This window comes from Panthera onca, chromosome C2 (genome assembly GCF_046562875.1).
Source record: "Panthera onca isolate mPanOnc1 chromosome C2, mPanOnc1 haplotype 2, whole genome shotgun sequence".
Taxonomy (NCBI): domain Eukaryota; kingdom Metazoa; phylum Chordata; class Mammalia; order Carnivora; family Felidae; genus Panthera; species Panthera onca.
Window position 1 is genome coordinate 19,489,302 of NC_138347.1, and position 72,089 is coordinate 19,561,390.

General features: G+C 37.4%; 1 pseudogene; it reads right to left on the reverse strand.

Moving 5' to 3' along the window:
• Window positions 1-21,438: 21,438 nt before the first annotated feature.
• On the reverse strand, window positions 21,439-38,374 carry LOC144612826 (heterogeneous nuclear ribonucleoprotein F-like; annotated as a pseudogene).
• Window positions 38,375-72,089: the final 33,715 nt, after the last annotated feature.

Consider the following 72,089-nt stretch of genomic DNA (forward strand, 5'->3'; position numbering starts at 1 on the left):
CTAAAAAATGCTGTGTAGGACAAAGTAGCACTTTGCGAGATATTTCCTATGAAATACCCCTGTGTTTAAATCATGGCTCTTGCCACTTTGTGCCCATGTGTCCTGAGACAGGTTACTTTATACTTCTGATTTTCAATTTTGTTACTTGTAACATTAGGATCATTAAACCCACCTTAAAGACACTGTTCATAGTCAATTAAATGTGATAATAAACGCACCAGGCAAGCGCTTTGTAACTATGATAAAGGTGATGATCTCCAAGGTCACGTGGAGCAGAACTTTCCTAGGAAATCAATAAATGCAGTTCACTTACCTATTTAGATAATTCAATTGGTAGACTATCCATAAAAATATTCAATGTCAATATAGCTTCATTAGGAAAGTGAACATATTTCTAGCATACTTATTGATAAATTGGTTTTACTTCTTGTCCTGTTAACTGTAGAATATTGCAATTTCACATCCAGTAACTATTCCCTATTATACTATTTACTTAAAAATTGTTAACAACTTTTATTGGTCCTAATTTAGTTGCATAATGATGATATAAACATTAAAATCTAGGACATAACTTGTGCCCATTAGTTGGTGCTAATGTTGATCAAAATCATTTGACCTATTACAATTAAACAAAATCATTCTATGTGACCTATTGGCCTAGGAAGGACAACAACAACAACAAAAATGGAGACACATCTCTGGACAAAAGTCACAATACAAGATAGCATATTTCATTTTATCTAATTTTTTAGGTTATTTGTATCTTTGATATGCTGTTGTACAGACTATTGAGAGCTGGTTTATGCTTTGTTAATTTCATCAACCATTAGGAAGACTGATTAGCTTGCTCAGGATAATCATTGGCTCAGTGAGATTAAAAGTAAACACCCAAAGATTAAGTACTTTTCTTAAGCAAACCCTTCTAGGATTTGAGGGCATATAAGAAAAACTACCAAATGTTGGTGTCATCTGAGAGGTATCAGGGACATGAGCAGTCTCTGTTAAGAAAGATGACAGTGGTCCACAGATAAGAGAGGGAAAGAGCCTAGAAGAAGAGGACCAAGTAGCTTGGCATTTGGGAAGGAGAGCATGGGTAGTTCATAGTCAATATCCGAAAAATTGGGGTAAAGAAGGACTATGTATTCATTTACTCATTCCATTTTATGCATTAATTAATTCATTAGTTCATTCATCAATATATCAATTCATTTAATATTAACTTCACCAAAACAATTTTTTATTTTTTCTCCTATTTATTTGTAGTTATTGTGGGTGGCAAATTAGGGTATTTCCTGAACATTAAACGCTACTGCAAGAACAGACTCCAGAATCTAAGAAAACTTCAAATTCTGAGGATGTGTTTTGAGTTTAGCTCATATGTTTTTGCTCTATAGGCTGATCGAATTCTAAATTCTACTAATTAATCAGCAAATGAAGTGATAAATAGGTGTAGTATTTTTGTTCTAACTTTGTTCTAACTTTGTAATTACTTACATGTGAGATGTGTGACTCTAGTCACAGTGGTATCTATTAAAATCTCAATTCCAGCTAAGTTAATGAGTACATGAGGAAGGAAATGCTTGCAAAATTATTATAATTACGTTGCTTTAAATGGCCACATTTTGAGAGCACGAGGAAATGAGTAGTTAGTTCCCTCAAGAGATAAGTGAATATACTGTAAAGAGCAAAATGTACTTGAAGATTTACAGTTAATTTCTTGCTTTTATCACACCAACTGCTCTGATTGGAGTGAAATCCACCTTGAACGCCACATTCAACCTGATAGAAGCAGTCACTACACCAGGTTGGGAAGGGAGGGAACAAGATATACCAGTTTTTCCAAGAAAAAGTCACTTCTACCAACTACATGCTTTAGAAAGAAAACAAAACAAAACGAAACAAAACCTAGGTATCATTGTCTTTTTGAAAGTTGCTTCTCTCATTATTTTTATCTCATGTGTTCCAAGAAAGTGCCACAAAAATTGGCCTTTTAAAAGTTCAATTCTTTTTTAAAGATCACTTAAAAAGAAATGTTAAATAAATAACATTTAAAGATGCTTAGAAAAGAAGGAAATGATATTTGGGGTAGTTATATGCACAGATCTTTGTGTTCCTTCTTTGAAACTCTTTTATCTTCCCAGTGTAAGATTGGGATTCTTGGAGGAGTATTCTAGTTGACCTGGAGAGGGAGGACTATGGGGTTGGGAATACTAGATTGAATTATGAAAAGCTGAAGCTGATAGCCTATAAATTAATTAAGATATTTTAGGAAAACTGTCAGTGTATGGTTGCCACGCTTCATCCTTCCACTAACCCAACCCTTCCCAACCTGCTCACCCCAAACATTCACGTTTATAAGAGTGTGAATTGCCAGAGAGGATAGAGGAAATTCAGAACTATGACTCAACTACATAACTAAACAGCACTTCCTCCACAGACAATTTGCAAATACGTGTTTTTACGATAGCTTGTAAATGCAAAGGGGAGGCTCTGGTGGATAATCTTCATGCTCTCTCACTCTGCTCACTTGTGGAGGCCATGACCCTATCTTTATCAAGTAGTAGACTCATGATATAAAGGACCTAAGGATATGATTCTCAAACATTAGTCCACCTCAGAATCCCCTGGAAGCCTGTTGAGGCACTCTCAGAGTTTCTGATTTTACATGCTTGAGATGAAGCCTGAGAATTTACATTTCTACCAAGATCTAGATGCTGTTAATGATACTGTTCTCAGCATCACTCTCTGAGAACAATGTACCTAAAGAATAACTTCTCTTGGGGTGCCTGATTGACTCGGTTAAGTGTCCAACTCTTGATTTTGGCTCAGGTCATGATCTCACGGTGTATGGGATGGAGCCCTGAGTCTAAGACAGCTCTGAGTCCAAATCCTGGCTTTGACTCCTACAACCTCTGTGATTTGTTTTTGTTTTTGTTTTTGAGAAAGAGTGCATGAGCAGGGGAGGGGGAGAGGGAGAAAGAGAATCTCAAGCAGGTTCCACACGTAGTGTGAAGCTCAAAGCAGAGCTCGAGGTGGGGCTTGATCTCACATCCTGAGATTATGACCTGAGCCAAAATCAAGAGTCAGTTGACTGAATCACCCAGGTACCTCTACCTCTGTGATTTTAAGCACATTAATCAAGTTCTTTCTCACAGTTTCTCACCCTCTTTAAAAAGGGGTGATTCTATTTTCTACCATTCTGTGTTGTGGTAAGTATAAACAAGATAATTAATGTAATGCACCAAACTCTGTTTCTAATACAGATGGCATTAGATGTATGATATTCACAATTATTTATTAAATGATTTAAAAGCTACTTAGGTAAAACAAAAATATGACCATTGGCAGTATATGTTGGTATATCCAAACCAGCTTGCAAATGAGTTTTGAAGCACAATGTGTTCATAGTTTGATGACTGTGTAGGTAAATGATGTTTAAGCACTCTAAAAATCTATGATATTTTTCTTTGTCACTGACATAAAGTGGTAGGTGCAGGCATGTTATTGATTACTCTGTTCTGAGTCTTGCTCCATAAGAACAAGACTTGATAGCACCACACACCTAAGAATGTCAGATAGGCAGGTTTCAGTGACACCTTTATCACACACAGGGTAGTGATGTTCCCAAGGCTGGATCACATTCATATGCTCAACCTGTTGACTTTTTATATGTTTAATTGTATATACCTGAAAAATTTTTCTACCTATGCTTCTTTCCTGACTGATTCATATTTATACTTTCATTTTCACTTTGAATTTCACTCTAAGTGGGGGTCAGAAAGCATCCTATATATTTCCTAATAGAACATTTAGTATAATAAATATTTATACAAGTTTATTGTTTACATCCATTATTAGATTCACCTTGAAAGTAGATATCATCTATGCCTAATTCATGCCATAAACATTTACTGAGTACCTAATATGTAATAGGATAGGTGCTGGAATAGAGGAATGAATGAAACTCTTTCCCTGTGCTATCAAAAAAAATCCATGAGTAGATGTGATAATGGATAGAGTTAGATTTTGAATTGGAATTCGGGAAAGGTCTTCCATTCCAGCCATTTAAGTTGAACTTTAAAGATGATAAAGAATTAGTCACATGGATAGTGTGGTGAAGAATATTCTTAGGCTACTACATATTTATAAGTAACGCAAGTTGAGAAGAGCTTGGTGAATTCCAGAAAGGAAAGAAACAAGTTTGGGCCATTGACCAAGGATGGTATTGGAGGCAGAGTGAACCCAGAGTTGTGATATAAACAAAATCATGGAAGTCCTTATAGGTGATATTAAAGACTATGAATGGTAGAAGCAAAACCAGAAGGTGTTTTCTTATAAAATGAAAAATAAAAGAGTTATTTTTTTCTAAGGAGGATTAACCATGTCAAATGCTGCTGAAGATCTAGAAAGATGAGGACTGAAAAGGCCCCATTGAAGTGAACATCATGAAGGAAATTACAACCTTTTCAAAAGCACTTTTGATGGTATGGAAGGAGTAGAAATCAGCTTTCCATGATTTGAGGAGTGATGGCAAGTTCAAGAAGAGGGAACAATGTATGGAAAATTCTGTCAAGAACTCTGATTCATTACAGAAATAGTATGATTGGTGGATGGGAGTCAAGAGTGAAAAAAAAAGTCTTGCTTGCTTATTTATTTATTTATTTATTTATTTATTTATTTATTTATTATTTTGAGAGAGGGCACAAGTGGGGGAAGGGGCCGGAGGTGACAGAGAGAGAATCTTAACCAGGGTCCACACTCAGCACAGAGCCCAACATGGGGCTCAATCCTATGATCCTGGGATCATGCCCTCAGCCAAAATCAGGAGTTGGATGCTCAACTGGCTGAGATCCCCAGGTGCCCTCCAACAAAGGCTAATTTTTTTTTTAAAGAGAAGGAAACATACCTAGAACATGATGAAGTAAGCCAACTAAATATTTTTAAATGATTTTAAGATATCAAAGTAAAGTTCTTTATCGAGTCAAGTTGAAATTTTAGAGTCACACATTTGTTAGAACTCAGAGCCATTTATTTCACAATTTTTTATCATCTAGTCTTAAAGTTTCAACTGTAAGCAAAGGCTTTTTCTATTTTTCAAACCTCATACCTAAAGTTCAATCGGTTACAAGTCACTTTAGGAAATCCAAATGTCAAAAAATATTTTTTGTAGAGGCGCCTGGGTGGCTCAGTCGGTTAAGCATCCGACTTCGGCTCAGGTCATGATCTTGCGGTCCGCGAGTTCGAGCCCCGCGTCGGGCTCTGTGCTGAGAGCTCAGAGCCTGGAGCCTGTTTCAGATTCTGTGTCTCCCTCTCTTTCTGACCCTCCCCCGTCATGCTGTCTGTCCCTGTCTCAAAAATAAATAAATGTTAAAAAAAATTAAAAAAAATATTTTTTGTATAAGATGTTGAGTTACATTTCTTTTTAAACTTTACGGATGTTGACACTATTTATACATGCAGAAATGACTTCTACTCTGATGTATTTCAAAACCCTTTAATTACTAAAGACATGTTTTGTACACGTCAGTAATGTATAGAAGTTTTTTTTTTCAATTCAGGGAAAAGCAAAAATAATAAATTTTAAAATCAGAAATCCATCCTATTTTCAAGCTCATATGGAAAGGTATCTCTTCAAAAAGAAAGGAATGTTATTCTTTTTGAAAGTTAAGAGTATTTGGCCATAATTTTTAGCCTTGTGGATGTGATCAATCAGAAAAAAGTGATGATTTTCACAAATGAGTCAAAGGCCTCAAACGTTATGCTGATATTCTTCAGGTGAGAAAAACAATTTTTTCCTCACTTCTCTTTCATGGGTTTTCATCATGAGAAAGTCAATTTTCTAAACACAATTTGTTGTGCATCTCAGTAGGAGGAGCTGAAGGTCAAAGTGTCACCAAAGTTTGTGGCAAAAGCTCTGGGCTTTTTGGTTGATGGGATAGTTACTGACTGGAATAAAAATGAAAGAAAAGTCATCCTTTTCATACTAAGCCCAGCAAATTCACCAGCATTGTCTTTAGCAGAGAAAAAAAATGCAATCATTTCTACTGTCTCACACAACTTGTTTATCCCAGCTGTCATTATTCTGTGACTACCCTTTTGAAGCAAGCAAGTTCACTTCCTTCTCCAGTAGAGTTTGCAGTGAGTTAATCAGCTTTAGGGGCTGTTGAATAATATCCAACAGGGCAGGATGACTGGTCCTATTCTGTCCCTTTTCTCTGCTCAAAATGTTGTTGCAAATGTAAAGCGAAGACCCCAGAAGCTTCATCAAGTCACACTTCAAGGATATCAAATGTATAATTCTGAACATAGTTGACTCCACATAAACAGTATAAAATCAGTTTCTGTGACTCTAACTAATGTCGCTTCTCAGTGTGTGAGAGAAACATCCCCATGGGAATTTTAAAAATGACTCCTCAACCCTAGACAAAGAACTCTATCAGGAGGGGAAAGTAATCTCCCGAGGAGGCTGCTATGTATAGCCAAACACTCCCGCTGCTCAAATGACCCTTTTCGACTCTGCTCCAAAGGACAGCATGGATGCTTGAAGTTGATACAGACTATATAAAGTAGGTAGTTTTCTTCTTCCAAGATTCTGGAAAGTTCCTTCAGAGATATTTTCAATGGATTAATCATCTCCTGAGATTTCAATAGACACTTTATACTGGGTTTTGCAGGCAGGTTTTCTCTGTTGATGGCCCCTTCCTAACAGCCCCCTGGCAAAGCCCAAGGCAGCCTTCAAGGGGATTCTGCCTGGGTACTAAAATCCTCCCTGTTCCCAAAGAACCATTGTTTAATTTCAGGCAGTCCCCACAGGGAGTGGGATATTTTTGCACAAAAAGCATGTTAGGAAAGTGAGCACTTTCATAGGTTGCACATAATCAAATGTCTTTTTTAATTATCTCCTCTATGTGACTATCCCAGGCTAAAGCCACACACATTTTTTTCTTCTAAAATGACATGAATCATAAAACCACCCAGGTATCCACTGTCTGCACCATAAAAATGTCTGATAGGTCGGGGGAAAAAATTCCAAGTTTTATTTTTATTTGAACAGGAAGCTAATATCCTAGGTTCCTTCTATTTTCTTCTATTTTTTTTTCTTTTCTAGCTTAAGCCTGTGAGAATAAACGCATAACTGTATATAAATACTCAACTATATATAAATACTCAAATTTATAAAAGTGTATTTCTCAATAACAAATGAAGGGTAAATTCATTAATTTAATTTGACAGTTCCCCACCTCAAAGTGTGTATTTATTTTTGTGATTATTTTTTTATTCCCTAGATATGAGAAGCAAGAGACAGGGTACAGAGATGAGAGTGTTACCAATGAGGCAAGCCAACAAGATCAGACAAAAGTGTGTACAAAGTGCTGAGCACAAGTCTATAAGAAACGTAAAAAAGACACAGCAATACTGAGTATATTCAAATGGCCATACTGAGTATATTCATTTTCTTTCTGTCTCTTAGACTTGTCCATCTCACTCTCATGATGTGTAAGTTTTTACTCATATTACATTCTTTCTCTCCCTCCCTTACTCCTGTGATTTGACTTGCCTTTAATTTGTTTCTTTCTTGCTTTCCTGAATTAAAAGCCTCTTCATCTGCTTGGCCATCTCAGCCAGAAAGTTCAATGTCCCGAATACTTCGTTGGCCCACATCTTGGAGTCTCATTCATAACCATGACGCTACTCTACTGGATCAAGTATATCCTTCTCTTCCACTCCATTGGCTGTGCCTGATTTTCTATTTATTTATTTAATTTAAATTTCTATTTCTATTAAACTCTTCACTGTGCTGTAACATACTTTCTAGCTGTCGGCATCTCTTATATCTGCTACTGCCATGGGGGTTACATTCTAAGACTGTAACTATATCCAATCAAGCCACTGAGTTAATAAACAGTTCCTTGGATTCTATAGAATAAAGCTTCTAATACACTGTCTTATAGTCATAAAAGACTATCCAAATCTCTGTGAATATGACAATTTTTAGCTCTTGTTTTTATGATTCACACTCCTTTGAATCTTGCAATGTGGTGTCTGTCTTTATGTGTCATTATTTGTGAATTTATCTTACCATTCAAATTGTTCTTTGCTTATATCGGATGCAGTCTTGTCTTCCAAATGTGATTTGTCTCATTTAAAATAATAAAAAATATATGTATGTGTGATTTCCTTTCTCAGTTACTGGGAAAAAGCTCATCTATATTTGCCACATTTTCCCGTGAAATTTTTTTTTAAAAAGCACCAAATATGAAGTATATCCCACATTAATTCTTTCCCCCAAATAGAAAAATATCTTCTCTGTCCATAATATGTCTGCACCATGACACTTGTTTTTTTTTTTTTTTCTAGCAACTTCTTTATAGGTAAACTATCAGAATTTTAAAGATCCACATTGTTTTTAAAAAATTTTAAATGTTTATTTATTTTTTACAGAGAGAGAGAGAGAAGAGTGTGAGTCTGGGATAGTCAGAGAGAGAGGGAGGCACAGAATCCGAAGCACGCTCCAGGCTCTGAGCTGTCAGCACAGAGCCCGATGTGGGACTCCAACTCACAAACCAGAAGAATATGACCTGAGCTGAAGTCAGATGCTTGACCGACTGAGCCACCCAGGTGCTCCGATCCACACGATTTTTTAATCTCAAAATTTTAAGCCAAATCTCCCTAAAATAGTTTCCTCTTTAAATAATTCTTAACAATGTTCCAAATACAATACCAGTTCTCACTTGTAGTCTACTTAAATTGTATGCAGACATTTAAATCTAACACTGTCAAAAAAGTGTCATGTTCTTTCTATACTTGTGAACATTTCATGAATTTTTGAAAATTTTATTTAAAGGAACATCATAGCCACCAATGGGCCACGACTCTGCTTTTAAACATCAATTTAAAAAAAAAAATATCAAAATAAATAGTCAATTCTACAAATGATGCTTGGTCTGAAAATAGATTTGAAGGAGTTCTCATGTAATTTGAGGTTCTCCCCATGTCTGCTTCCAAGTGTCTAAGTTCCACTGCCTGGAAATCTCTAAATTAGAACCATTAAATCTGAGAAATACTCCAAATGAATGGTATTCCTTTTTCTAAATGGAGAAATCAGCTCAGAGGAAAAGAGACCACAGAGTCGGAGAGAAACGCCAGGGGTAGGGGAGTGGAGGGTCAGTGGTTTACTTCTGGACAAGGGATGTGCTTTTAGTCTCTGCCCACATCCACCTTCAAACATCTGCAACTCTACTGGAAGACTTTCTCCACATCCCTTTCCTACTCCTTGTCAAACATCAAATTCTTTTTTTTTTTTTTAAGTTTACTTATTTATTTTGAGAGAGAGAGAGAGAACACAAGCAGGGGAAGAACAGAAAAAGGGAAAGAGAGAGTAAATCCCAAGCAGGCTCTGCACCATCAGCACAGAGCGTGATGTGGGGCTCGAACTCATGAACTGTGAGATCATGACCTGAGCCGAAATTGAGTTGGAGGCTCAACTGACTGAGCCTCCCCGGCTCCCCTCGAACATCAAATTTTAGATATTCTAAGGTGCTTATGGTGAGGTCTTGTAAATAGGTTTTGTTGCTGCTGCTACTCTTATTGAACTTCCTCTACTTGTTTTCAACCTATTTTCTTTTGAAGTGATTATTCTTGGTTCTTACAAGTAGTGTCTTTATCATTGGGGTTATATCTTTAATTTATCAAATTTCCATGACATGTTTTACTAAATCCAGTGGTCATTTCTCCTTGACTAAAACTCTGCGGTATCAAGTTTATCGTTTGATCTACACAGATTTGTTTTTTTTTTTTTAATGTTTGTTTATTTTTGAGACAGAGAAAGAGCATGAACGGGGGAGGGTCAGAGAGAGGGAGACACAGAATCGGAAGCAGGTTCCAGCCTCCGAGCTGTCAGCACAGAGCCTGACGCGGGGTTTGAACTTACGGAGTGTGACATCATGACCTGGGCCGAAGTCAGATGCTTACCCGACTGAGCCACCCAGGCGCCCCTGATCTACACAGATTTGTAAATGCTCATTTCCTACCATCCCTCATTCTCGACTTCTGGGTTTCAGCACAGCTTTATTCATTGCTGTAGTAACAGTGTTTCTCATATTCCATCCATGTTATTCATGTATTAGAAATACAGGAAGGATAAATTGGATATAAACAGAGGGTAAACAGAGGGTACACAGAGGATGCTGTCACAGAGGATGCCACAAGTGGTCTAATGAGCTGCCCTTTGGAGAAAGCGCTGCAGAGTGGCTGGGGTGGGCCAGGGCCATGAACAACGGTGAGTTCTCGAGAGAGAAAACTTGACTCATGTATGGAAAGGTTGTCATATGTTTGAGAGAGCTTCTGGTTCAAGCTGAAGCCTAATATTTCTCTCAGTGACTTACACTGCGGTGTAACTACTCAGTCGTGTTATTGCATGTACCCTGGGTTTTTGCCTCTCAAGGCATCACAGCCGGGGAGTCATGTTCTAATACAAAATGGCAGAACCTCATTCCCCTGGGGATCTATGTAAGGAGATTTGGAGCTTCCTAGCATGTGCAGCCAGCCTTCCATGGCTTACCATGATCCCTTTGCCTTTATTTCTGCTCACCTACAGCCAGAGAGAGACAACAGAACATTAAGATTTTCATAATGCTTTACATTATGTATGCTTAGAAAATGACCTTGTTTAAAAGAAAAATAATTGTAGGGGAACTCGGGTAGCTCAGTTGGTTAATTGTCCAACTTCGGCTCAGGTCATGATCTCATGGTTCACCATTTTGAGCCCTTGGGGTCTGTGCTGACAGCTCAGAGCCTGGAGCCTGCTTCCGATTCTGTGTCTCCCTCTCTCTCTGCCCCTTCCCTGCTCACACTTCTGTCTCTCTCTGTGTTTAAAAAGTGAGTAAACATTAAAAAATTTAAAAAAAAGGAAAATAATTGTAGAGAGTACTATAGTTTTACAAAATGGGAAATGAATATGTATATGCATTTTTTGTATCGGTGTAATCACTTCAAATGTCAACATGTCATGCTCTTGGCATGACATAATGGCTGTCCTGCCAACAGAAACAATGAAATGTTGACATTAATGAACCTGTAGAAATAGATATGCCAATGTAGGAAACTAAGTTTCTTGTGTTGACTTACAAATTAATAGGAAATTCTGGGTTTTCTAAAGTGTCTTTAATATTATAAAATCAAAGTATGAAACCTCTGGCTAATGTGGAATAAAATGGGGTTTAGGGAGCACGAGGAGGGGGGGGGGACCCTCGCATGGAGTACCCCGGCACTGGATGAAAGATTCTCTTCAGATTGGATGACCTTTCAGACCTTAGAGACCCAGCCTTCTTGCAGACACCTTACTAAGTTGTCTGGTAATTTCGGTAAATACCTCAAGTCTAAGCATCTTTGTCTAGCACTGATCACTCCACAGCATCACATAAAATCCAAATTAAAATGAACTGAAATGTGGGGATTTGGAGAACCTTTGGAGTAACTCTTGACAATGAAAAGTAGCCTGATATACACTAAGAAAACTCACTTGACATCATTTTAGTAAAAGGCTGGGAAAAGCAGAAGAGCATAAATAGGTAGATTATAATTATTTGCCTCAAATCAAGCAACCACTTTCCCTTGGGGCAACGTGTGAACATTTCCAATTATACATCTATTTTACCCACAATGCATGGTCAGTGTCTCTGCTTTGCCTCTGAAAATGCAAAATGATATAGAAAGTGGCATCCTCACAAAAGCCGTACTTTTCGGACATGGACTCAAGCTGCTTCTCATTCACGACGCTCGTGACTTGCCACCGTCTGGAGCTCCCTGACCAAGACAGCGTCAGCAATGTTAGTTACTTCCCTTGGGGATTCCCATCATCTCTTCAAATTCCTTAGAAAAACAGTTATGTTGGGGCAGATTAATATGATTAGTATGCTAAACATTTCTGAAAGTGGCTATGACTCATAAGGCTTAAAAACCAGCCTAGATTCGTGAAAGATAAGCATTGTGAGATAGAGATATTTAAATTTTTTTTTTAACATTTATTTATTTTTGGGAGAAAGAGAGAGAGCATGAGCAGAGGGGTAGAAAGAGAGGGAGACAAAGAATCCAAAGCAGGCTCCAGGCTCTGCACTGTCAGCACAGAGCTTGATGTGGGGCTCAAATTCACAAACCCCGAGATCATGACCTGAGCCGAAGTCAGACGTGTAACTCTGAGCCACCTGGCAGAGATTAGCAAACAAACAAAACAAAACAAAAACAAACAAACAAATCCACCAGAAACAAATATTTTCTTGGCTGAATGTCCAACCCACTACAATTTCCACATTAATGTAAGTTGTCACATATGCTTCAGTTTTGACAATCATGCTTCCTATGCAGAGAGAAAAAATTTTTTTTTCTGGTATTGAATCTTAAGGGCTTAATACACTATTTCATCCCTCTTTTCCTTTTTTCCTTTTTGACAAACATCAAACTTTTCTCTTTAAAGATGGATATTGAGGGGAATGAATGGACTGATGATAGAACAAATAGGAGAATTGCTTATTTTATTCCTCCAACTATGTTAACCCTGTGTGATAATTAATCACACAGAACTATTTTTTTAAACATGAATCTGTCCCGAGAGGCCTTTCAGACAATTAGCTTCTTTGCAAGTGTTCAAAGATATGGTACACATTGCCAAGATTATAAACTCTCCAGATTCCTTGCTTCCTGACACGGATCTCTATTAGCCTAGTCTTTCAAGACTTTATTTCCTACTGCTTATGAGAATATAGACAGAAGATGGCACTGTTTACTCATTAGTAATAGGTCAGCAAACCCTCTACTTTAAAGAAAAAGAAACAACGCTTTCCCTGCTAGGAAAATGCATAATACTATTAGAAATTGGAAGTGAGACTATACATACATACATATATATATACATACACACACACACACACACACACATACATATATATATATATATATATATATATATATATGTATGTATATATATATGGTGATCACGATTTTTTAAATATGACCATAGACAATATAAATTTGAAATTAGACAAGGGAAACAAAAGAGTAGAAAACAGTCTTACTGACCACACTGAATTTTTGGGAACAGCCCATTTCAAATAGAACGCAGCTGTAGTCACATGGAGGACTGAACCAGAGGAATGAACCAGAGACCTGGGTTTGGGTTCCAACTCAACTGCAAGACCTTGAGACAAGTTGCTTAAGTTCTCTCTGAGTCTAAATATTTTTACTGTAATAATAATACTAGACCATAAGTTTTTGGTTATCTTCTTTTATTTTAAAAAAAATTTTTAGAGAGAGTATGCAAGAGAGGGGGAGAGGAGCAGAAGGGGGGGGGAGAGAGAGAGAGAGAGGGAGGGAGGGAGGCAGAGAGAGAGAGAGAGAGGGAGAGAGGGAGAGAGGGAGAGAGACAGGGAGAGAGAGAGAGAATCCCAAGCAGGCCATATGCTCAGCAGAGCCAGATTTTGGTCAACCAACTGAACCACCCAGACACCCCATTGGTAATCTTCTTAATAAGACATCTATGATCACTGAATAGCACAATGCCTACCTACCCTAGAAAAGCAAAGTAGAATCTGATTACATTTCTATAAACCAACCAAACAAACAAAACTTAATTGAATTTTGTGTTGGCTTAAAGATGATTCTTACTTAAACAAGAAGCAGGGCAAGTGTAAAAAAGAATTAGTTACTAATCTTGTACTTTAGAGTGCTTGGCTATTTCAATCTTCTCTTTCCTTAGAAAAGAAATTTGATTATTCCCAGTTAAATCATAGAAAGTGTTTCATTATTCATAAGAGAAATTTTATTCCAGTTTTCAGGAGCTCTAAGAGAATAAACTATTTTATCTAGATAGATAGAAATAAAAGTATGTTTTTTGATGTTTTATTCTGTTATTGTAATTGTCAATATTGTTTCATAGCCCATCTTTCCTTGGATGAACCCAAATGAGAAAATAGAATGTTGTAGAACATTTTGCCCCAGTTGTTTCCCTAAAGTTTAAAGATACATTATCTGTGTTCAGTCTCTACCAATTAAACATTAACGGTTTACATTAGCATACATACCTAAAGACTTACTTTATCTTGTAAGTAATATTTAACTTTGCAGCAATATTACCTTTAAATATCAAAAGTGTAAATGGTTGTTTAGACATTGTTAAATGTTTAAGTATCCATTCTCATGACTCATGTTGTAGCGCTATTCACCCCAAATCAATTTCCACTTCTTGGGCACCGAACCAGCCTACATTTCCTGGTCTCTAAAGTTAGATGTGGCCTTAAACCTGAGTTATGGCCAATGGAATGGGCATCGAACAACGTATGCCATTTGTGTGCCAATGCTTCTTGGAATGACATATGGTTCCAACAGCAAGAGATCTATTTTTTCCTCTGTTGCCCAGATGCAGATGGCAGGAAGACCCTAAGGGATAGCAGAGCCACAAAATGGAAAGAACTGGGTCTCTGTGTCTCCATGTAAAGGTATGCATCCAGGGTCCAATAGCTGTTAGGTAACTGGGAAATAAACTCTTCATTTCAACAGTTAATATTGCCCAAACTAATAATCTCATTAAAAAAAAAAAAAAAAAAGGTAAGGGGCTAGGAATCACATGGTAGCACATTATTTACTATGATCCTTTAGAAACTTCTCAGTGGAAATAGGGAAAGTAGTAAGTTCCTTTTGTGATCATAGTATCTCCCCTGCCAGGTAAGTATTAGTAAGTTCCTTTTGATGAGAGATCCAGGTTGCTTTGCTCATTCAACTCATCAGCAATTTTCTATCAAAAGTGGATGTTCAGGGGCGTCTGGGTGGCTCAGTCGGTTAAGCGTCTGACTTTGGCTCAGATCATGATCTCGCAGTTTGTGAGTTTGAGCCCCGCGACGGGCTCTGTGCTGACAGCTCAGAGCCTGGAGCCTGCTTCTGATTCTGTGTCTCCTCCTCTCTCTGCCTCTCCCCTGCTCAGGCTCTGTCTCTCTCTGTCTCTCAATAATAAAGAAACTTAAAAAAAGAAAAGTGGATGTTCATTTTTCATTCATCTATTTTTCTTTAATTTAAAAATACCAATTTATCAATTGTTAACTTTAGAGTACATTTGCACAGGTATCTGCCTCCTCATGCTTTTGCTCAATTTTCTCCATTAGACAATATAATGGAGAAAAATATTTACAATTAAAATTGATAGCAGTCATTTATGTGTTCCAATGGATAGGGAGTGAGTTTTCTGTTTTCTCTTTTCTTTTTTCTTTTCTTTTTTCTTTTTTCTTACTCTTTCCTTCCTTTCTCAGAGTTTAGATTGCAACAAGAAAGTTGGAAATTCCAATGTTACAGTTATGAAGAGGACCTGAAGAGACGACCTACACAGTAGAACCATCAATGATTAGTCTTTGGTGGTGCAGAAGGCAGTGGAAGCCTAGAAGCAAGCAGAGAGTGGAAAGCTAATTTTTTTTTCCAAATAATGATGTAAGAGGGAACCAGTTGGATGAATAGGGAGGTATGACATACAGTCTTAGGAAGAAGAGTAATTTTTAATAAAGCCTGATGTAACCCAATGCTTTTGGTATTTACGGTAAGGCCATGTGCTGCTTCTTTTCCATCCTCTGCTCCTCTATTCTTGTTCTGTGCCATAGAAGAATGGTTCATGTAGAGTCTATTTTTCTATGTTTCCAGTTGGTCTTGGTCAGGGGAAAGCACTTGCAGGAAAGGGGGTGCTAGAAGGAGAGAGAGAGACAGCAGCGTCCTTCCCTTCCCCCTTCCCTCTTCTGCCCAGGATTCTGGGAAGCCCTGATATCACTGAAAGCATTTGGATCTGATAGCACTGCTTCCTTCCTTTGCCCCTTCAGGCTTAGGGTGGCAATGGCTTCCCTGTTTTGCTGACCTCTGACTCTTGCTGTCTCCATTTTTGGTTCTCAAACCTCTAACTTGTCTCTTTATTAAAGTCTTTTCAGGTAAACACTGCTGGGAAGACCCACCTCCCACCAGGACCCCAATTAATAGGAAGTGATTGTTGTTGGTAGTGGTGATGGGGTGTTACAGAAAAGCAACTGCACTCATATTTGGTCTGGTCTCCATGTTATAGTGATTTACTGACATGAAACTTCATGACCTTCTATATCCAGAGAGCAAGAAGAGACCATTTGTGTACTTTCATTGTTGCTTACATGTACTATGTCAACATTGTGAATTTAATGCCATACGCTTTTTACTTCAGGGGTTCCTCTATTGAAACAATTAAGACAAATAAAAAAAAATCTCTATTTATCCAAACTTTACCTACCAGCAGCTGCTGAGCTTTTGGGTGGGAGGTGGGGAAGTATGTGACAGGGTGTAAGTCTATGACTTTTGGGTTTTAATGGTATTTGTGAAGGAGGAGATATGTGAATTCTTCAGCAGAAAGGAGAGAAGAAATTAGTCACAGGTGATAAGCCAAAACAAGATCAATAATTCATCAGAAGAGGTTTTTATAACTAGAAATGACTGGATGTACTTAAGCTGCCTGGAAATGTTGAGAAATCTTGGGAGAATGCTAGATTTCTCACAAAAAGTGGGTTTGGTTAATGGAGATGATTTTAAAGATGAATTTCAAGTAGCAGCAACCCCAGTTAATATCTGATTAATCCAAGTCTAGGTTAAAGCTACACATAAATTTATGGGTTTGAGTTTTTCTTATAGGATACATGTCTTCCTTTGCTTTATGGTTTTAAGCTTTTTTTTTTTTTAATTTTAGACTGGTTTTAGATTTACAGAAAAGGTTTGAAGATGGTACATAGTTCCCATATACCCTATGCCTAGTTTTCATGATTGTTAACGTCTTACCTTACCCACGGAACATTTGCTATAACTAAAGAACTGACACTGACATATTATTATTAACCAAAGTCCATGTCTTATTCAGATTACCTTAGTTTTTACTTAGTATACTTTTCCTCTTCCAGGGTTCTGCAAGGACATCTCATCATATTTAATTGTCAGTTCTCTTCAGCTTCCTCTTGGCTGTGACAATTGCTCAGACTTTCCTTGTTTCTGACCTTGGCAGTTTTGAGAAGGGTTCATCAGTTATTTTGTAGAATGACCCTCAGTTGGAATTTGTCTAATGTTTTTAAACCAAGGGTATGGATTTTGGGGAAGCAAAACACAAGGGTGAGCTGTTTTTCTCATCGCATTATATTAAGGGCCTATGTTAACAAGTATGACTTGTTACTAATGATGTCAATGCCTTATTTTTTGATGTACATATTCTGGGTTCACCACTAGATTGCAAACCCTCTGAAGATGGAGACTGTGTTTTTCTTTACGAGGTGCAAACTACTTGCTATCACTGCTAGAAATGATAGCTTTTTAATGAATTTGTGAATTTCCCAACATTTTAGTATATGATATGTAGAGACCATACAGAACCAGGCAGTCTACTTCTGTCTTTACAGTCTTGACAAAGTTATAAAAAGCCGACCAAAAAGCAGAAATTTTTATATCATAACAAAAGTGAATGCGTGCTACATGAAACTGGAAAAGCCAATTTTTCAGTGATGTCAAATGCCTTTTCACCTTAGTGATGTTGTGGCTCTATTGTTCTTTGCACTTTACTGTTTAAATTCCTTTCAAAAAATGTCAGAAAAACATGTGACCTTAGATGTCTGACAACCCAGTTCCTTAGCCCACTTAATACACAGAACCAGAATCTGTTTTCATTGATTCCTTTGGGGAAAGTTTACACTAACCTTCACAAATTTGGGGATGGGGATAAGCACTTGTCTTCAGATTGCCCAGAAGTTCATCAGTGAAGAAGAATGATTTGTCTTTTGAGTGTCCTTTGCTGATGGATGTGGGATATGTCCCAGTCAGTACCTTCCAATGTTCAGAAACTTGTCATAGGAACCCTTGGAAGCCGTGGTACAAACCTTCTTTCTTGCAGGAACAGATACTTTTTCTTTCTTTCTTTCTTTTCTTTCTTTCTTTCTTTCTTTCTTTCTTTCTTTCTTTCTTTTTCTTTCTTTCTTTTCTTTCTTTTTTTCTTTCTTTCTTTCTTTCTTTCTTTTCTTTTTTTCTTTCTTTCTTTCTTTCTTTCTTCCCTTTCTTTCTTTTTTTCTTTCTTTCTTTCTTTCTTCCCTTTCTTTCTTTCTTTTCTTTCTTTCTTCCTTTTTTCTTTCTTTCTTTTTTTCTTTCTTTCTTTCTTTCTTTCTTTCTTTCTTTCTTTCTTTCTTTCTTCTTTCTTTCTCAATGGTTTATTTATTTTACAGAGAGAGAGTATGAGCAGGGGAGGGGCAGAGAGGGGGACAGAGGATCCCAAGTGGGCTCTGGGCTGATAGCAGCAAGCCCAATGCAGGGCTGACCTCAAGAAAGGTCATGACCTGAACCAAAGTCTGATGCTCAACAAACTGAGCCCTGGTACCCTGGAACAGTTAAATTTCTTGTACCTAGACTACTTTCATCTGTCTTAGCTTCTTCTGCTTTTCCTGAAGCCTGGTTTGCACATGCAGAATATTCCTAGAGTCTGCATAAAGAGGAAAGGAGACAGTAATGGTGTAAAAAAAGAGATGCTTAGGTTCTTTTCTTGATATCATTTTTTCCTTTTCACTTTGGTTCAGATAGTTTCACACAGTTCATAACTAGGTGGTAAGCAGATTCTCATTTTTGACTTTCTTTGATGATTCTATGCCCAATTAATTTTCAAAAGTATCTCCTTGCTGCATCGTTTTCCAGATTTTACCAAAATCTTCTAAGCTATATGAATGGATAAGATTCCAGCTTACAAAATAATGTCAATGTACTTATTACATTTGCCTTTTCTAAAATACCAATAGCATGGGCCTTCATTCAGCAAATGCTCACTAAAAATTATTAAACAAGACATTTGTACTTGTTTTTCAATTGTTTCAACAATATCTTTTTATTTATAGAAATTTTCATATTTCAAGTCTAAAAGATATAATTTTGCCTTGTTTGCATTTGTTATATTCACTGTACATCTATTAACATTGTTCACTAAAAACTCAGACTCTGTAGTCTATTGTTTTCTCCTTGAAAAGAGCATCCATTTCAGAAGCCTGCGATTATGTATCTGAATTCTATTTGATCAAATGAAATGATTTTAAATAGTATCTATTACAGGTGACAGTGAATTTTAATTATTTTTAAAAAATATTTTTTAAATGTTATTCATTTTTGAGAGACAGAGCATGAGTGGGGGGAAGGGCAGAGAGAGAGAGAGAGAGAGAGAGAGAGAGAGAGAGATTGAGAATCCAAAGCAGGCCCCAGGCTCTGAACTGTCAGCACAGAGCCTGTTGTGGGGTTCAAACCCACAAGCTGAGAGATCATGACCTGAGCCAAAGTCAGTCACTTAACCGACTGAGCCACCCAGGCTTCCTATTTGCCATTTCTGTATTTTTTTTTTTAGGGAAATCTATTGAAATGATTTGCCCATTTTTATCTGGGTTGTTTACCATTTAGTTGTAAGTGTTTTTTATATATTTCTTTTTTGAGTTATTTTCCTAGTGTTTGCGCTGGCGAGTCAAGTTAACAGCTTAATTTTTAACAATCTAGTTAGGTTTAATACTAACTTAATTTCAATTATACACAAAAATTTTACTCTTATATAACTCATTTTCCTCTCCTATCCTTTGTACTGCTGTTGTCATATAAATCACCACGTGCCCACCAACACAGATTTATACTCATTTCTTTATGTACCTTAAGTGAGATAGAAGAGAAAAGATTTACAATTCAAAAACAAATGCACTGGGGCAAAAACTTTTCATGCAGGGAGCTCAGAGTCAGGTTAGTTAAAGATAGCCTTGCAAAGGGGTTCTTCTAGGGAATGACTGGACAGGTTAAATAATCATTCTTGGGAAATGAGATATTGAAGGAGCTCCAATCCCATTCCCATCCAATCTCCAGTGGCTAATGAGGCTGTAGATTTTGATCATGTTTCTGTGCTTTGATTTTCAACCCTATCTCAGAACTGGAGACCTAGGGACTCAACTAGGGCAAATTAAATTACTATAATGCTTGCCGTTCTAAGATTCAGTTACTTTTCTTGAATAAACACTCACATGTATCTTGGATTACTACAAGTATCTTCTTAATTTCCAGAGTTTTGAAAAAGTAAATTCTGAAAATCTTTGTGAGTTTTGTCATTTCTTTTATAGATGAGAAATAATTTTGGAAGTCTTTACTCAACCATTTTTACTGACTACCTTATTATATATTTGTGTTCAAAGTAGCAAGACAGGGTAAAAGAAGCCTTGAGATTTGGGAATTGACAGAGAGGGGGGAGTTCCATATGAGGCTGAAGAGTTTGTCAGTGGCCAAATTATTCAGTTTTGAAGATCATACTTAAGAGTTTAGTTTAGGCTTTATTACTTAGTTTAGTCTTTTTGTGTGTGTGAAGAAAATATTTATTTTAAGAAAAAAAATTAATTAAAAAATTTAACAAGTTTCACTTAGCAAAATACACCCAAAAGGAAATCAAACTACAAAAAAAGTTTTTTAAATTTTTTTTTTTTCAACGTTTTTTATTTATTTTTGGGACAGAGAGAGACAGAGCATGAATGGGGGAGGGGCAGAGAGAGAGGGAGACACAGAATCGGAAACAGGCTCCAGGCTCCGAGCCATCAGCCCAGACAGAGCCTGACGCGGGGCTGGAACTCACGGACCGCGAGATCGTGACCTGGCTGAAGTCGGACGCTTAACCGACTGCGCCACCCAGGCGCCCCACAAAAAAAGTTTTAAGTCAAGGCCTCACTAAGTCCTACAGTATTAGCAATGTGTCTCCATTTTCAGAATTAACCTATTCTTGGGGGCACCTGGGTGGCTCAGTCGGTTAGGCTTCCAACTTTGGCTCAGGTCATGATTTCATGTTTCATGGGTTTGGGTCCCACATCGGGCTCTGCACTGTCAGATTCTCTCTCCCTCCCTCTCTCTGCCTCTCTCTCTCTCTCAAAATAAATAAATAATTTTAAAAAACACTAACTTATTTTAAAAAACTGAAATTTAAACTGAAAAGATTTTAAATAAAAATGAACTATAATGAACAAACATGAAAAAAAACTCCTCTTTAAATTAGGGATCTGGCACCTTGAGTTTTCCAGAAAAGTATTCCTCTCAGTGTGTTCATGTCATGTGATATAAAAGATCCATGTAATGTACTTAAAACTACTTTAACTTAGATAACATCACTCTGAAGTGCACTACGAAAATGTTAATTGAGAAAAGCTGAAAGTAGTTTAGCTTTTACTCATTATCACATGATAATGTGATAAGAAAGTCTGCATGAGAAAACACTGAAGAGTTGATTTTTTAATGCAGATTACACGATGCAAAATGGTGCAAAATGGGTCCCACAGCTTCCTCTAGAGTAATTATTGCTTTTCACTGCTTGTTGGCTGCCTGTGAAAATTTGATCGCAATAACTCAAATGCTCCTAGGAAACTAGTCCTATCCACCCATGCCGCTCTGGCCTCTACAGTCAGCCCTGTAACAGCCACTCACAGACTGACTCTCGAGGCCTCTGGGAGTCGACTGGGTGGACACTCCCATGCCCATGCCTTGCATCATCTGGTTGCTGGCCCCAGTCGCAGAATTCTGGAAAGGTTCTACGGAACCACGTTGCGTGTTGGTCCCGTCTTTGGACATGGCTGCCACAACTTCTTCGTGAGTGGCAAACTCCATGTGGGCTCCGCCCCTTACTCTTCAATCAGAGCCACTGTCAATATGGACTCTCACAGGGTTAAGTGGAGAGAAGAAGTCATAAATGTCATTCTCTGTGGCATCGTATGGCCACCCTCTCATGCGGACTCAGTGTACAGTGGTACTCTGGGCAGTGAAATCGCCACCTCCGATCTGTGGTCACACCTGCCTGAGAGACAGTAATTGAGGTCTCTCCCCAACAGATCAGTGGTGAAGCTGTAGCCATCGCTGAGGAGCCGGTAGTCCTCAGAGCCCCCATACCTTGCACTATGAGCACCAGACCTCATCCTCCATAGGTCCGCTTGCTTGCTGATGCCAATATGCCTGTTGGCTATGCCAGGGTGGTCATAAAGCCCCCAACACTCTTGAGACATGAACTTCAGAGGGGGACCCGAGTACGACCTAGCTTCCTCCTGATTGCTCTTGAACACTTCAATATACCTGTGCCCTATTCTCTCCTTGTGCTTCTCTAGGCCCTTCTCAGCTAACTCCTGTGAGGGAAACTACACAAAGACCTCCCCTATAATCTTGCCCTTGGGGTCCACAATTCCAACCATAAGAACAGAACAATTTCTCCCTTCGTCATCCAAATGGGAGTCCTCGGGCCACACAAAGCCATCAGTGGCTTCAAGACCTAATCCACCTCAGTTCTGTGTGACTTAAACACCTCAATGTACCGGTGCCCATGCTTTTTCTGTCTTTTTTAAGGGCCACATTTACATCAGTTTCTGATTCAAGTCCAACAAAAGCCTCGCCACTCTGCCTGCCTTCTCTAGTGTAGATGAAATGAATGTCTGCAACCCCAGCATGAATTGTGCAGTCAGAAAGCAAATTCTGCTTATCCTTAGCAGAGCAGGACTGGGACAGGCATGACCTCAAAGCCTTCACTTCCTCAGGGCCCTACATCATGGACACTTGAGAGGAAAGACGCCAAATGAGGTTGGGTGCAGCTTTTTGTGACTTAAACAGCCAACCCCAGGGGGCAGGGGGAGATGCCCATAGTTGGAGACACTCCTGGTAGGTAATGAATTGTCCTAAAAAAGAGCTATACGACCATCTTGCCTCAGTGTCACAGCATTCACCAGAGCAACCAGGGTGGTGGTGCTGGGGATTGGGATGGGCTCAAGCCCCCTTCTTCCTGGCAAACCTTTTAGTTTAATCTTTATTCTCAAGGTACAAGGATGTCACCAGAGAGCTTTCAGTAGAAGGACAGTATGGACTTAGGGAGATTCATCAGCAAGGAGAAAGAGAGAAGACAACTCCAAGGTGGTACACAGAAAGGAGTGGAAATGAAAGGGGGTGGACATAGTTGAAAGCTATTTGGGAAATAAAATGAACTGGGCCGTTGGTGGATTGAAGGGAAAGCCTGAGGAAGAAATTCACAAGAGGACATGGCTCCCCTGCCCCTACATCACCCTGCAGGTCTGATGCCGGCTAAAGGGTCTGAAACTACTACCAGAGTTTCATCTTGGATGAGTGAATATAAAGTGAAACTGCCATGAAGTGTAGTCATCATCAGTACAAGAAGTACAGTGATCTCTCTCTCTTCAAATTGACAAAATAAAAAGAAACTCCTTACAAGCAGAAGGATTGGCAGAAGCTCTGGTTACTAAGAGAAGGCACGAGAAGAGACAAGGGACAATGGCTGGAAGTAAAACAAAACCAAAATCAAACACCTTTCCATCTCCTCCTCTCAGAATTTTATGGAAATCAAGACACCGAAGGCATCTGTTCTTAGAGACTGCAGCTCTGTTTTTTCTTGCAATTGCTTGAGATCTCATATGAAATTTGATTTAACAACTCAAAATATTTTCACAAAGGCTAACATTTTCACCCACCCTTCCTTGATGTAGCTATGAGCTCTCCCTATGTATATCTCTAATCATGCCCCTGAGCTTTATCTAAGTGCCACGATTGCTACAATCCTACTACCGCTAACCTCTTATAGTGACATTAATAGCCCAAATTGGGATAGTGCACTTATTGTTTTAAAGACTTTTCTTTTTTTAAAAAAAATGATTTTTTTAAGTTTATTTATCTACTTTGAGAGAGAGAGAGAGAGGGAGAGAGAGAGAGAGAGAGAGAGAGAGAGAGAGAGAGAGAGAGAGAACGAGTTGGGGAGGGGCAGAGGGAGAGACAGATAGAGAATCCAAGCAGGATCTGCACTGTCAGCAAAGAGCCTGGTATGGGGCTCAAGTTCACAAAGTGAGATCTTATCCTGAGCTGAAACCAAGAGTCAGACACTTAACTGACTTAGCCACCCATACGCCCCTGTTTTAAAGGTTTTTCAATGGCTTACTCCCTTAATAACAAATTGGGAATTATGACACTATCAGGAATCACCGATTTCCAAATTAATTGCTTGACCGAGATAAAAAAAATATCCTATACTGATATAGGATGGCAAACACCAAATAGTAATAAATGTTATTTAAATATCAGAATGGTACCAGGATATATTAATCACATAAAAAAGTTTGTCATATAACTATCAACATAGCATTCCTTCACAAATTTAAAACAAGGACATTCCACATCTAGTATTATATTGTACAGGTAAACTATAACTTTCATACACATAAAGAGAGTTTTTAGAATAATGTGGTTTCACTATTGTTTTACATAGCAATGAATTAGAAATATCCTAAATGAATTCCCATAGTTAAAATTATGGTGATAAATTATGAAAAAATGAGATCCTTCTATATGTACTTACATGGAAGCATCTTCATGAAATATTAACAAGAAGAAGAAAGGTGCAGAACAGTTTGTATAATGTATTACTATGTGGGGGAAAAACATATATGTGATTATACAAAGGCTACCTTTGAAAGGATCCATAGGCAACTGGTCATAATAGTTAACCTAGGAAGGGGAAATGAAAGGCTGAGAAGTTTGGAAAGGGGAGGGGATTGTGTGCTTTTTTGGTATATGTTTTCTTGTATTTTTAAATGCTGAACTATGGTTATATAGTAATTAGTTTAACTAACTTAAAAAGTAGTATGCTTAAGCCTGAATTGCTTACCTGTATAGCAGGCTCTGTCTGTCTATCTATCTATCTATCTATCTATCTATCTATCTATCATCTATCATCCATCTATCTATCTACACATACACATAAAAATATATGTATTCATACACTGTATTTGTCTATGTTCTCAAGAGAAACAGAGCCAACTATTTATCATCTATCTATCCATCCATCCATCCATCCATCCATCCATATCCTGCCTGGCTAGAAAGTCAATTGTTTTACATAGTCAAATAACAGAATTACAAAGTCAATATTAATTACAAAGTCAAATAACAGAAAGGCAATTTAATTTGGAGGACAATTTTTTCTTCTCAAAATCTCAGTCTTTGCTCTTAAGGCCATCAACTGACTGGACAAGGCCCACTGCATTGAAGAGGGTAATATTCTTTACCCAAAGTTTACTGATTCAAATGTTAATCATATCTAAAAATTACCTTCACAACAATATGGAGACTGGTATTTTGCAACAACTGGGCTTCATAACCTGGCTAAGTTGACATATAAAATTAACTATCACACATACACTGCGAATCTTGCATTTAAAATTGAAGAACATTTCTAAAAATGGGGCAAAGGACAAACAAGTCAGTGAAAATGTGTCCATGACCTACAACTTTTCCCTAATAAGACCACCTATTCAGGGTAAAGAAATGAGGATAAGTTTAGCAAAGAAGGAGGCCTTCTGTTAAAGACATGCCTTTAGATAGAAATGCTCCAGTTAGGATGATGTAACTTTCCCTTCTAGATATCATGGTATCCAAAAATGAGCTATCTTAGTATGGATAGTAAGAGAAAAATGGAGAGCAATAAGAGAAGGACAACAAAATGAAATAAAAACTAAACGGTTTATATAAATGCATCAAATCAACACACTGTACATTTTAAACTTATACAAGGTTATATGTCAATTAAATCTCATTAAAGCTGCTAAGACAATAACAGAAACAGAAATGAGGCAAAACAAAAAAAAACTAAAGTGTTTGAAGTATCCTGCAAGTGAGATTCCCCTATCTTTTGGCAGTTAGCAGAAGATTTACGTGTTACAGGCAGTTGTGTTTTGTCAGGAGTTAAAAGGAACCAACAAACAAGAATATGATGTACGAGGCAAGGCAGGTGATTGTCTCACTTCTCAGAAATATATGACCTGAGAACAAGCAAGTCTGTGGTTGGGAATTTTGCAAGGAAAATGGAAGGTTTAAACCACTCCAAGAAAGCATGTTCCCCAGCTTGGGGTTTAGGAAAGAAACAAACTTTAGGGCAAGGGCTTGCAATTCTTGGTGTAAGATTTTCTAAAGGACTTTAACCTTTACAGACATCTGCTAATATTCCAGATACTTCCAATGCTCTTATGTTTGTGGGAAAGAACTATACAGTCTGTGTATCTGTAAAGACTAACTGGAGATCAAGATGTTGCTGATAGATGAAGATTCAGGTCCATTTCAGTCAGTGTTTTAGGACACTGGGTGCTTCCTTAGCAGTAACGGGAAGCCATATGAGGTGGTGGACATTTTAGTATTATGTGTGCAGGAATAAGGTGGCCAGGGAAGCAAATATAGGCATAATGGTTGAACTTAACCTGATTAGGCTAGATGACTTTAAGATGTTTTGATTCTAAAATTTGTATTCCCTGATAATAAACATATTTATCTTAATAATACCAGCACAGCTATGCTTATAAATATCTGAAGGCAGAAATCAACATATACTTCAACAAAACTTCGCTACCTAGAATTTTTTATATCACATTTGCAGTACGGTGCATGGAAGCTGCATAAAGTGTAAAGTTATAGATGAGTTTTATTTGTAGGAGCTGGGCTTATTTTCATCATGTTCTAGTGCACGATGCCTATGCCAAATTCCAGACATCTAGGATTTTGCAAAGAAATTGAGTTTGAAAGCTTTTGTTTCCATCCAGCTTCTTGGACACAATACGCAGGCATGAAAACTGAGCTGTGTGCTAAAAGTTTGTAAGTGAGGCCATAAACACATTACTTTTGTGAAGAAGGAGTGTTAGAGAGGTGAAATAAGTAGTTTCGTATGGCTCCCAGGCTTTCAGACTTCATTGGTTTATAAAATTATTTTTATGCTACAGAGAAAGAGGACTAAGAAAGGGAAGTCGATGTTTTTCGACTAAGTCCATATTCAAGAAAAAAAAAACAAGAGAAAATGAACTCCAATATTGCCATTGTTTCATAAAAGAAAGAATGGATAAAATGGTTTAATGGATAAAAGCGTAATTCATTCTCTGGGTTACATTCAAAATACTAAGCTACTGGTATGGTGCTCGTACTACTTGACCAGTCAGAACAGACATCAGCTGCTAAACTATACTGGTGAGTGACACTTAAGATCAGCCCTTAATGAACATAATCTTAGAATAAAGCAGAACCCTTTAAATTTCAGACCTTAGAGTCACGAGAACTTATTACTCTTTCCTTATTTTTCTCCATTTTCCAGGCTGCATAAAATTGTGGTAGACACCTATGTGTCCATGACATCTGCAGCGTTGATTTATGATAATGTTTCTGTGGCAGGAACCCCGAGAGGTGCTCTATAACAAGGCTGTGAGGTGTTTAGGATGCTTCTTGAAAAGTGTAAAATGCCAATCTATGAACTCACTTTCTCAGGATTTTTAAGGGAAAAGTTGGCCCTTTAGGAGTGACTCATAAAATGGGCATATAATACTCAGTGTAGAGGAAAAACAGGCCACAAAAGACATTCTTCCAGCTCTGGAGGAAGTTTGAAGCTAAGTAGAGAAACACAACATACGTGTGAGAAATATAGGAAAAATAACCTTAAGACAATTCATCAGTAAGTATATTATAGAGGTTTTGGCCCAAATTGATAAATGTTAAAATAATCTAAAGTAAAGGACTTATTATGTGAATGTGAATATAATCTGAGAAGACTTCAAATGGGCATCTGGGTGGCTCAGTTGTTTAAGCCTCCGACTCTTGGTTTCGGCTCAGGTCATGATCTCACAGTTCTTGGGTTCAAGGCATGCGTTGGGCTCTGTGCTGTCAGTGCGAGGCCTGCTTGGGACTCTCTCTCTCTTTCTCTCTCTCTCTCTCTCTCAAAACAAATAAACTTTTTAAAAAATTGGGAAAAAAAAGAAAGATTTCACAAAGCTTTTCTGTGCAAAGTATCTTTTTGAATCTATAAGAATATTAATGTGCCTACGTGTTACAAGCAAGTCTTATAGATCTGTAATTAAACACTAGATGCCTTGTTCAACATTTCAAACAGGGTTAGTCAGAGTGAAGAATCTCCATGGTAAATTTTTGTTTTATGCTCATCATGGTGTCCAGGGCTTCTTGACATATATTTATGTGATGCTTTGCAACTTTAGATATTGTAGCTGCTTTCAAAATATTCTACGGTAAATAGTGAGGTTGATGCATCAAATATTCAATAAAGTCACAATCATGAACTTGCTGGGCATACGAAGAAATGAAAATGATCTTTTCTTGGCTCTTACTCCGATTTTACATTTTGAAATTAGATTTCACTCAATGCCTTCCACATTGGTAGCTTGCACCATATTCTGCCTTCATCGAGTATACTCTGTTTTACTTACCTTTTTTTAATGGCATGCATCCAAAAGGAAAATTACGTGAATTGAAAGGAAAGATATATTTAGCATTTTTTTTTTCTGAAGCACCACATCAGACGCCAGATAAGTATATATGATTTATCTCACCTCTGTTGGAATCGAAAAAGCACATGGACTTTCTTGTAAGGTAGCCAAAATCATTTTTTTTTTTTTTTGGATAACACAAATTGTTCAGGAAAATCAAATAGTAAATTATAAAATTTCACATTATGGGGCTGTATATATATTTTTCCAGTATGTAAGTTTGAAAAATGCAACCTTTCCATATAAACTAGAAATACATGCACACAGGCACACACGTCTGTATGCACAAAGGTGTACTAGAAGCCTTTCCTCCTCTATGAATGACTGTTGTAGACTTTTAGTAATGGAAATATCATAAAGAAACAAAGTGTGAACCATTTAAAAAATCCTAAACCGTTGTTGATAAGAGATGTATGGATCACTGTTCTAGAGAACCGCACTTGCTTTTTCTTTGGTGTTTGCCAAAAGGAGGCATCTAGTACGCCATGGAAAAGATAACTTGGGAAATTGAAAATCTCTGAAAATTGGATGAATTGTCCTAGATGAAAGGACAGCTGAGGCTTGAGAGAAGTAGTTTGGACTGAGGCTACTCAAACATCTAACTTGGATGAAGGTGGAGGGCTAAGACTGCCTGTCAATCTAGCAATGATTTGCTACATTGAGTTCTTATGTTGGAACACCAGGCTGAAAGCCAGTAAATAATGTCATTACTTGAGAAAATGTTTGCTAACCAAATTAGTCAAGCAAGCAGTTTGCTCATCTGGGAAAATAATGCTTTTTTTCGGGTAGTAGTTTGCTCATCAAAATTCACACAGGGCATTTAACTGACCATGTCCACCAAGTCTTGAACTATTATCTTGTGAACTTTCCCAAATCCAAATCCTGGTTCTCTACCTTAAAAAAGTTTACCTAAGTGACGCAAAAACATGTCCCCAAACCTTACAAATATCCTATCTTAAATTTCCCCTTTTGAAACACAATTGGCAATCTGAAGACAGAAATCTCTCTGTCACACAAGTGGTGAATTTAGCTTTGCTTGATCATCATATTTTTGTCACGGTCTTTTAAAGGAAATTTATAGTTGACCGGGTTAAATAGTAATTGAATATTAGAGTGGATAAATCAAAAGTTAAATAGTTTTTGGATATTCATGTGATCAAATATCATGAAAGCCACAAAGTCAAACTGTAATAAAATTACCACTTTATTAAAAACGAGGATCTCACACCAGTCAGAATGGCTAAAATGAACAAATCAGGAGACTATAGATGCTGGCGAGGATGTGGAGAAATGGGAACCCTCTTGCACTGTTGGTGGGAATACAAATTGGTGCAGCCATTCTGGAAAACAGTGTGGAGGTTCCTCAAAAAATTAAGAATAGATCTACCCTATGACCCAGCAATAGCACTGCTAGGAATTTACCCAAGGGATACAGGAGTGCTGATGCATAGGGGCACTTGTACACCAATGTTTATAGCAGCACTTTCAACAAGAGCCAAATTATGGAAAGAGCCTAAATGTCCATCAACTGATGAATGGATAAAGAAATTGTGGTTTATATACACAATGGAATACTACTTGGCAATGAGAAAGAATGAAATAGGGCCTTTTGTAGCAACGTGGATGGAACTGGAGAGTGTTATACTAAGTGAAAGAAGTCATACAGAGAAAGACAGATACCATATGTTTTCACTCTTATGTGGATCCTGAGAAACTTAACAGAAGACGATGGGGGAGGGGAAGGAAAAAAAAGTTAGAGAGGGAGGGAGCCAAACCATAAGAGACTCTTAAAAACTGATAATAAACTGAGGGTTGATGGGGGTGGGAGGGAAGGGAAAGTGGGTGATGGGCATTGAGGAGGGCACCTGTTGGGATGAACACTGGGTGTTGTATAGAAACCAATTTGACAATAAATTTTGTAATAAAAAAATTAAAAGAAAAAAATAAAGACAAGGATTTGATGAATTTAGGTTACATTTTTCTGACTTCAGAAGTCTTATATCCAATAATTTTTATATTCCCACACTACTCATGTTATTCTTTGTCAAGTGTTCTGGGGACACTGCAGATCAAAATTGATCCTCTACCTTTTCTTTCCTTCCTCCCTTCCTCCCTCCCTTCCTTCCTTCCTTCCGTTCTCCTTTCCTTCTCATATGTTTTGATAGTGTTTTATTCCTTTTGAGTCCTTGTTATTTTTTATCACTTATGGCTGTCCCAGGGTAGTCTTTACCCCAGTGAAAGACTACTCATTGAACATCTGCTTTCCCTCTATATTTTATATCTATTGGCAAATACTTTAGGCATTTTCAAATTATAATGTCTCATTTCTCTTATTGGTGATGGAAAGTCCACATTTATGAATGACAAATGTAGACGATCTATTGTTTCCTAACCCTATTGGTGAATAAAAAAATCGGAAGGATTGACAAACACTAATGAGATTGTACCTATAAAGTGTGTGGTAAGAGCATTTTTGTGTTGTTACTGAATGAAAACCATAATGACTACTTGTCACTATTTCTGAAACGTCATGGTCATTGTAAGAAATTTAATGCACTATTGATTACTTTCATCGAAAGTGAAAACAAAATAATATGTTAAGTCTTTATTAAAACCTAATTAAAACAAAGTGGTATTTTTTGCTGTTGTTTGCCTGGTAACTTACAATATAACACTTCCATAGTTGATATTAAGCATCCAAGAGCAGAAACAACTATTTCTCAGATTTGGAGACATAAATCTAGAGTCAAGAAAAGGGGACTATTGAAAGCACATCATTATTTCAGGAACATATTATGAAGAATAAAAAAATACAACTGATTGTAGAGGTATACTTCTGAAGATGAATTGGTGGATTGGAGACTGTCTTCAAGACAACCTTGGGAGGATGTGCTAAAAATAGCAGGGCTTTGTGAAAGAAAGAGCCCAGAAGCAGAGTCGCTCCCTTCTAGGAACACTTGGATCAAACAGGGACATGCTGACTCCATAGAAAATTCATGAAATTTTAAGGCCCTGCCATTTCTAATTGACTTATCCTGAGTCCTTATGATTTAAATGCAGGATTCTGATTAATTGCTGTGGGTATACCCTTCATCTTCTGCCCCTGTCTGACCACCTTGACTAAACACAAAGGAGGAAGGAAACTTCAGAGGAGGGAGATACTTGGGAACTTTATAGGCAAAATCAAAGGAAACTTGAAATCAAGAGAATAGGCCTCACTCATGAGTGTGGCCCCACCGCTATGCCCTGACAGACTTGTGTGCAGAGGAGGGGTAATGGCATGGGATTGCTTTGGACTTCTAGGTTTGCTGTAAGGCCAGGTGGGGCCTAGAATGGCCGAGCTCTAGGCTGCATTCAGCCCTTTCCACTTCCTCTGGTTTATTGTATAGGTAATATAACTTTCAATTTATGCAGTGAGCTGAACAAAGTTAGGAAGCACTGCTCTCTAGAACCTGGTTGGCCTCCCCTTCCCCCAGCCCAACTACTTACTGGATTGCCCTGGTTGCTGGGCACTTCTATACATTAGAGACTGAATACTTCACAGGGTTCCATGCGGTCACTTGTGGCCTATAGGACACTGGACATTGGAAGGAGAACTGCAGAGCCCTTCAGAGCCATGAAGGATCCACTGCCTGCCACTGAGATGTTTTTTCAGCCAATCTTGGAGGAGCTTTGAAGTGCTCTGCCGATAACATGTGAATGCTTGAGACAAGTCCCAGGTCTCCTTTAGAAAAAAAAAGAGCCAGCCAAAGGGTGTTCTCCTTAAGTTGAAGTGTGTGGAAAAGGCAGTGAAAAGAATAAACTAATGACAGAAGTCACCAAAGCCCTCCAGTCACCTGGGCTGGAAGCAAGCCCTTCAATATTGCAAGTTTTGTGTTTGCAAGTTCAAATTCTGAACAAGGTTTCACCTGATGACATAATAGACTTTCTTGACAAAGGACAGAAAAGCAAGCCCTGTAAACTTTCCCAAATAACTATGGTTAATGACATTGTAAAAGCATTACAGAATAATGGAGAAAAGCTTCAGAAGAAAATGAAGAAATATTTGAATAAAAATGCTCATCTTTATCACAGTCCAGAGGTGCCCAAGAGGGAAGAGGAAGAGGGAGGGAAGAAAAAGTGTGGGAAAAGAAGGAACATGGAGAAATGCCAGAACACTCAAATGCACGAGTGAACCGGGTCATGAATGATAAAGCGAGACAATTAAAATCTCTGGCTGAAACCATACTGAAGGCCAGATGTTTCCTGATATTGGGAGAAATCACACGGATGGCAGAAACGTGGAAGTAGAGAAACAGAGGGAAGCACAAAATGGCCACCATCTAGTCTGTTAGAAGTGGATCTAAAGAGTCTCATTGATGATGTTATCTTAAATATGTCCTTTATAAGTCCTGAAAGAGAAAAAAAAAAAAAAAAAACAACAAGAAATATCCAGGCAATTGTGTGAAGAAAACCAAATGAATGAAGAGCTTACAGGAAAAATAAAAAATTCAAACCAAGCAAGTATATGCAGTCTGAAAATTTCCCAGTTGGAAAGTGAGATCCAGAAGCTTAAGCCGAAGCTTCAAATACTGCCTGTATCAAGAACATGTAATGTGACTTGACAGAAAATTGGTTGAGGAGGAAATACACTGCTTAGAAATAGAGAAGAAATTTCTCAATGTGTGTAGAAACATCAAATATGCAACTTTTATAAGAAATTGGCAGCAGACATGAACAAAGAATTGGAAAGAATCACTCCCTCCTATCAAAAGGAGATTCTCTTCTATCAGAAAAGAGGTTAAGAAAGTTGGAGGCAGCTCTGTCGATTGAAAGATCAAAATGATTTATAACATGTAAGTTTGGACTAAGTTCGAGTCCAGCTTCTGGCTTTTCTCAAGTGGCCCTTTTGCTTCTGCTGCTCCACCAATAGCCCACAGAAGTCCCGAAGGGTCCAGGGATCCCATGGGTTATTAGGGTTCCCGGGAAGGGGGCAGGTCCCTGGCTCACATGCCCCTTTGACAGAACAGGGCAAAAAGTCATGGGTACAGAATAAATTTGATGAATTTGGACAATGACTAGCACATTTGGCTCTATTTGATTGAAACTGTGTGTGTGTGTGTGTGTTATTGCATACATTAACATCTATTTAATAAATTCCTAACAAGCTTCCACAGTGTTTTCAGCACTATTCTAGATGCTTGGAATTCAGTGATAGAAAAACAACCCAATGAGACCTGTGGACCCACAGAGCGTATAATCTAGTAAGGAGTAAGTGAGATAATAATGAACAAATAAACAAATAGATAGTGCTAAGTACTATGCAGACAATTACAATAAGGTGAAGAGATAATGGGGGTTATAGAATAACATCAGAGGTCACATTTAAGGTGTGATCTAACAGATGAGAGGAAGACAGCCCAAGAATGTCAGCGAGCACAATATTCCAGGGAGAAAGAAAGGGTGGTAGCAGAAAGGCCCTGAGACCTTGGTTTCTGGAGCCAGGGACATGGAGCAAAGGTCACAGCATAGAGGAGAACGGTGGAGGTTGCATAGGGCCAATTGCACAGCTACTGTGTTTGGTTCAGTGTATAACACCAGGGAGAGATTTAGTCCTTGTAGTGGGGAAAATGGGGAATCAGGGGGAGGGGGGACATGATGTGATGTATATTCTGCATATATCTCTTTGGTTGAGCAAAAAATGGAATTTGGAGAGGGGTATTTTGCTGAGGGGACAGAAAGCTGTCTGCAAGAGAGCACTGGGGGCTGACACTGGGGTCGTCATCATGAATCTGGAATAGTGAGGACAGATTTTGCAGGGGGCAATACAACTCTTAGACGTTTTCTAACTACCCTGGATACTGTTTGACACTACTTTAAAAGTCATAGTTAAATCTCTGCATGAAATCCCTGAAAAAAAGTCAGCAAGGTGTAGGTTTATTAAAAAAATCCTTTTTTTTGTTTTTTTTTTACAGGACAAAATATGGTGTAAAGCATATCTGTCTTGGACTTCAGTTTGGCTTCTACAATACCTGAAGGCCCTCAGGACAAGATGGTCTCACCCGCCAGGTGGTCCAACAATAGTGCAAGATGAGGATTCCCAGGGATGATGCATTTACAGCATCATCCCTACTAGTTGGGGACACTATGATGAATAAGTTTAGACCCTCAAGGTGCACAGCTAATGGAAAAGACTCATGAACTAGATACGGTCCTGAATATGGTACACACAGCCATAGCTGGCACCATGTATGGCTTTCTAACAGTTCTTGTAGCAGACTGAAGGTGGGGAAGGGAGTGTCAGAAAAGCCTGTCTGGAAGAGGTAGCCCCTGAACTGAATACTTAAGGATGAACAGGATTTATCTATAAAACTTTCCAAATTTTAAGGGATATATGAATCACTTGCATATATTATCACAATGTAGATTTTGATTTATCAGCTCTTGAGTGGCCCTGAGACTCTGCATCGCTCCCAGATGATGCCTATGCTGGGGTACTAGACATGGAATAGTGAGGATTTTTAAGTGATTGTGGGGTAGGAGTGAGGGAAAGATGAAGGAGGAGGGGTATTTCTGCAGAAGGCATAGCACAAACAAATACACAGGGCATAAGCAGCCTGGTCTGGAGGGTGGGGTGAGGGCAGGTTTGTGTAGTTAATGTTCTGGAGTTCAGGACTCAGGCAGAAAAGCAGGGCCAGATACGTTATCTTCACAAATATTCATATCTACCATGAATGAGTTTTGTCCCGAGAAAATCATCTGTTCACAGGAGCACAATGGACCACAGACTTGCTGTCACCCTTGGGGAAGCCAGCTGTGGATAACCCGCTATACCTCCAAAATGTCCTGTGTAATAGCCCTACTCCCACTCAGTTGCTACCCTTCTTGACATGTCCTTACGCCTACATACAATCGATTCAGATTCCTATAGATTCTACTTTCAAAGTCCTTCTAGTCTCTTCTCTCTATCTTCATGACCATCATCCTCATGCAAACCACTATTATCTCTTCCCTAGGTCACTGTCACTAGGCTCCCCATCTAATTTCATGCAGCAGCCAGAGAGGATGCTGTAACCAAAGACCTAACCATGTTAAATATGAAACCGGACCTCAACATGTGTGTGATGAATGCACACCAGACCCCTTGCCCTTGACCTCCTGCATCCTTAGCTCTGGGTGATGACCACCAAGAGTGAACGCACATCCCAGTGTGCCCTTGGGCAGGCCTGATTAATGCTTGGTTTGTGCCTGAATATTATTACTAGTGCCTTTTTCACTCTTAAAATTCCTCCAGTTAGGACAAAAATTATATAGTTACAGAATAAATGGCTCATTTTATGCAACATTAAAAAAATGTATAAGCTCATGAACATACAAGAAAACATGAGTTAAATCTAAATCTAGTTGAAGCCATAGACAAAGAAACACCACTGTTTTGACAATTTAACTAACGTGGAGGCATCACATTTTTAGTTAAGATGATTCTGCATTCTTGAGGGCCAAATATGAGCCATCTTACTTTTGAGAAAGCCCTAAGAGAAACTGAATGATACGCAGGATAAACATAATGCCAAGCACGCTTGGGTTAAGGTCAAGGCCCATTCAATTTATTGTGAAACCAGAAGAGATTTCACTTGAAAATCTTTGCACAACAGTCCATTTTAATGCATAGTTCAGGTGATGAAATGTTCATGTGAATTAAGACAAATGATTTGTCTATTTGATTCAGGATGAAGAACATTTTGGTGGTGAAGTAAGATATTGAGTCTAAAGACATAAGGTGAAAAGATGAAGTTGCTTTGCCGGAAAAATGACCACTGGGAAGACAATATAATAGTAAGCATACAGCTTCTGGAGCTGCTCCCTGGGAAACATTGAGTTGTTTGTGAGTGGGGCCTGGACATCCGGAGATTTTTTTTTAAGTTCCTCTCATTATTCTGATGCACAGCAAAGTTGAGAATCCACTGCAACAGGGCATAAACGCCAGACTCACAATGAAGAGATGTGCATCTTCTTCTGATTCAGCACATGTGGCACCTTACTTCTCATGTCTCATGTCTCCATGGTTCATGATATTGTCAGATTATCTTTCTGTTTCCACACTCTGTCCATCTAAACACTGCTGTTTGTTCCTGACCTATGGTACATTGTCCAAAACCACTGTCCCTATAGCTCCCTTTGGATCCAGCAATTGGGAAAGCTCAGAAGGAGATTGGAGGGAAGTGGGGGAAGGGTGGGGGCAATGGCCAGGCATTTAGTCTCTTGGCTCCATTTTGACAAGGTTGACTTGAGTTTGCTCGATCTATAGACCTAAGTCCATGTTTTTCTACATGGCTTCCTTCCTTGAGGTTCCACTAACTACTCTTTCCCCTTATCCCTTAGGCTTAGACAGGGTAACAGTTGGGACTCTAACTATCCCAGGGTTATTGCTTGTATTAGTTTCCTATTGTTTTTGTGCGGAATTATCACAAATTTAGTGGCTTAAAAAAAAACAGAACATAATAGCAACAGTCTCAGATACAGAGAACAAACTAATGGTTGCCACAGGGATGGCTGAAATAGGTGAAAGGGATTAAGAGGACAATTATCCTCTAAATGTTTCCTTTACCCTCGGAAACCCTCAGTCATTCCCCTCAGGCAAGTGTGTCTGGGCCAATGTCGTGGATCAAAGGCAATGAAAGGACACTGGGCTACCCTAGGAATGGGGGTGGAGGGTGGTGGATTTTCCCCTGTGAATCAAGATCCAATTTAGGGTCAGGAAATAAATGATAGGGATTAAAGAACACACCATCGGTCAACAAATATTTATTCAGCGCCTACTATGTGTTAGTCACTGAACAGAAAAGAGATCAGTGGGCTGGGTCCTGAAAAGAGAACAAAAGGCTTGACTACATTCTAGCAATGCTTTTGTTTGCAAACAGGTGTTGTTAATTTTTTTTAAGGGCAGCAAGCAATCTCTGGCAACACTAACAATTTGCTTTTGTATTTTATTAAAAGATATTAAAGCTTTTTCTATGATAAACAATATTGTAAAATTATAAAATACGAAAATTACTTTTCTTTGTTACTACCTGTATTTTGCTCAGATTGATCAATTTGGATGTGGGTTTAAAAAAAAAAAAAAAAAGACACCCTCACAGAAACATCCAGAATATATTTGACTAAGTATCTGGGTGCTGTGGCCCAGCCAAGTTGACATATAAAAATGAACCATCGCAAATTCATCCTTTGCCAACCTGGCTCCCATATGCATTTCCTTAAGCCATACTTACTCTATAAATAAAGACAATAATAAGGTCATACTTCAACTTAACATTATACAGCTCTCCTATGTACAATTGAAAATGAACTAACCCTTTCCCCAGAAGAAGACAAAAAGTCTTCGGGTGATGTTTACTCTTCTCTTTGGTATTCTGTAAATTAAACACTATGATAGAAAGTTAACAATACTTAAATACCATGATGGAGTGAATACATTTTAAGTTACATTACAAGGGGTTAAGAGAAAAAAACAACAACAAAGAGATAGATAGATAGATCTATTCATTACTAAATACATATTCACACACAAACATAACAAAATGTGGAAGAATATTCATGATAATTATAGTCCTCATTTATGTAAGTAGGTAAGTGGTCACATCTGGTATTAATAAATACCTCCTTCCAATATTCATTCTGTATGCCTTTTGTCCTCAGCAAGCTTCTCAACTGGTCATGGTTCTTTACCTGGTGAGGTGATCCAAATCTTTGTTCCTGAAGGGTCTATTTCATTAGTAGTCCTGCCCGGATTAGGCTATTGTAGTTTTCCACTGACTTTAAACACAGGGAATGATAATAACAAGAAACACCCTAAGGAATTTCTTGTATTCCAGATATATTCTTATGAAAAGTGTTGGGGAAAAAACACTTACCAGATTAACAGCTACATAGCAGGTACCAGGGGATGTGTTAATTTTTTCAAGCAATGAAACCACATCTGTTAAAGCAATTGCAATTTGAGGTGCCACTTCGTTAGATTTATGATAATCCATTGTCATTCTCTAGTTCCTTCTGTCTTCTTCACAGGCCAGATAGACTGGTTGAATGGAGAAGTGATGGGAATCACCACCCCTGCATCTTTCAAGTCCTTGATGATGGCACTAATCTCTGCAATCCCTCCAGGAATACAGTACTGTTTTGGTTTACTACTTTTCTGGGTAGAAGCAGTTCTAGTGGTTTCCTCTTGGCCTTTTCCACCACAATAGCCCTGACTCCACAGTTCAGGGAACCAGTTTGGGAATCTGCAGTGGACAGTCTTTGGATTTGAACTGCAACTTTGGCTCTTGTTTAGGTTGAGTTTCTGACCCACTATGCAGAATTGGGATTTACTAGCCTCCATAACTGTGTGAGCCAATTTTTTAAAATATTTCTCTCTCTCTCTCTCTCTCTCTCTCTCTCTCTCTCTCTCTCCACACACACACACACACACACACACACACACACACTTGTGCTTCTTTCTCTGGAGAATACTAATACAAAATCTGTTCTCTAGTATCTGAATGGTAAATGTTTTAGGCTGAACTGTGTCCCCTAAAAATTCTTATGGATATTCCAATCCATAATATCTCAGAATGTAACCATATTTACCGGTAGTGTCTTAAAAAAAGCGATTACGTTGAGGCTGTTAAAATAGGCTCTAGCCAATATGACTGGTGTCCTTATAAGAAGGGGAAATTTGTACGTACACAGAGACACTGGGATGTGTATGTGCTGAGGGAAAGCCACATAAAGACATAGAGAGAAGGCAGCCATCTTCAAGCCAAGGAGAGAAGAGACCTGAAGAGAAACCATACCTGCTGACACCTTGATCTTAGACTTCTAACCTCCTTAACTATGAGAAAACAAAGTTAAGTTACCCAGTCTATAGTGTTTTGTTATGGCAGCCCTAGAAAACTAATGCACAAAGCATTGTTGGATTTTTTTCCTATCATCATCAATGCTATTCTTATATTTCACTTCCAGTAACTGACAAAAAATATTTCTCAATTTATTTAGCAACTCCATTATTAGTTTTTCCCCAGGATTAGAAGTTCCAGTTATAATTCAGAAACATTTTGCATTTCTCCCCCCATTTCAGTAGGGTATGGTTTTCTCTAACTTTTCACAACAACAGTAAGGTGGAAATTGTAGCCTGATTTCCTAAATAGTTGTCCCCACCAACGAGGAAAATCTGCAGCCCTTATCCTTATGTCAGGGAACAGAATATTCCTCCCCCTTAGTGAAACAGTGAGCTACGTCCATTTTGACAAGTTCTTTTTTTTTTAAGTGATTGTATTTTATTTTGAAACCACATCATGCAAAGGTGGAGTGCCATAGTAAACCATGTTTACTATGCTGTTGGAATCAATATGTTGATTGTTATGGAAGTTTTAATACTGACGATTGTGTTATATTCTTATAAATAAAATGTTGCTAAAGATAATAAAATAATAATAATAATAATAATAATAATAATAGCTTTGGTATGTTAACTGATAGGCAGTATTCCATGTAGTTAACATTTGGTAGCTTATACCATTTTTCACAACTTATGAAATAGGAACTATTACTTTATCTACCTTACAGGTGAGGAAATGGAAACACAGCAATTATACAACATAGACCCAAGGTAAGAGTCAAGAAACGAGGATGTGTTAAACTTGGGTAAAAACAGGGCAGTGTGTTTACTGATAATGTAACACATTGCCTTACCATGGAAACTTTAAGTATTTCCAAAAATCATGAAACATCTCCATATTTCATTGCCACTGCTCTAAGTAGATTTATCTCTTTCTAGATGTGTTAAGTAGACATCTCTGTGTACATTCATATCACTTGCATTACAACTCAAAAAAGTAAACTCAGTCCATGTAGGTTTTTATATATTTCTAAGTAGTAATATTTAATTAAAACAATTACATTGTTTTTCTTTTGCATTTCACTAATAATACATGCCATATTCATCTCAAATTCAAGGAAGATTTGCTAAAAGACGTAGTAGTAGTGACAGTGAATGCTTAAATACTGCTTATAGTCTTATTAATGATTTATGTATTGCCAATTTACTTATTTATATTTACATTTAGTTTACTTAAAATCCTGAAATAAGCTTATGATGTAGGTACTATTATTAGCATCATTTTATTAGTAGGAAACTGAGACACAGATAGGTTATATAATTTAAGGTCAAATCTGGATTTCAAATCTTGGATGACATGCCCAGGGTCCATACTTTTACCCTTTCACCATCTGCCTCTCACTATCAGAAAATCAGAAAGAAAGTAAAAAATTTCATACAGAGGCACCTGGGTGCCTCAGTAGGTTACACGTCTGAAGATTCTTGACTTTGTCTCAGGTCATGATCTCACAGTTCATGAGTTCAAGCCCCGCATTAGGCTCCATGCTGACAGGGCAAAACCTGCTTGGGATTATGTCTCTCTCTCTACTCCTCCCCTGCTTACTCTCTACCTCTCAAAATAAATAAAAATAAACTTTAAAAAAAACTGCATACAAATGTAAGGCCAGCGTACGCCCACATTTTTCTAGCAATTATTAATTACCATATACCTATGATGCATATGTTTAAAATTTACCTGTTAAAATGGACTACATACTATAATTGCAAAACAAACCTAAGCAATTGTTGGCGGGTTGTCTCTAAAATCTATTTGTGGCTAAAATATATTTCTTCATCCTCTTGAGTCTTAGTTGATCTGTGACTACTTTAATCTAGAATAAATATAGCAGAATCGACATGGTGCCAGTGGAGGGTTTAAACTTTTCAGAAGACTGGCACTTAAGAATCTCCCTTTTGCAAACCACAAGAGTGTCTTAAATACAGAGAACAAACTGAGGGTTGCTGGGGGGTGTGGGGTGGGGGGAATGGGCTAAATGGGTGATGGGCTTTAAGGAGGGCAATTGTTGGGATGAGCACTGGGTGTTATATGTAAGTGATGAATCACTAAATCCTACGTCTGAAATCATCATTACATTATATGTTAACTAACTTAGATTTAAATACATTAAAAAAGAAAAAGATTTCCCCTTTTGGAACCCATCAGCCATGCTGTGAGGAAGCCCAAATAGTGACAGAATTGAGGCCTGGATAATACTGCCCACTCAGCTGAGTTCCACCTGAGAGCCAATGCTGTGTTGAGAGCTCAACACTGAGAGGCAAACCATCTTGGAAGTAAATTCTCTGTCCCCAGTAGAGCTTCCCAGCTTGATTCTCCCCACTTGGAACATTTCCACCAAGCACTGCTCAAATTGCAGAATTGTAAGCAAATAAATCATTGCTGTTGTTTTAAGTCACTGAGTTTTGGACCAGTTCATTGTGCAGAAGACAACACAAATAAACATTGTAAAATATTTTATTAAATGTCTATTATAGCAATGTTAAACAATGAGGATCATTATGTTAGGTTTTCCTTAAAGTTTTCCTAAGTTTATAAGTTTGTCTCATTTAGAATTATCAAGCTACTGTGTGTGTGTGTGTGTGTGTGTGTGTGTGTGTGTGTGTGTGTGGGTGTACCTTGAAATTTACCTATAATAAAAAAAAGGAACTGGCTGCATTGTTATATTTTTAACTTGGAACTATGTTTCCCAGAATATCCTTTTTGAAGTGGTTTTGGCAGCATTGACCGAAAGAGATTCTTGTGCGAGATTTGGAAAGCAGGAGTGAGGCATTGCCCATTGATCTCTGAAGGTTGTGGTGGTCAGTGGTTGTGACAGACTCACACAGGCAAGAGGATTCTAGCATATCCTAATATTCCAGGGCTCTGTATCCAGCTCATCTCTCCTGCTGCTGACCAACGAGACCTATCCCATGTTCCTGGCTGCAGACTCAAAGAATTCTTATGGATTTTTGCATTACCCTTCATGCTGCCTGTCACTGGCTGAATGTATACGATTTCTCAGATTGATTGGTTGGTGATATCTCTCATTCCCCATTTCCCCCTTTTCAGAATGTCACTGCCCAAACTTCGGCATTCTCTGTTTGAATCCCAACTGATGTGGGAGTTAGGGAGTTTCTGGTTCCCTGACAGCCACATTTCATATTTTAAAACATTAGTAATTTTTATAGAATTTCATAGTGTACTGGTAGTGGAGAGATACGTGATGGTACACTCATCAAACAATATCTCAGCCAGCATGTGTGAAGAACCACCATAAAATATAAATGAGAGCCATGATAACAAATACCACAGTGGTAAAAGTATACCTTAGGTATTTTTGTTTGCATCCTAGCTTAATTCTGCAGTATGGTGAATAAATAAAATCTTGCCACCTTCAATTCATTAAGTGTACATTGAGGTGCAAACTATATAACTGCACAAATTAAGTATCAGAGTGCAGGAAAGAAAAGTAAAGATGGTCCTATCTCTTCTGGAGTTTATAACACAAAAATACAGGCAATTAAGTTATGAGTTTTAAGGCACGGGAGCCCACGTAAGTCTCAGGGTTCCTGACACACATTCCAAGGCAAGTGAAGATTCAACTAATGCCTAGAGAAGAATGAGATAAAGTTACCCCAGCGGGGCAGGGACAGTGTCCTTCACAGAGGATCGGAAAGCAGAAAGAGCCAGCAGATGGGAGAAAGTGGGAGGATTGGCAGGAGAGCATGAAAGCTTGGAGTAGTGAGGATAGGTAGTGAGAAATGAGGCTTGGGAATTAAGCAGAGGCTAGATTTAAGGGGCATGAGTCCCAAATAGGTGTGGCATTTAAATAGTTCAGGCAGGAGGAACCTGGGAAATTATATTTAGCTAATAGGAGCTGAACTGACAAGAAGAAGCAGTATGATAGCAAGATGGCTTGTGGAGGGTGGGATCAGGACAGGAATCTTTCCCGCCCTAGAGTTTCATCACTTTCCATGACCTGGCCAGGCTGCAGGGACAATCAGCAACCCACATGAGGACACAGTGTTTATGGCTTTCGGTGGCAGTTTTGCACGTAAGAGGAGCTACAGTCCATCCAAGGATTATCTGACATCCTGTGGGTTCAGTCTCCAGAGAGCTCTAAGAGCTGGACACTGGCGGTGTCTGGGTGGTTTCTAGAAGGACCGAATTCCTGAGCTTATGGTAGTTCTTGTGCCATCCAAGTGGGCAGGGGAGCCTGTGAGCTGGTAGCTACAGAAGATGGGGTGTGGAGTAGTCATGAAATTTCTCTCAAAAAACACGTCATAACCAATAGGGTGCATGGAAGAATACTGTCACTTTAATGAGGTGAGAAGGATATTGAGGTGGCCTTGACTTAGACATAGAGAGGCTTTGACTACAGATTACAGATAAATTGGGGGTGAGGGTTTCAAAAAAAGTGGACTTACAATACTTTAATAAGTTAAAAATATTTTGTTTCATAGTCACCCTAAATACATCTTTATTTTAGAAATATGGTTTCTCTTTAAGTGCTGCACTGATTAATAACATGAAGAGATTGCCAATCCACTTCTTTTTTTTTAATGTTTATTTATTTTTGAGAGAGAGAGAAAGAGCACAAGCCAGGAAGGGGAAGAGTTAGAGGGAGACACAGAATCCGAAGCAGGCTCCAGGCTCTGAGCTGTCAGCACAGAGCCCGACATGGGGCTTGAACTCAGGAACCGTGAGATCATGACCTGAGCCCAAGTCAGACGCTTAACTGACTGAGCCACCCAGGCACCACCCAATTCTTTTTTTAACTGCTTTATTGAGATATGATTGATATACAAAAAGCTGCAAATATTTATTCTATACTCCTCGATAAGATTGGAGAGGGTACACATGAGTGACATTATCATGACCTATGCCAGCCCAATTTTTATTCTAAGAGTATAGAAAGTGAATATATTCCTTGTTTCTAAATTTCATTTTGGAATGCAGTGGCCATGATTGTGCTTTCCCCTCTATGCAAAAAAAAAAAAAAAAAAAAAAATTGTTTATTTGTAACCACAGCCCCAATTAAAGCAATTCTTTAAAACCTTATCTGGGGGTAACCTAGAATAATTCACAAATGTGTAAGTAACACTTAGGTTTTTAGGCTTTGGAAAAAGAGAAATTCCCTCTTCATTGCCCAGAAAATTGCAAATCAGGTTTCTCTCCCCAGACACAATGGAGGGTGAGCACCAGGAGGAGAGAAGATGAGAAGAACAATGTCCACACAGGAAAAAAAGTCTGGAGGCAGTTCATGGGCTCTTAATGAAATTCCTAAAGAATTATACTTTTCATGGGCTCAACTGCAGGAAAAATATCACAGTGGGGTTTAACAGAATCAGAGGTTAGTAATAGAAGGAGCATTCTGGGAAAATAAAAAATACAATTTTCTACTTCATAAAGTATACCCTTTCCACTGAAATTTCCAGCATATTATAAATGAAATTGTACTGAGGTTGAGAAAAGCACATAAAGATTATGATTGTTTTTTAGCCTTTAAAACAGATTGCTTTTTCTATTTACCTGCTAAAAGCTGAGTTCAGGGATTAGTTCTTTTCCAAGTGATTATGGAGTCTTGAAATGGTCAGAGGGCTGCCTTCTCCACTTGCCTTTGGTATTAGCCAAGAGCTGGAGTCAGGGGAGAAGCCAGGGGGACTGAAAGACTGATTTTTCAACTATGCATTACCAGAATATTATTGAGATGAATGATCATGATTTCTGCTGTGTGCCATTTTGGAATTCAGTTTGAAAAAGAACATCTCTCTAGACTGCCCCTTCTTCTATCAACATCTGAGCTCTTCAGAATGTTTTAATAAATTTCATAAAGTGCTCATTCATATCTCTATTGGAATCTTATATGCCTGTAACTGTCAGTGTAGAGAAACTTAATGCTCATACATACATTCATCCTGAATATCTATCTATTATCTATCTATCTATCTATCATCTATGTTTTTATTGTTTATTGGGTGAGACAGATGGGAAGAAGGAGAGAACTATTGGAAACAGATCTCTTAAGGGTCAACTTGCATGAAATAATTCTACAGTGAAATATTTCTTAAGAGCAACCTATTCATCGAGAATAAGAGGAAAATTTGAGGCAAGACTGTTAATGCACACATGATTAGAAAAACCCAAGCAATCTGCTGCATGAAATGTTTTTTTGCTGTTGACCATGATTTGGGATTAGCAAACAGTTTGAGAGCCTATGACTGGAGTGCTCCTCAACTACCCGTGCCTCATGTGAAGGGAGGAAATATGTCTTCTGACCTCTAATCATCAGCTATATTTATACTAAATTGTGTGTCACATATGGATCGAATGTTTCTGTTTCTCCAAAATTTGTATGTTGAAGCATTAATGTCCAATATGACAGTGTTTGGAGATGGGCCTTTTGGAGGCAATCAGGTTAAGATAAGGTCATGAGGCTAGAGTCCCCATCCTGAGACTAGTGTTGTAATAAGAGGAAGAGTTACCACGTGAGGACACAGTGAGAAGGTGGCTGTTTGCAAGTCAAGAAGAGGCTGTCACCAGAGACCTCATTTGTCAGAACGTTGACCTAGGACTTCAAAGTCTCTAGAACTGTGATAGGGAAACAAGCCTTTGCTATTTAAGCACCCCAGTCTGTGTTATTTCATTATAGCTTCCTGAGCTGATTAAGACACATAATATTAGCCCTGTGGCTTTTCAGAAGAGAGGTGGCCATTGTGGGTTCGAACTGTGAGATGAACATCTGGGTGGTTCAGTCAGTTAAATGTCTGACTTCAGCTCGGTCATGATCTTGTGGTTTGTGGGTTTGAGCCCCACACTGGGCTCTGTGCTGACAGCTCAGAGCCTGGAGCCTGCTTCAGAATCTGTGTCTCCCTCTCTCTCTGCCTCTCCCCCACTTGCACTCTGTCTTTCTCTCTCAAAAATAAATAAACATTAAAAAAAATTTTTAAAAATGTGGAAGAAGCCATCATGGAGGGTGGACTTGCATAAATAAAGTGAAAAAAAAAAAAAGCTTTCCAAGAAAAGAATATAGGCATGAAGAGGAAGGAAGGAAAAAAGGTAAGAATAATGAGGAGCTACACTGATAATTCATTCTATACATTTACACATTGATAGGTACTCAGGCACCAGGGATAGAGAGACTACTTAGGTACTCATCTTCTTTCTAGACTCCTTGAAGTACTCAAAATTGTTCTAGAGAGAAATTTTGCACATACACACACAAACTACAGTATGCTTGGTAAGTTCAGAACTCAGAAGAAATCGAAGGTAAAATGGGAGGACACAGGATGGAGTTATTAATTCTACCGGGGAAAGGAGTGGTCAGGGAAGCCTACGTAGAAAAGTCTAAAGTGAAGCATTTGTGTGTGTTACAATGTGGAAAAGGCATTGTGAATCTTTGCTGGGGGAGAAGGCCTAGGATATGCCCTTGCACCTCAGAAGTCCATTGACTGTTGCCAACCTCATCTCCCTGCATCACAGAAGCTGCCTCTCTTTCACCATCCGGCACACCTGGATACCAGACCTGCTCTACACTGAATGAGTCATGGCTTGAATTTGTTTCCCTTATATATCTGCAAGCAGCTTGAACTTTTGAGGATCCTTTTATAAGGAATCTCTTCCTAGCCTTCATCAGAAACATGCACATCTTACCAACTGTACCTGCTAAATAACCTTTATATCTGATGTATTTATTGTGTGAAATGTTTTATTTTAAAATGTCATACAAATAAGATAGTATATCAAATATAACATAATTTGAAGATTAATAAAAATAAAACGCAATGATTCCCTGTGTACTCACTACTTATCTTAGGAAAGAGAACAGATTTCTTAAATCTAATGTGATCAAAGTTAAGTTATATTTCTGACTTTCACAAGAATTACTGGAATTAGAAAAGACAAGGAGTATTTTTATTGGTCTATCTTAATATTCTCATTATTTCCCAACACTCAATGAGGTTTTTTTTTTTTTTTTTAATAGTAGTTGAGTTATATATCATACCAAACTCCTTTCTAGGGATTGCAAGATGCATTCTCTTACCAAGAGGCCATTTCTTTCTTTCTTTTTTTTTTTTACGGAATGAAAGAAGCATTATGAATTCCATGTTCTGTTACGATATATGCACAGCTGATGTTCAATTTCTAAACAAAGTGTGTTTCCTATATTCTTCAGCTAGAAGAAAACAAGTCCATCTCTGATACCAGTTCCTTCAGCAGTTTACTGAGAACTTCAAAATCATTTAAAAAAATATTCCAAAAAAAATTCATTCCCACACGTATCAAAAATTTCAGGAAATCTAGAGAACTCTCAACCACAGTTTGGAAACATGATTTTGGAAAATAGAACATATATCACCAATCATCAGTTGTTAAAAATTCTACTAAGCTCATATTTTATAGCTCTTTGTATGTGAAGAACATTGTATAACCTATTTCAGCATGAAGCATTGAGAAAGAGAACATCTATTTTTTTTGAAAATTATAACTGAAGATAATCTTGCTCTCCAAATTTCTGGTTTGAGAGACAACGTGGTTTCCAGAGATGATAGCATCCCATGACCCTCAGTCATTTCTAGGTTTCCCTCTCTTGGTCTTATCTCTAACATTTTATCTCAGCCCAGCCAGCCTGTCCCTGAACTTGCTCATTTTCCTCTCATTACTCATTACCTGTGTAACTGGAAGTCTGTCACGCAGAATTCTGCCTTAATGGGGCAGAAACTTTCCTCTTGGTATCAGGCAACACAGCTCTGAGGCTTCCAGCTGCATTGGTGTCAACATTCTACTTCCTGCTTTTAGGCTTTTGATTCCAGGACTCTCATGTCTCTGTTTTCCTATTTGTTTTGTGTACTCAAAATCTTTACTAAAACTTTGTTAAGCCCAACAGTTGCCTTTGGTAAACTTGTTTTATTAACCTACCGTTGCGCTGGTGTGTAGAATGTCTCTGAGGTCCTAAAGTCAAAGAATGGTTGGTCTTCTAAGCATTTCATTTGGTGTGTTTATTGTCTCATTAGTATACATCTTCTCCCTGGTTTTTTATTGGTTTCTGCACAGTTTTTAATACATACCTTTAGCTTCTCACAGCCTCCACTGAAATCATATTTTATCACTTGATGTACGATGTAAGATCCTTTTAGGAGCATACTTCATTCCCTGTTTTAGTGCTGGTATTCTCAGACATGTTTTTCCTTTTTACATTCTATAACACCAAACTTACTATTAGTTTGTTTTAAAGAGTCCATCAGTTTAACATATCTATCATTTCTGGTGCACTCCAGTTCTTGGTGTTTCCATTTAATATCATTTTTTTTTTTTTTTCATTTTGAACAACTTTCTTGAACACTTTTTGTACAAGTGTTGGTACCAAATTCTCTCAGCGTCTATTATTTGACAATATTTTTTTGGTCTTTATTTTTTTAAGGCTATAGAATTCTAGGTTGAATTTTTTTCAATTTTGAACAGGTATAGAATTGTAGGTCACTTTTTCTCCCCAGGTCTTTATGCTGTTTCCAATGTTTTTGTTTGTTTGTTTGGTTTGCTTCCATTGTTTCTGACAAGGACTTATGAATTATCCTTAACGATTCCCCCCTGACATGTGACTTGGATTTTTCCTTTGTCTACTTTCAATATTTTATCTCAATCATTAGTTCTCAGCAGTTTGATTATGATTGACTGAGATGGCTTTGTATGTTTATGTTGCCTGGTGTTTATTGTAATTCTTTGAAAAATCGTGGCTACTGTTTCTTCAATGATTTTCTTCTCTCCTTTCTCTCTTACTATGGTATTCTAATCACACATAGGCCACTTTATAACATACCATAGATTAATGAAGTGTTATTCAATTATTTTTCAACTTTTATTTCATACTCTGTTTCTGTTGGATATTTTCATAATCTATTTTCAAAGTCACTTCAAGTTTATTTCTACAGGTTTAGTCTGTTGTCAAATCCATCCAAAAAAATTTCACTTTAGACGATGTATGTTTGGTTGATTTTTATAGTTTCTATGTCTTTGTTAAGGTTCCTTATTTATCCCCTATTCATATCTATTGCTCACAGTTTTTCTGATTTTCTACATGTTTAGAATTTTTATTTTTGCATGCTAGATATTAAGAATCCTTAACGTTGTGTATCTTCATTTTATTATCTTCCCTAATAAAGTAGTGAGTTTGGTTCTTATGGGCAGTTCATTTAATATTAACAATCAGCATATGTATTAAAATCCTATTTTTCAGCCATGTTCGGTCAGTTCTAGAATTGCCTTTATTTTAGATCTAAAATACCTATTCTCTAACAGTGTAATGTTTTGGAAATATTATTACTCAATATCCATGGTGTAGAAGGTGGTCTCTCCACCCTGGGTGGTTTGCACACAAATATTTTTTATCCCTTTGTGACATCTAACAGTTATTCAGCGCAATTTCAGTAGATGCTGTTTTCTTTTCTTAAAAAAATTTTTTAGCGTCTATTCATTTTTAAGAGACAGAGAGAGACAAAACATGAGTGGGGGAGGGGCAGGGAGAGAGGGAGACACAGAAACCGAAACAGGCTCCAGGCTCTGAGCTGACAGCACAGAGCCCAATGTGGGAGCTCAAACTCACCAACTGCAAGATCATGACCTGAGGTGAAGTCTGATGCTTAACCCACTGAGCCACCCAGGTGCCCCTTTTCTCCCTTTTCTTTTTAAAATTTTATTATTTTATTTTATTTTATTTATTTTATTTTTATTTTATTATTTTAATTTGCCAGGTTTCATGAAGTCTTAACCTGTGCCTCTGCACTTATAATCAGTCAAAGATTAACCAGAGCTTTACATATAGATTTCTGGATCTCCTTCTCTGAATATCCTGTCTTTTTGGTGTCTTCTCTATCAAGTCAAGTCTCCTCAGTACCTGCAAACTCCTATTTCTGTCTCCATAGATCAGCAAGTCCTCTGTACTCCCATCTCTGAATCACATCTCTACAATGGGTGATCAGACTATTGGATTTGTTAGTGAGGAAGTGATCGTTGACCTTTGAAAAAATAGTTTTAGTACAGGTGACAGGATAATTCTTTGTCAGTTTCACAGGTATGAAAGGGATGGGAAATAACTAGTTATTGAAAATATCATCGTGTATTCCTATGGTTGACTCTTCAAAATGTAAGAAAGATGGGTGTTACAGTTTTCTGCAATAAGCAGAATCAAGAACTCACCAGCCACAAAGTCGGTGCTGATGGCCATGGCAACCAAAATAACAATAGGACAAAGAATCTTTTACACTTAAGTGGAGGTGAAGGCAACTCCTACAATGTCATTTCATTTTATTCCTAGCATTTTTTTGAAGAAAATGGTCATATATTTAAAGCAAGTTTTTATGGCCATTATAAGCATATTTGTTCCCATTGGGCTGTGAAAATCTGCCTCTTGGACTTTTCATCCTATACTTCATTAAAGAACTTATCTAAGAGTCCTTTAATATTTAAGTAGTATGGATATTTTTTTCCAAACTAAGAGTTATTTTGTACTTTGCTTATTTTCATGCCTAAAATTTTAAAACAATAATAGAGTTGTTACATAAATGAAGAAAGCAGCTGTCTGGCTCTACTTAGGCTAAATACTAAGAACATAAATAATTAGAGGGTTAATATTATTTACTTGCATTTTATAGTATAGTATAGAGTATTGTACTGCATACTGTCTCTATACAGTATAGAGAGTATAAAATGTAACACAACAAAAGGACTGGACTATAGAATCCATCTGTCTTTTGTGTCATCATTATTATTCAAAAGAAGCAAGAGGGAGTTCCTGCAACACAGTTCATAAACCAAACACTTTTGGTCCTCTATAATTTTGTAGATCTTTTTCAATATAAATCAAATCTACCGTGCAGATAAAATCAAATTGAGGAAAGAAAATACAACAGACAATAAGCTTGAGAGGAGAAACTTACAGTTTGAAGTGGTACTTTATAAAGGTGAGGGCTGAAAATCAAAAGGATAAACCAATTCTCAAATGGCTTTTCTGCCACCATGACACCCCCGGAGTGCATCCTCAGGACTCATTGATATCTTTGGAAACGGTTGAGTGGTTGGTACACACCCTGCTCTGCAGCTGGGTCATCACTTAAATAATATGGTAAAGTACATTTGTCTTTGTTTCTGCAAGTGTATTGGCCTTGGTAAAAAATAGTTAATGCTGCACAATCTTAGATTATTGTAGCCTGAAACATGTCTGCTATACTTATCTCTGACCTGCTTTGTACAATGGCTCTCTTCTGATTATAGGTTGTATTCTACATAGATGGCTGGCTTTGATTGCATATTGGAAGCTTGTTGATTCTCAATGTGACCCAGTGTTGATGATAATTAATGACTTGCTTCCCTTTACTTAGGAATAAAATGCTGATAATGTTACAAATGGAGAAAAACCTGGCAGATTCTACCATTTAAAAAAAATTATTGGAGGAAGTCTGGAAATTCAAGTTTTCTTATCAACAGGAAAAATGGATGGATTCCTTGTAGAAAATAAATGCAGAGGGAAATAATCAAGAAAGGATAGTAAATCAGATTTCTTTGTTTCCTCTCTCATTCTTTCTACCCTATTTTCCTTGAATGTTGGAGCTAGAGTTTCTTAATGTATGTGTTAGTCAAAGTTGCAGATGTGTGGTCTCAGCTTCTGCCACATCAAATAACCAAAGGAATGACTCCAGTACTCATGGATTTCTCTAACAAGAAGCTATCTTAGAGAGTATGCAGAAAACATACTGAATTGAGACTAAACCTAGTGTGCAACTCTTTTGCTGCTCTCTAGGAGAGGCCCATTGCTGCTGTCTTAAGTCTTTGTTCCTTTGTACTTTTTAGACTTCTTAATTAATGTACAGGACATGGCAATGAAAGTCACCAACTGAGAAAGAATTCAAATATCTACATAGAATGATTATTTTTTGCTTATCTAATATTCTAATAACAATGACAATATTATGTTCTTCCACAAAATGGGAGGTTAGGAAAATTTATTATTGTGTAGAAATGAGTTCAATTATATATATACACACACACACACACACACACACACACACACACATACACACACATACTTCTTAATGCCAGGTACACTCTTCACTTTAGGTATTCCAATATTCCAACAACATTGTACTCAGTATTGATCTATGGGCAAGGTATAAAAAAATGTTTGAACCAGACATTATCCTTTAACTCAATTTTTCTTTCAAGACATTATCCTTCAAGCTACCCAAACCAAACATTTTATATATTCCAGGCTTTAAAAAATAAAGATTGCATTATTATTTCTGGTTAGTGACTTGTGTTTCATTAGTTTTGGAATTCTTAAAAGTTAAGTTTTTAATTTGACATAAATAATTTCTTAAAAAAAAACCCAAAAACTGTTCCTCCTATTGAAGTTTTAGAGATGGGAAGGATCTCAACTGGATAAAGGCCTGTGAACAAATGTTAATGAATCATAAAATGACATTCACATGAATCATGGGAAGTAGAAACCTTCAAGGAAAATGGCACTTCAACAATCCAAAGCAGTTCTGAACCATACTTTTGAGAATAACCACGCACTCAGCTTAACCTATGGTAGGGATTTAATAAAAATATGTAATCAATGAAAAATTTTTAAAAAGTAATAATGCTTCCCCCACTCTAGGAGAACCAAAGTGTTAAAAAAAAATTGTACTTGAGAATTTACTTAAAAGTCAATAAAAATGGGTCCCGATGAGAACCAAAGCACAAACGTGTGAAGAAGTTAAAGACAGCTGAAGTTGATCACTTTGGCTTATTACCGTGAATGGGATGATGAAAAAACAAGCAAAGCTATGAGAAAATGGAGGATGCACATTGCAGTTTCACTTTAATATAAAATATCTTGAATACGTGCCCATTTTTATAAATTGATACATGTATTCATTTATTTAATCAAGAGTTAAATGATTGATTCTTTACACCGTGATTAAATTCATGTAATGGGCCAGGATTTGTGCTCTGCTTTAAATAGTGTTCTTGCCATGGTTGCCATTATTGAGAAAAAAGTAAAGAGAATTAATTCTGAAAATAAAGAAAAAACTAAAAAGGGGGCATAGAATATATGGGCTAATCCTAATAAATCATGTAGGTATTTGTGCATGCCATAAACAAGGCAACATGGAAAATTTTGCTTGAACATTTGGGTTTTGTTAATACAATCATATGGTAAGGGTCAACAGAGTCCACTTTTTAAATTCTTTGTAAAAGTCTAGGAATAAATATAACACCGTTAAATTTGAAATACAATGAAGTTTTGAAGATAGACTGACTTTTATATGAGGGACTTTTATTAAAATTATCAGGGGGTGCCTGGGTGACTCATTTGGTTAAGTGTCTGAATTCAGCTCAGGTCACGATCTCATGGATTGTGAGTTCAAGCCCTGCATCCAGCTCAGTGCTGATAGCTCAGAGCCTGGAGCCTGCTTCAGATTTTCTCTCTCTCTCTCTCTCTCTCTCAAAAAATAAACATTAAAAATTAAAAATAAATAAATAATATTGTCAGAGGATACCCCAGTTGTCCAGTGGTCACTGAAAATTTTTTAATGAGAAAATGCAACTGCTAAATGAGGTCTACTGTCAAGAAGAAATGGTGTTGTGATGCCGTGGAACGAAAACATTCAGTGTCTTGAGTATAACTTTGATCTTTAATAAAGTAGCAGGACATACAAAAGGAAATATAGTATAGTGGTCAAAAAGTTAGCTTTGGCTAAGTGAGAACAAAAAGACCATGGACCACAGTAAATAACAACAACACTTTATTTCTCACATTGCATGTTAGGGCTGTAGGGTTTTTTTTTCTTTGTGTGTTTTTGTTATGAGCCCTAGGCTGAAAGATCATCCCCATATGCCATTTTTTGCCCGAGAGAGAGAGAGAGAGAGAGAGAGAGAGAGAGAGAGAGAGAAGTGGTAGAAACACATAGAGAAGGGTCTTAAAGTCTTTGCTCAGAACCATGTATATAACACATCTGCTCATTTCCTTGGCCAAAATATGTCATGAGACTAAATCAAAAGTCACTGGGGCAAGGAATATACTCATCCTTTGTATGGCATTATGAGTCCCATGGCTGTGATTGGTAATAGATAGTCTTTTACACAGGAGGAAGTCAATAAATGAGAACAGTTAGGTCACCCTAAGACAACAGATCCTGGAGCCAGACTTTCTGATTTTCCACTGTATTGCTGGGCTTACTTGGGTGAGTTATTTAATATCCTTTATGCTTTAGAATCCTCATCTATAAAAGAGAAAATAATAGTAACTTTCTCAGAAAGTGGAAACAAGGATCAAGAGAATTAATATTTGTAAAGAACTTAGAATAATACTGGGTCATGGTAAGTACTATTTAAGTCTGGAATATATCAAATGGATATTGCAAAACTAATTAAACTGATTTTAATGACACTTTGTAATTCTACCTTAGGAGATGCTTTTCAACTGTATGTTTTTAGCTGTAAATAAAGGAACACTATTTTTTACTAGATTTATTTTATCTAAGTTCACATGAAACCAAGCCTCTAGGGATTGTAAAGCTGTAAGTTACTTTTATTTTCCAAGTAGTGACACTATTACCACAAAAATAAGCGTATAACGTGACTTTTTTTGTGAAATATCCATAATAGGTAAGTCTGTAGATATAGAAAATGGATTGGTAGTTGTCAGGGGCTGTAGAGGGGGGAGAATAGAAATGCGGAATGGGTCCAGGGTTTTCTCTGGGAATAATGAAAATGATTTCAAACTGGACAGAAGTGGTTGCTGTGCAACATGGTGAATGTACTAAATGCCACTGTGTCCTACACTTTAACATGGTTAATTTGATACTATGTGAATTTTATCACATTAAAAAATGAATTAACAATGTTTTTAATTGACTTACATAACATCACTACTCATTTTAAATAAGAAATACAGTTGCCTATAGAAAGCAAAGCTTCAGTTACTTTGTTATTCTGATGGCCTGAAAATGTGTTACCCTACCCCAGATCTCTCCTTTGAGTTCCACATATTTAGTTAACTTCAAGAAAATGAGTTACGAGATAGGTCTTCTTGGTTTCCTCCAAGAAACTCTGCACTCAACAAATTCTAACTTGAACTTACGATCTTCTCTCAATCTTGTTCATCAAAAATTAATCTCTAACCCCAAAGTGATATCATCATCTTTCTAATTTCACAATGTAGAAAAATGAGTGTCAATCCTGACACCTCCATTTTCCTTATGTGGTTTACCAATCCATCTGGAAACCTATACATTTACTTCCTAGCTATATCTTGATCCCATCCACCTGTTGCTCATCTGTATGACTCTGATAACTTCCTAACTGATCTTCCTAAATTCACCCTCCCCACATCAAATGCTCTTACATGGCCTGACACATATCCATATAGCTTTTCTAAGCACTGAAGCCAAACTTCCCTTGGGAATGTAAAAATTAAGCCATGAGCTCTCCAAACCTTTCAAATGCTTTGATTGGATTTCCCTTGGCCTCCAAATCTGACTTCATCTGCAAATTTATTTCATGAAATGTGTCCCCTTCACTTAAGCATACAGTCTCTTCCCTCAGTTCCTCAAATGCATCAAGCTTTCTCCAGCCACAGAGACTATCTGAAATGCTGTCCACCCCATTTGTTATGGGTTGAATTGTGTTCTCCAAAAGGATGTGTTCAAGTCTTAATCTTCAGTACCTGTGAATTGACCTTTTTTGGAAATAAAGTATTTACAGAGATGATAAGGTTAAGACGAAATCATTAGGATGGGCCCTCGTCCAACACAACTGCTGTCCCTACACGTAGGGGAAATTCAGTACAGAGATAACACACACAGAGGGAAGAAATACAGAGGTACACAGGGGAATGTCATGTGATGACAAACGCAGAGATTGGAGTTAAGTTGTCACAAACCAAGGAACACTGGAAGCTGTAAGTGGCAATGAAGGTTTTCAGAGGGAGCATGGCCCTGCCAGCACATTCATTTTAGACTTTAGCATCTACAACTGTGAGGGAATACATTTCTGTTGTTTTAAGTCACTCCCTTTGTTGCAGTAGCCCCAGGACACTAATGTACCATTCAAACCCTTCTGCAACCCTCAATTCAATCATCACAGGACCCTTTCTACTTAACTACATGACTGGTTCTGGTCCCCTTATTAGGAGCATTTACTGAACCTTATATTGTCCTTTAAACACTTATCAGAATGTGGTTTTGCATTTATCTCTGTGATTTTTCATTTAATATTGCTCCTCAGCCCCTGCTTGATTTTAATTTCTCTCAGTGTAAGGTTTTTGGCTACCTTTGCTCATCTGTGTATTCCAACCCCCGCATAATGGCTGCTGTAGAGTATACACTTAGCAATATTTGTCAAAATGGATAATTCAGTAATTCCTTGTGAAATATATAAATCACAATGAAGTGACATGGAAATGAACAAATGTACGTGAAAGAGACTAGTGAAGATTTGTAAGCGTATTGCCGATGATTCTTGTAATGTCTGATTGAACCTATCTGTTATTCATGAAGGCATGTGTTCAATTTTTGAAGCAATGGTGGAAAGATTATGTGATGAGATGGATAGCACCAGAATGCTTTATCTTTCTGAGTTTCATGGCTTAATCTGCTTGCTATATTGATCTGAAGCAGCAACCTATTATTTAAACTATGAGAGGGAAAAACACTGGATCTGATAGAGACTCAAGCCGTCTGTCATCTATGAGAATGAAACACAGATATGAGATGTTTCAGGGATTGAAATGTCTAATGATATCAGTCTCTAGGGGAATTTAATTCTTTAGCCTGGTGCTAAAATATGTGTTCTAAAATCTTTCGAAAACCTACTACTACTAAGGTAATTATAAAGCATTTTTTTCATCATTGACAAAATGTATTTAAGTTACACAATGTGTGACAGTAAGTCGTGTATCTTTTCTGATATCTAATTAATGATATATAAATAATAAGTAATAATTCTTCATGTTTATCTGTTTTTCTACCCCTTCTCTCTATTGTGAGTTCACAGAAAACCTGTTTAAATCTTTCCTTCCAAAGAGTTCTTGTTTTCACATGAATAAAAACAAAAATCAAAACAAACTCATCAAGCCTGCTTTTACTGTGAATTGTATTTTAGCTCATTCTAGTTTCTCCACTTCTTTTTGTCTAAGTGTTTTGATTTTGTTTCTAACAATAAAGCATCACTATTTTATAAGAACAATATTGAAAGAAAACATCTAGATAGTAATTAGAGATGTATGAAGTGTAGTAAATGATTTGTATATCTATATTCTTTGGTGATGAAAATATTTGCATGTGATAAATATAAATCACTTTTGGAACGTTTTGTTGCTTTAAAGATATATGTTTAGGATATCCGATGAAGTGTTTTTGCATACAAATACACGACATCTTCATCATTACTTGAACAATAAAATTACAAGCAACATCTTAGGGTGTCGATACGGACTGTGAACATCAGGTATAGCACAAAAGAATTCCAAGTAAGCTCTCAGGTGCAAGGTGCTTGGTTCTGGATGTCTGAGCAAGTTGACCCTATCAGGGAGAGTGTGGTGTAAAATGGGCCCAAGGTAAAGGTGCTATAAATGTGAGCTAACCTTGCGTGGAGCAGCTATTTCTTTGGACCTGCTTTCTCATTTCAACTAAAAAGTCTTCACCAAAGCATGTTATGGCATGTCTCAGTAAAGAGCCATCCCCAAAATGTTATAGTAAGAAAGGTGATAGGGGCACCTGGGTGGCTCAGTCAGTTAAGCATCTGACTTCGGCTCAGGTCATGATTTCACCATTCGTGAGTTTGAGCCCCGCGTTGGGCTCTGTGCTGACAGCTCAGAGCCTGGAGCCTGCTTCGGATTCTGTGTCTCCCTTGCTCTGTGTCCCTCCCCTGCTCGCTCTTTCTCTCCCTGTCAAAAATAAATAAACATTAAAAAAAATTTAAAAGAGAGGTGATATTTAGCTATCAAAGTCCTAGGATTAAGCTCTCACTTGGCAAGTTATTTTGTGTGTGGTTATGGTAAAAAAACATTCACTTGCATAGTAATATTTTTACTTACAAAATAAAAATCAGTTTAATGAACACCTCACAGAATGATAGAAAGATTCAGGGAGAAGGTTTACAAGAAGCTCTCAAGACTGCGAGAAAACTAACAACTGTAACCACTACTTTTTCATTTGTTTTAGCTATTCTATTTTTTCTATTATTATTGCAGGAAAAATCGCTAAAGAGTCTTCATTCTACTGACTTTGGGTCAACACATTTTACTTCCGTGTGGATAGCAATTTACATGACTAGATCTAGCTTTGATTTCTAAAAGGCTGGTGCTGTGAATTACATCCTGCTATAACCCCCAACTCAAGAAAGTGTCATGAAGATTCCATGAAGACTCAGAACAAACAGCACAGTGCCTGGCACAAAGCAGAGATCGCTACAAACTTCTGCCTGTTCTGTTTCTCCTCCGTGTGTTCTACGTGAACAGTGACCTTGCAGTTCTCAATATGCAAAAAACCTTGTTAGTTTGGGGAGAAAAATGTGCTTAAGTCCAAGAATTTCCGTCCCTGACAGCTTTGATGACTGCACATTTTGCAAAGCAATTAAATTGGAGAAATTACAGCCTGCTACAAAGGACCCGTGTCAGAGAAAAATTTTAACCACAATAAATATGACTACAAATGCAGATATTAAGTCTATTATTATAACTAACAACCTATTACCAGGCAGAATAGCCCAGGAAACCAATTGCTCTAAATAGTCACAGTTACTTTGAGCCTCGGGATGTCCATATTATGATAAGAATTAATACATAATGCATGTACACACTACTGACTACCAAACGCCAACTGAATTTCTATGAAGAATGTATTTACTAAACTAAAATGTTCCTGCCCATTGCTGCATAAATGCTCCTGCAGAGGTGTTAGCAAATGTTTACTCACCAACCTACAGTTGGGAGTGACACTTAAATTCGTTTACCCTAATTAATCAAATGAGAATGTGATTAGTATTTATGTTAGGCTAGAAGTATAAGATATCCAATTGATAACCAAATAATAAAAACAAAGTTGAGTTTTTACAGGTCCTACCTAGAGATGTCTTAAATGCAATATCTTAAAGATGCTCAGCTCTCATGCTAAGAACTCTATACTAAGGGCCTGATATTTTCCTTCTGAATAATTTCCTTCTAAATATACTTCATTTATTATACTTTACTAACAACAACCAATTTTTAAATTAGTGCTCTGTGATAGATCCTTTCACCAATGTTTTCCATATTATGTTGTCATATTAAGAAGAAAAGCTATGTAAGCAAAAACAAATTATCAGTTGAAAGCATCCATTATGTTTATTCTATAGTCCAATTAACTAAACAGTTGTGGGATTTTAATGAGTACAAAATACAAAACCAATTTGGTGTCAATGGAATAAAAGATGAGAGATAGAGTACAGACTATCTCTGGGAATGCTGTTCATTTTGAAAATGAATTTCTTCCCAGTAAAATAAACTATAATAATGCCATTCTTACTAGAAAGTTGTGGTCAAGGATTGAACATTCAAAGGGGATTTTGAAAAAAGATGGCAAGAAGACTATGGAATTAGACTTGGGGAGTATTTAGAAAAAGAAACCCTCTCTGTGTGCCTGTTTAAATATTTCCACAAATTGCAACTTTAAACTTGACTTTCAAGTATTGCTTCACGTCCTCCAACAGCTTGCCTCAGAGTGACAATGAAAACCAAGCCCCTTACCCTGCCTACAAAGCTGATGACATTGGCCCTCACTCATCCCAGATGGTAGTTAGTTTCCTTCATGCACTCTGGCCTTTCCAATCCCAGAGCACGCCAAGCTTGCCCTGCCTTGGGGGCTTTGCACTTTATAGTTCATCTTTCCCCAAATCATCTTGTAATTCGGTTAGCAGCTCAAATGTCAGCTCCCTCAAATCATCTTCTAATTCACGTCTCAGCTCAAATGTCACCTCTTCAAAGACATTTCCGATGGCCTTTAAACTCATGGATAGCATCCATCCCCTTGTTTCCTTTTCTGTGTAGTACACATCACCATTGGATGGCATGCTTGATTGCTAGGGCTTTGTTGCAAATGGAAAACTTTTCGTCCACCCTCTTAGTGTCCATTCCTGGGGGGCCTTTGAATTAAAATCACAACAGGTTAATTGGAGAAAACAGGTTTGTCTGTACACGTGTGTATGGCAATCAGCTAAATAAATATCTAGCTAGCTAAGTGGTTAAAGTTACAGGCACACCTTACCTTATTTAGTAGGGGAAAGGGAGGGGAGAGAAAAGACTTCCATGGGAAAAACAAATCATTTTCTTTACAAAGAAAAATGTTTTTTTAAGAACAAGTGGGAGATAGGGAAGTTTGAGATAGATTTATTTATGCAGCTGTGAGTGTTTTTTCTTATTCATGGACATGACATTCCCCAGAGAAGGAATTTATGGTAGGTTTACTTGTCATTTCTCTCCTGGGATTAGACTCTCCAAAGAGGGGATTTATGATAGCTTCTTTTCCCAGTTGTTGTTGCACTTGGTCAGACAAGAGAACCTCTGTGAAGGCCTTTTTCAGTCTTCCACTGAATCTCAAATCCTCATACCACCGTTGGGGTCCCAAGTAGATCCCTACAGCTGCCATAACAAAATTCCATATGCTTGATGGCTTGATCAACAGATATTTATCTTCTCACAGTCCTGGGAGCTAAAAGTTTGAGACTTAAGATGTCTGCAGTGTTGATTTCTTCTGAGACCTCTCTCCTTGGCTTCCACATGGGCTTTTCTCTGTGCATCCATATCCTTGATGTCTCTCAATATGTTCTAATCTCTTCCTCTTTCAAAGACACCAGGCAGAATGAATTAGGGCCCACCCTTATGGCCTTATTTTAAATTAATCACCGCTTTACAAAGTCTTATCTGCAAATATAGTCACATTCTGAGGTACTAGAAGTTAGGACTTTAACATATGAATTCTGGGTGGGGGGGGTGGTGATACATTGCAGCTCGTAACAGCCTTTTCACTCTCTTCCACCAGCCTTCTGTCTCTCTCCCTATAACAAGAGTTCTTTGAGAGCAAGGAGATGTCTGACTTCATTGTTCTCAACGTGAAAGACAGCCCAAGGTCATAGTCAACTATAGTTTGTGGACAATAAATACTTGTTGGACACCTAAATGAATTGTTTCAGTGGATAAATGTTGATTTCTAATGTAGAGTAGGAAACTCTTCACTAGAACAGATATACTTACATTTTATACAGAGAGTCAGTAGAGATGGGAGATAGAGAAAACGTTCTTTCCCAAATATTTGAGAAATTGTTCAGTGGTAAAAGTTAAAATCAGTTTATTTTGTTTTGAAAATATTACCCATAAAATTACCATACAGAAAACCTAGGAAAGTTTAAAAATATCTTTCAGAAAGAAAGGATATTTTCCAAGAATATAGTTAAGTAGCTTACATAGAAAACACAAAGTCACATACTTAGCCATACTTAATTAAGTAGAATTAAGTAGAATTTTTTAATGGAATACTTGACGAAGAATGTCAGACTTAACTAGCATTTTAAGGAATGGGGAAAAAATTAAAGGCAGGTTATGTATGTTTTAGTAAATTCAAGATAGGAAAGTCAGGAATAGTGGACAAGAAAAGCCAGTGGGGGAAGGAGTGAGTTGGAGAATCCTTGTAGCTCATGGTTAATATTTGAGTTAGACCAGGTAGGGCCTTTTGCAATGGACAAGTGGGGATGTGTGATCAGTGTACGAAGATCCAAGATTTTACAGTACGAAAAGAAGGGTCACTGCTTGTATGAAGTACTGAAATTGTGGACCTTGACTGAGGTTGTTATACCATTTGATATATCGTTACCAACCGGAAAATCGGAAGTAAAGAATTAGCTTCCTTGTCTATAGTAAACTTCACAAACTGGTTGAAGGGTTAATTGTACCACCATTTGATAGTGTGGAACAAACTAGAGAGAGGTTATTGTTTAGAACAAGAAATAATGATAGTCGTTATATATGTGATGTTTTTGTAAGATGGAAAACAACATGATGTAGAACTTTAAGTTAAAACAAATCTAAATGAACAAAAAAAGAACTTAAGGCAGAGGTATAACTTTCAGAGTCATTAAGGCAGAAATGATCCCCTCACCAAGAAAAGGAGAGAAATGAGAGCAAAATACTCAGGCTTGGAGGATGACCACACTTGGAACAACTTATATGATTTTTAAGATAATGTGATATCACAAATCAACAGAAGAACTGGAAACAGATTGTGCCTTGGTTGAGTTATTTTAACTCATTTTCAGTGTGGAACTTGGTCTGCTTTACTAGAGAGAAGTGATTTTATGCTTTTTCACCATCTTTGCTTTGGGGAATGGATTGGTGGGATGGCAACTTGCTTTAAGTTCTCAATTAAGGGAAGGTAATTAAGGGAAAATGGTCTACATTTTTTGAGTGATGGTGTTTTGTGAGTATGATTTTATTATGGAATATACAATTTTGAATTTTCCTCTCCATCCTTATCATTGGTACCACCTACAAAACTCACTCTTTTTTAAAATTATTTTATTTTATTATTTTTTTTAAGTTTGAGAGAGAGAGAGAGAGGGAGAGGGAGAGACAGAGAGGGAGAGAGAGAGAGAGAGCACGTGAACAGGGGAGAGGGGAAGAAGGAGGGAGAGAAAGAATTTCAAGCAAACTCCACACCCGGTGCAGAGTCCAACTCAGGGCTCGACCCCACAACCCTGGGGTCATGACCTGAGTCAAAATCAAGACTGGGACACTCAAGCAACTGAGCCACCCAGGAGCCCTTGAAACTCATTCTTATCGGAAGCATTCTGTACTATTAATTGCTTGTAGGATATAATTTGTGGAAAGCTAAGAGAAGTCCCTGCACCTTGAATCCCAAGATGCAGTTGGGCTATTTTCCATTCAGTATTTCAAATACAGACATTTTGGGGACAGTTAACCTACAAAACAATTTTACATATAAGCGGGACCCTGGCAGAGGATGTCCCTAGAAAAGATACCCTGGAAAAGTGTTGAGGACACATGAGAGGGAAGAGAAAAGAAAGAAAGAAAGAAAAACTTTAGACACATCTTGATAATTCATTTGATTCTTTTTCCAACCTCTAATGACCAAAAATATAATAATAATAATAATAATAATAATAATAATAATGCTAATACATGAAGGTCCCTCTAAAAATAAGCCTAGACCAGTCATACCTTTTAATATTTTTATTTCTGTGCGGAAGCAGCATAACACTGATGTGCACCGGTAAGACTTTTAGTTTTACAAAACTTATGCAAAGCAGAACTTTTTTTTTTTTTTTTTGCTAGAAACTTTTCTTTCAGTATCTGACCGTTTTGTAGGTTGACTCCACTCCAGTGAACATCAGATCAAACTTGGGGCCGGACTCTGGCCTTTCCAACTGAACTTGGCCATTTCTCCTCCCTTTTGGATCTCAGAGACAAACTTGTATTTTCATCTTCAACTGCGAGAAAATAAGGTGAAAAGAAAGCCCCAAATCCCAAGACACTGGAAACTCATTCCATTCTGTTTCCTTTTGGCCGTAAGATTTCCCCACTCACTTTCAGGAATAAACAGTTTCGAGAAGCAATCTTTACAGTTTTAATAGCTTGTGGCATTCACAGTCTCTGAAGCCCAAACTTCTCTGTAAAGTTTCCTTCTTCAGCCACCTGGGACTTCTGGATATTGTCATTTGTACTCTGAGTGAGGTTTGCCTGCTCCATTTCTCCCTGATTTTCCTTTTTTGTTTCTACACCAGATACATTTGGATCAATTTTGTGCCAATCACTGGTATAAAATAAAATATTAGAAATATTTCAAAAACTCTTTCTTAAAATACAAATTATATACATATTTCTTTAAAAAAAACCAAAAAACTTATTTCATTTGCCTCTACTTTATCTGGTACAGGCAGCCAGAAGTCATGCCCGAATTTTCTTTTTCATACCGTGCTTGGGAGATAGGATATTGCATTGTTTATGTGGAAAATAATTCTGTAAGGAAAAATTTGGAGTGGATATAGGTGATTTTCTTCTCAATTCACAGTGTGCAATATCATCACAAGAAGGTATCTTAGTGAAATGAATTATCGAAATAATCTGCCTATGGATGTGAGGACATAGGTAAGATAGAAGTATGTGTGTTTGATGTCCTTGAAGAGAATGGCATTGCTCCTAGAACTCAGACACTGATGTAATCCTCTTTGTAAAGGTGTACTGTTCCCAACTATGTTTCAACGGTGCTTTCTTGTGATCACGAAGGTCCCTAAATTTTGGCAAGTAAAAATTACCCTCAGAGGGAGTAGGGCATACCGGTGAGTGGAAAGCCTGATTTAGGATGGGGTTCAGGATGATGCTTCAGGTTTGTATTGCAAAGTGAGCTCCACATGGCTCTTGAAGTCTGCCCTTTGTCTGAGCCATAGTCTTGGATGAATCTACTCGGTCCAGTCTTCAGAAATGTGACTTTTTTCCCTGCTACTAAGTGGTAGCATTGTTTTTATTTGTCACTGTCATTTGGGCTTCCTGCTTTTCTTTTTTAAGTTACATTCTATTGTGTGAAAATGTACCCTGGCAAGTCAAGAACGGGGGAATGAACTAGGATTGAGAAGCCTTGGGTTTAATGTTGACTCTACTGGAAGGCATCTATTTAAAAGTGGATGAAAATATGTGCCCCATCTGCTAGGTAGTTTTGACAGTCACATGAGAAAATGAATACGAGTGGGCAAGGTAACTTATAAAACTGTAGACAAAACTCGTCTTGGTATTTGTACCATAATAATTTTTACTGCAATCTTGTGAAGGGAAGAAAGCCCCCAAAACATTCTCAGAGCAGGTTTGTTTCTGTTATTTTCCAGAGACAGCTGCTTCTTTTTCTTGTCATTTGTACGTAATGATATTTTGATCTGGGAGGTCATATTGTCACTGTGTCAGCTGGCCATTCCTGTATAAGCCACCACCAAAACTCAGTGCTTAAAGCAACAGTCATTTATTATAATAACTCTCAAGTTCTGAGTTCAGGGTTTGGCTCATCTCAGATGTGTTCACTCATATCCAGTGGAGAAAGAGCTATTAGCTGTTATAAGCTGGCTTCGTCTGGGGCCATTGAAACAACTTGGCTCTGCTCTGTCTCCTCTGTCTTCTCTATGGGACCAAAAAGCGAATCTGACTATGTTTACCTCGTGACGGTGGCAAGGGTGCAATCCCCTTTCTCATGTCTACTTATGTCACAGCTGGTAACATACCATTGACCAAAACAAGTCACCTGCCTAAGCCCAGGGTTGAGAAATTACACTTCTTATCACTCCATGGAGGATGCTGGCAAGTATACGGGGAAGGACAGAAATAAGAGGAAGTACAAGTTGGGGCCATCCTTGCAATTTACTGCAGTAACCTTTTCTGCACTTATGTTCCAAAGTAAGACAATCGTATGTATGCACCTGATCATGCAAACTCACAAAATACTCCTATATACTTTGCTCAGAAGTCATCATAGATAAGCATATTTATTTTTTCCCTTCTTTCTTATTTTCAATCAATTTATTTAGTTATCAACTCCAAATAAGAGCTGCTAGCGCATAAAACCTACTGCTAGGCAATACCAAATAATTTAAACATTAAAATCCTGTGTAGTACAGTACACACACACACACACACACACATACACACACACACACACACATTCCCTTTCCAATGTAAACCATATTTTAAAATTTATAACATCAGATGAACATCCTAAATCAAACCTCAATATAAAAACCATAAAGTAATATACTAATATTGCCTCTCTCTTCTATACATATATGCTATAAATGTATTTTTCTGTTTATTATGATCCTTCTATTTCATAAATTGTAAGAACATAGTTGTTTCCATGGTTCCTCATTTCCAGCAGATATGTTAGCAAAATAAATTCACTTCATGGCACTCTTTATAAAATTTGATCTGATTTAAATGATACTTATTTTTTCTAAATCATACATGTGTGATTTTTCTTGGAGATCCTAGGCTTTTCTCACAGTATTACATTGCTATTATAAGGTTATTAAAAGATAATTTAATAGTCTGTTTTAGTAACTATTATTGCTTTTCACTAAATGTGTTCTTGTCAACATATTTTGCATTTATATTCCAATTGACTTTGTGGAACCTGATACTGTCTGAAAGGAAGGCTGATAATTACTCCCCAATGCGCACTTTGTCATATTTATGTTTCATTCAGCCCGTTAGGAAATAAAATTGTATTTGGTTTTAGCATCCTCATCATTTTCTTGTGTGTGTGTGTTTGTGTGTGTGAAGTAGCAACTCTAGCAGCTCAAATTTTGAACTCATTCATCGACATGGAGATCATTTAAAACCAAACTATTTGGGGCGTATTTGGAGTACAGCAGAGTGCTGACATAATCATCTAAAAGAGGCTAAGAAAATGTCAGTACAATAAGCACAGGCCAGGTTTGTTTCCTTAGGAAGTAGCAGAGGTCATTTTTTTTTTTTTTTTTTAAGGAAAAAAATGTGAACCTGAGTTTACAGGATTTATTTTTAATACTTATCTGCCCTGTGATCTTGAGGAAATTTTAATCTCTTTGTTTCCTATTTCCTGACCTCCAAAATGAAAGAAATAATAATCAACTTGCCAGTCTTACACCTTTTTGACATGATTACATGAAATAGCAGGGACGTATTGAGCAAATTCCAATATAATGCATTTACAACCTGCTACAGATTAGATTGAGTCAAGAGCTGATGGTTATTATTGGGAGTAATAGAGACCAGGGAGTGAGCTGGGGATTTAAATGGTTTTAGGGTGCCTCGGTGGCTTAGCCTGTTAAGTGTCCAACTTCGGCTCAGGTCAGCAGTTTGTGAGTTGGAGCCCGGCATGGGGCTCTGTGCTGACAGCTCAGAGCCTGGAACCTGCTTCAAATTCTGTGTCTCCCTCTCTCTCTGCCCTTCCCCGGCACGCTCTCTGTCTCTCTCTCTCTCAAAAATAAATAAACATTAAAAAAAATTGTTTTGAATGGTTTTAATAAAACTGAAGCTTCCTTGAAGTCTCAGATGACTGGCTGGGTGGGGTCACCATGGAAACCCTCAAGGCAAAAAAAGGGCTGCATCCCTTGACTTTGTGACAGAAAGGGAGACACAGTTGTCATGAAAAGTCATTGAAAGTTTGGTCTTTTAGAATCTATATGTAAACTGTAGATTTAAAGAGTAAGGTTTATATGCAGAAGGTATATAACACACACACACACACACACACACACACACACACACAATTTACTGATTTTAGAGGAAGACATTTCAGGTTGTGGCAACAGCTCTGCAATGGTACAGAGACAGCTATGAGGATGTGCACAAGGAATCTTCTTCCTGAAGCAAGGATTAACATTCAGGGAGAAAAGGAGATATATATATATATATATATATATATATATATATATATATGGATATAAGTATACATATATATACAAACACACACACACACATATACACAAAATAAATACATAAACTTAAATATATATAAATATATTAAATATGTATATATTTAATATATTTATATATATTTAAGTTTATAAATATGTATACATTTAATATATTTATATATTTATTTAAGTTTATGTATTTATTTTGTGAGAGAGAGAGGGAGGATGAAAGCAGAGGAAGGGCAGAGGGAGAGAAAGAATCCCAAGCAGACTCTGTGCTGTCAGTGTAGAGCGTTGACAGAGGGCTCGAACTCACCAACCGTGACATCATGACTTGAACCAAGATCAAGGGTCAGATGCTTAATCAACTGAGCCCCCCCGGGGAATCCTGGGGAGAAAAGGACTTTTACACGATGTGAGAGAGTATTAGGCAATCCTCACATGTCTCTGAGCAAGTAATTTCATTAAAAAAAAAAGTGTTTTAGTCAAATTTATCTGGCTTTTAAGAATATATTGGTGGGCCAGGGACCAGACTGCGATCAGTGTTGACAGTTACAGGGTAAGAAGGAGCCACCAGAGTGAAGAGGACAGAGGACTCAGGGAAAGGACATTTCCAGGAAGGTGACTGGACTTGATAACAGACTGGATTAAGAACACAGAGGAGAAAGAAGGGGTGAAAACTAAAAAAAAAAAAAAAAAAAAATTAGTTTTTAGGTTGATGTGCACATAATGCATATGCACACAGTTATTTAAACTGTTTTCCACAATTTTTTTAAATTGACTTTATGAAGGTCTAATTTACTAAATAAAAATAACTGTTTCCTATAAGAGTCAGTAGGCAAAAAGAAAGCAGCCTTGTAAAATGTTGTGCAGTAACTAAGAAAGATGAAAACTGAAATCATTGGCACTGAAAAAATTTAGTTTAATAACTACCCTAATAATATTGTGAGAAGCCACTTTTGTAATTTTTTATTGTGTAATTAATAGCTGTGAAAGCCAGTGCCGAATTTCCAATGAGGAGGAAATTTGTATGCATCTTCTTTTAAGAATAGATTCTGCTCTGCTTAATTCTTTAAAATCTCATACAAAGTCAATTACTCTATATTCATAAAAGGAATTATGAATGCAGATTTACCACATCCTATTATGCACAGGAACTTTTCGTAAATGAGATAATATTTATAGAACTTGATTTATGAACCCATAAAGAAGATGTAAATTAATGTAAAAGCTAAGGTCGCCAAGGAAATAATGTTTCTGAAATGCTGTTTTCTCTTCTATATTATTTGAAAGGTTTTGGTACTGCTACTATAAAAATCTATTCTTAGTTATTCTGGACTGACTAAATTTAAGTTTTAAATAATAAATTTCTGACTTATCATTTAATTTTTATCAGAACAGTCATAACAAAAATGTTAATGAAAACACATCAGTCTTCGATAGAAGGAAAAATGCATCAATTAAAAAGAGTGACAGAGACACAAAAATGGAAAAATTATGACTATGTTTGAAGGCGAAAAATTTTTTGCATGTGATAAAATCTCTACATATATAAGATGAGTGTTTCTTGGAACAAATTATTCTCTTTATGCAAATGTTTCCTCAACGCTTTATCACTTAGGAAACTGTTACTTTACATGTCTTAGTCTTTTTTTCTTCAAAATAATGTTAAGCCTGTCTCCTTCTGTGTTCCTGATAGCACCTAGGAGAACAGTACTGAGTATATAGCCGGGTCAGGCATTTGTCTAATAACTGACTTGGTTAGCACTTACTACATGGGTTCAGTTCAGTAACAATTTCACCTGCCCATTTTGCACAAAAGAAGATCCTCCAAAACTTGGTCTCAATGATTAACTCTGTGTTCTTTTCCGGAGTCTTTGAATCAAGTTCATGTGTATGGTCCAAATACATTTGAAGTTCAAGGAAATGTTGTACACAGTCCCGTGCTCCCTATCTCTCTGTTCTCTTCCATATTTTTATCCTGGGGATACAATGGAGAACAGTGAAAAGAAGGAGCACTGATGGATTTAATTTGTAGTGGCCCATTTAAAATTTTTACTAATATTTCTCAGGTTGAAATAACTGTGGTAGCAGAAAAACAGAAGGGACAATGACTGGCAATAGGTCTCATTGACCCAGTGGGTAAGAAGGCCTTAAAAGGGGTGAACTAAGAGGCACCTGGGTGGCTCGGTAGGTTTAGTGTCCAACTTTGGCTCAGGTCATGATCTCACGGTTCGTGGGTTCGAGCCCCACATGGGACTCTGTGCTGACAGCTTGGAGCCTGATGTCTGCTTCAGATTCTGGTGTCTCCCTCTCCTCTCTGTCTCTCTCCTGCTCATGCTCTGTCTCCCTCTCTCTTTCTTAAACATAAATAAAGTAAAAAATTTTGTAAAAATTAAAAAAAGGGAGAGCTAAGCATGGAACAGTTCTTCATTTATCCCTCAACTCCCTTATTAATTTCTAATAAGCAAGAACCACTTATATTTATTAAGGATTTAGTTATCAGATGATCACAGACTAGTGTGTGTGTATATATATATATATCCATGTACATAAATGTATAGTAGTACATATTATATACTAGTATATATGTGTATGTACGTGTGTGCACATATCTATACACACACATTATATATATAGTAAATTTTTTTTTTTTTTACTTTAGATATAATGTTTAATTATTCAGAGGCATAAATGGAAGAATTTGGTTTTAAACTATCCTGTAATGTTATTTGCCGCAAAGTGATTTTGGTACTATCGAGATGCTTTAAACAAAATGAAGGCCATGGTGTATGCCAACTCTTGATTTTTACTTGTTTTACTTTTTATTCAGTTTATATTATATACTTGTGCATAGTCTTTTTTATTACAAGTGATGGCCTTCTGATAGTGATATTTAATATGACATCACTCTCTATCCGTATCTATCGGTTGATATCTATGTGTGGTAAATAGCAATTTCTTAATAAGTAAAGGTTTGTTTTTTTTTTTTTGTCTTGAATAATTTCCCCATCATCTTTTGCTAGTAAAAACTAATCTACTTTTTAGGATTCATATTAAATGTCATATATTCTACCTCTAAACTCTTAAATCACTCTTTCCTCTGTTCATATAAAATTTTCTATCAACCTTTGACATAGATCTAGGCCAGTAAAATCAACAGTTAGATGGGAGTAAATGATTAGAAACTTCTTTTTACAGTTTAGGGATTTTGACCTATTAGAGAAGTGGGAAACTGCCTCAAAGTTTTTAAAAACAACAGTGGTGTGATTGCATATGTGTCTTATATAAATTACTATGGCTGGAGTGTGCATCATTATTAGAAGAGGAGACTGACTGGGGCCACGATAAAAGTCACATCTGAGGTCTCATAACGATCTTATTATTTTTTTAATGTTTATTTTAATTTTTTGAGAGAGAGAGAGAGAGAGAGAGAAAACATGAGTGGGAGAGGGGCAGAGACAGAGGGAGACACAGAATCCAAAGCAGGCTCCAGGTTCTGAGCTGTCAGCACAGACCCCAAGATGGGGCTCCAACCCACAAACTGTGAGATCACGACCTGAGCCAAAGTCTGACGCTTAACCGACCAAGCCACCCAGATGCCCCCCACACCGATCTTATTAACAATACTTTAGTATTTCCATCTATCAAATAGGGACCATAATACCTGCCTCTCAGATTGTTGAGAGAAACAAATATCAAAGTGTATGTAAAGTACTGATCACATCGCCAGGACAACAATAGTTATTCCGTTCATATTAGCTACCATTATTGTTAATGAAATATTGAAAGTGAAATATAAACTAGAGTATCATCTGTGTTGATGAAAAGAATGGTTCAAATCATTCCATAGAAACTATCTATGAATCAAAAGAAGCTATTATCTAAGAAAACATTTAAAAATGCTTATTTATAATACCAAGACATTTCTTAGGAGCCTCCGGGCTAGGCAGGATTTCATCATTTTTTCCAAACCAGCCCTGGGAACTTGAGGCAATAATAAGTATTTAGGATTGTTCCAATTATTAAATAGAAACTTTCAAAAATATTTTCACCAAGTAGTATTTAAATCATTTATTCCTTCGTTTTTGGTTAGAATTGAGTGAGTTCCTTAACCATGTATCTAATTTTAATTTAAAAGCTATAATTAAGTACAAATATGTGATTAATTTTAAACATAGGAAATCTCTTAAGAGGTGCCTTTTATTTTACGTACAAAATTTTTCCAAATACGGAATCCATGGGAGCAAAAAAAAGGAACGGTCATTGTAAAATAAAATTGAGCACTATTTACATAAAAAAGGTCACATTGGGGCCTGATGTGTTGTTGTGTACTGGTCTTAGCCTTTTTTTTTCTTAATGTTTA